The sequence below is a fragment of the Malania oleifera genome, chromosome 11 (genome assembly GCF_029873635.1).
Source record: "Malania oleifera isolate guangnan ecotype guangnan chromosome 11, ASM2987363v1, whole genome shotgun sequence".
NCBI lineage: Eukaryota > Viridiplantae > Streptophyta > Magnoliopsida > Santalales > Ximeniaceae > Malania > Malania oleifera.
This window is the reverse complement of record NC_080427.1, coordinates 18,338,804-18,410,892: the sequence shown is the minus strand read 5'-3', so window position 1 is coordinate 18,410,892 and position 72,089 is coordinate 18,338,804. Positions and strand designations below refer to the sequence as shown.

General features: G+C 34.5%; 1 protein-coding gene across 1 annotated transcript; it reads right to left on the bottom strand.

Annotated features, from left to right (window-relative positions):
• Positions 1 to 19,316: 19,316 nt before the first annotated feature.
• Positions 19,317 to 21,657, bottom strand: LOC131167414 (uncharacterized). The gene is made up of 3 exons (XM_058126223.1): positions 21,161 to 21,657; positions 20,708 to 20,973; positions 19,317 to 19,825 (listed from the first exon to the last, which is right to left on the bottom strand). The coding sequence occupies exons 1-3, from the start codon at positions 21,655 to 21,657 to the stop codon at positions 19,317 to 19,319; spliced, it is 1,272 nt and encodes a 423-aa protein (XP_057982206.1).
• Between the last annotated feature and the right edge of the window lie 50,432 nt (positions 21,658 to 72,089).

Genomic DNA, 72,089 nt, shown 5'->3' with positions numbered 1-72,089 from the left:
AGGATCTGCTGGAGTAGAGCCTGGGTTGCTGTGATGAAGATTGGAGTAGGGGAAGCTTGGGTCTGGTATTCAGAGATGCTGTGCGTGGCCGGAGGTCCTGGGGAGAGATTGATGATGGCCAAAGATGATGAGGGTCTCGGCTGGTGCTCACGGCGGTGTGGGCGGATCGGAGGTTGCTGGAGGATGGTGGCCATGGAGTTGTGATGGTGGCAGCAGGGGGCCGTGAGTTCTGCTTTGCTGGAGTGGCAGTGGAGTGGTCTGCTGGGGGTGGCTGTGAGGAAGTAGCCTGTTGTTCGTGCTTGTCTGCAGGTGATGTAGGAGTTGGTGCACGAGTGCCTGTGGCGTTTGCTGTGGCTGGAATAGGCTCATGGTCCGGGATGGATCTGCTCGGATGAAGGCTCGGGTCTGTGGGGCTCCTCGGGTCTGGTTTGGTGTGGGCTTTGGTTGGAGCAAAGGGAGTTGCAGAGGAGTAGAGGAGGGATGGTGGTTCCTGGAGCTGGAGGAGAATGGTTGCTGCAGTGTCTCTGGGAAGAAGAAGAAGAATCAAAAAGGTTTTTTTTTTTTGGCTTTTTGCTCTTGCCGTGCGCTGTGCGCTGCCCCCGCCCTTTGGCTCCGTGCCTCATTGCCCTTATATAAAAAAAAATTGAAAACCCTAAAACAAAACTTCCCTTTTTTGAATTTATTTTTCTTTTTCTTTTTTTTTGTGCTTTTATTCTTATGGTAATAATGAAAATGGAAATAGTAATAATAATTATCATAATAATATAAGTATCAATAAGGTAATAAAAATAATAATAATAATACTACTACTAATAATAATAAATAATTATGGTAAAAATAAAAATTAAGATACTATTGGTAAAATAATAATAATAATAATAATATTAATAAAAATAAAGTAATAATACTAATATTAAAAGTAATAAATAATAATAATGATAACATTACTAAAAATAATAAAAATAATAATAGCCAAAATAAGATACTAATGCTAATAATAATAATAATAATAATAAAAAGTAATAATAATAATAATAATAATAATAATAATTGTCGCAGCGTCCCGGGAGCGCGTGTGCCCCGAGCGGCGAAATTAAAATCAATTTGAATTTTCAAGGAAAAATAGGGAATGTCGGAGTCACCACTAACCTTTAGTGCGGTTAGAACACATGATTACTACTCCGTTAGGGGTAGAATCGGTCTACATTACTAGAGTTGAGGCCGGGAGTTCGGTTACGCGAGGGGAAGGTACGAGCACCCCCTACGCGCTCGTTCTTACGAACGGTACCTAATTAATTTGAAATTATCGCTAAGTTAATCTAATAATTCTTTAAATTACTCATTTTTATGAATTTATAAATACATGTAAAAAAAATAAATAAATAAATAAATATATACATATATATATTCCCTTAGAGCTTAGGGTACGTGATGCCCGAAGACTCATACCCCCCGCAATAAAATCATAGGGATAAAATATCAAAAATCTTTAATGAAAATATTATAATACTAAAGTAATAACAAATTAGTACAAGTATTAAAAATAACACAATTGAATCTACATATACCTCAAAAAGGAATAATAATAATAATAACTAATAATAGTAATAATAATAATGATGATAGTGTTGATGATAATATTAGTAACAATAATTTTAATAATAATGATAAATGTGATAATAACAATAAATAAGAATAATAGTAACGATAATGGTAACATTGATAAACGCAACAATAGTAATGATGAATTATAATAATAAATAATAATGATAGTAATAATATTAATAGTAATAATAACAAATATTATTAATAACGGTAATAAAAAATAATATACATGTCTTGACAATATAAAAGTTACCCTTAATACTAACATGCAGTTAAAGATATGCACACTACATATATTGGTAAATCACTAACTAAGGAAGCAAATCAAACTTACGGGTTAATAATATGGAAACCATTGAGAAGCCAAGAAAGTAATGAAATTATGAAAAAGATTTATTTCTAAAAATAGTATACACCTATTCAGTATGGTTACCATAATACGCAATCCTCAATATACAAATATTAAACATAAAATGAGTGCAATAATAACAAAAAAAAACCTAAATACACACAACAATGAATATGAATAAAGACACAATTCAAAGCCCTAAATATTAATCATGCTGCCTAAATAGGGTCCTATAAAAAAAAAAAAAAAAAAAAACTTAAACACTAAACATATAACATTAATATGGCACTCTTAAAAATATTCAACAATAAAAACTTATTACATTTAACTATCAAACAATAGAACTCATACGTCCGCAATAAAACAAAATCCTACAATAATGAGAACGAACCGATTAGTATTTAAAATAATTATCACAAAAAATCTAAACAAATATCACAGCTATAAAATGAAATCGTAAACAAAATATTAAAATTTTAACTTATATACAATAAAAAGCTTACATGCGAATATTAACTACATATCACGACAAATAATATATTAATATACACACCTATACAATGAAATCTTATGCTTTAAATATTAAAACGAGTCAAGAAAAGAAATAGAAAAATAAATTCATTAATTAATAAATAAACAAATGAACATCAAATATATATATATATATATATAAAGCCTGAATAAATAATATTACGAAAGATGAAAAACAAAAAAAAAATCCTATAAAAAAAAATAGATTAAAGTTAGTATATATGTATTTGATATGCGCAGTGAACTTAGGAAAAAAGCAAACCTCTACGTGTGTGTGTGCTGTGCGTGCAGGGAACTCAGAAGACTCACCAATGTAAATGTGGCCGTGATGGAAGTAGATGGCCGGAGAGGGATCACTGGAGAGACTAGGAGATCAGCCAAGCGTGCCGACGATGACAAAAACAGAGGAGGCCATGATCCGGCTGTGCTGGCGTGAGGGTGGTTGCAGGGGATGGAGAAGATGGTTGCCAGAGATACAGAACTGCTACTGGAGGGTCTGGGCCGGAGGTGTAGAGTCTGGGTTGCTGTGATGAAGACTGGAGCAGGGGAATCTCGCGGTGTTGAAACTGCTGTTGGGGAGCTGGAGGTTGTGCTCTGCTTGGCTGTTGGTGTGCTCGGGACCAACTGGTATGGCCGCTCGGTGGTGCTCGGAGGGATATGAACGGAGGGAGGGCGAGATTGAGGGGGCAGAGCTGTGCAGAGAGGCTGTGTGTGTGGCGGTGGTCGGAGTGGAGGTTGCTGGGGGACTGAGAGACAGAGAGGAGAATGGAGATGGGTGACAGCTGATGGAGAGAAAGAGAGGCCCTTTTTTTTTGTAGGTCTGTGCATGCCCCCTATTGCGCTGTGCCCCCCCCCCCCCCCCCGGCCCCCTTTGAAGAGAGGAAAGAGGTCCCTTATATAAAAAATTTTAGAAACCCTAAAAAAACTTCCTTTTTCGATTTTCTTTTTCTTTTTCTCTTTCTACTTTAACTATTATGGTAATAATGAAAATAGTAATACTAATAATAATAATTATAATAATAATATAAAGATCAATAAGGAAATAATAATAATAATAATAATAATAATAATAATACTAATAGTAAAATAGATAATTAAAATAAAAATAATAAAGATATTATCAGTAAAATAACGATACTAATAAGGTAATAATACAAAGATTAAAATTAACAATTAATAATAATAATAATAATAATGATAACATTACTAATAAAGATAAAGATAATAAAAATAATAATAGTCAAAATAAGATACTAATGCTAATAATAATAAAATAATAATGATAATAAAAATATATTAAAAATAATAATGATAACAAAATAATAATAATAGTAATAACAAAAATAAATAAATAATGATGAGAATAAGAATAATAATAATAATAAATAAAAATACTAATAATAATAATAATAATAATAATAATAATAATAATAATAATAATAGATAAATAAATAAGAATAAAAAATGATAATGGTAAAGTAATAATAATAATAATAATAAAGTAATAAATATAATGAAAACTAATAATAATAATAATAATAATAATAATAATAATAATAATAATAATGATAGCAAAATAATAATAATAATATTAAAATAATAATAATAATAATAATAATAATGATAGCAAAATAATAATAATAATAAAATAATAATAATAATAATAATAATATTGGGCCTGGGTAAAAATGGGGTGTCTACAATAATAATAATAATAATAATAATAGTAGTGATAATAATAATAATAATAATAATAATAATAATATATATATATATATATCAAAAACAATAAAATAAATGAAAAATAAAAATAATTATAGTAAAGTAAAAATAAAATAAAGATAATAAAAGTACTAGTAATAATAATAATAATAATAATAATAATAATAATAATAATAATAATAATACTAGCAAAATAATAGTAAAGTACTAATAATATAGGAAAATAATAATAATAATAATAATAATAATAATAATAATAATAATAATAATAATAATAATAATAATAATAAGAGGGGACCCAGTGTTCTATTTGGTTAGGGCAAAAATAGGGTGTCTATAATGAGAATAGATGTACGACAAGACAAGTATGACTGCATGATGTTATATGGTGCACTGAATGTGGTTATCGGTGATGCTAGAATGCAATGACACATGCATGTTGTTTGATGTGATGCCAGAACATGGGGATATATTGTATGCATTTTGCTAACTTATGATGCTAGAATGCAGTGATATGTTGCTATATGTATGCATTTTTTTTTTGCATTTTTTATTATTTTTTATTATTTTTATTATTTTTATTTTTTGTGCAATGCATGAAATATATGATGATGCATGAAATGTATGGTAATGCGTGAAATGTACGGGAATGAGTGAAATGTTGGGTAACACATGAAATGCATATGACAATGCATAAAATGTAGGGTAATGCATGAAATGCAGGAAATGTATGGTTATGCGTGAAACATAGGGCAATGCATAAAATGGATGGCAATGCATGAAACGTAGGGTAATGCATGAAATGTGGGGTATGGAATGTATGGTAATGTATGAATCTTTTCTCCTTCCAACGTGCTTGTAATCGACAACCTAATCTCTGATCTTGGGTGTGCTTTCAAATTCCAAGTTGCCATTGATTTTGGCCATGTTTTAAATTTCAAAAGGCGCTCAAAATTTGCCCCAGTGTTTACATGCCACTGATCATGGCCCTGTTTTTGACTTTTATTCTATCCTGAAAGCTCCTAAATTTGCTCCAATAGAACTTAAAAACTGCCCCAATTTCGATCCTCATCCACTGATTTTGGCTATGTTATCATCGTGCACTCTAATATGAAAGCATTAGAATTAGTCCAGACAAAACTAAAACCAAAATCTGCCCCAGTTACCATCATTTGTTACTAATCTTGGCTTCAATATTCCTGACTCATCTGGCCATGGAGGTGATTGGCTTGGCTCAAATGAAACTCGATCACCAAATTTGCCTCAGTTGAAGGGATCTATAGCTGATCTTGGCCCTGTTTTCATATTCCAATCTGGTAAGAAGGTGCTTGAATGGGTCCCGCTGAAACTCAATTTTTCTTGAATAAGTGGATCTTTGAAACCTAACATGACATTTGCCCCAGTTAGACTACTCTTTCTCTATAGAGATCTTTATATAAACTGCTTGTGATTCTGAAACCCTTTGACTATCCATCCTCCTTTAAAACTTTGAAGGGCAAGGAGATTTTTTTTTTTTTAATTTTTTTATATGATGATGCACCAATTTCCCAATGAGCCCATAACAAAACAAATTCTAATCTTGGCCATATTTTCAAATTCCCATCAAACATAAATGTCCCTAAATATGTTCCTCTGAAACTCGGCATGACACCTATCCCAGTAGATGCATTTGTAGCTGATCCTGTCCGTCTTACATTTTCTCCACGTGGACGTTCTTTGGGTTGCATCCTTAATGTTTTAAAATCTCTTTGATATTTAAATAAATAAGCATGCAATCAGATAACTCAATCTCAATGGGAATATGGATGAGATGAACAAACTTGCTTATTTTCCTTGATTTTCTGTGCTGGTTAAATAGGAGACAAATTTTACCAGTACTTTGACACTAATGTAACTTTGCTAGCTTAAAGGATCATATCAATGGGCAAACCCTTTTTTTTTTCCTTTTTTTTTTTTTCATTTTTTTTAACCTCATAACCATAACTCCTCCACTATATCACCACTTAGAGATTTATTCTTACTTATTTCAAGCTTATTTCAAACTCCATGTCTTGAATTATAACTAGTGTCTTATTAAGTAGCCTGATCAATATTCCAATCTCAGGGTGGACTTTTAAGACATAGGACGAAATGTAGGCTTAGGATTTAGATTTCACCAAGAATATGGAAACTAAGGCTAAAAAATCCCATCCCTTAATAAAGATTTATGCTTGAGTGGTGCAGTATTCGCAAAGTATTGACCGAACTTGTCATTTGAACAAGTTGCCTACGTACCTTTGCAGGATCAAGTCATTATGTAGTTCAGACTCAACATTGAGTCTGACAAATCATTTGAGACAACAACATATACCAATCTGGTCAGGACTTTCATTTGGACCGTAATGTAGGCTAGGGGTATGGGTTAAAGAAGAAAAGAGTTAAATAAGGCTCAAAATCATTGATTTCATCAAGGATAATTTGGTTAAAGATCACATATGTAGCTTGTCCCTTATTTTTCTTTCTTCTTCCTCCCCCCCCCCTTATTTTTTTTATTTTCTTCTTCTTTCACCGCAACTTTGGCTTTTCCTTTTATGAAGGAATTTTCATTTGAATTCCATTTGGGATTGATTTTTTTTTTCAAACTGCCCCAGTGTGGGGTGTGATCCTTTGACGGGTTAATTGAGAATTGAATTGTTCAGGCTCAAAAATGGGCTTGTAAGAGATTTCTTGTTTGACTTTCTTTTGGATAGCAGAACAATGGCTTGCCATCATTTTAGTAGTGATCATTGTCTCAAATGATTTGTAAAACACTAGGAGACCTAAACTCAGGTTGAATTTTTGGTGAACTGACTTTTAAGAAAAAACTGGTTTAACATTCAGGCCCAATTTGGTTAACAAATGGTAAATCATTATTTGGTTCTTTATGGGAAAATTGGTCGATCAAAGACAGCCAACCCTTATTTGATCAGAATATAATCATTATACCTTTAAGACACCAATCATAACTTAGATAACAAAGATAAGAGACTTTTTATCAATTTCATCAAACAAATGTAGGACTAAGCTTGATAAGTTATTTCTGTATATTTCTCTTATGACTCTTCATCATTAGGAAATCCACATCCTACAAAGCTCATTGACAACATCTTGACGTGGTGTTCTTTACTAAATTTCATCTTGGAGGCCTTTCCTTCATCACCCCCCCCTTTTTTTTTTGCCCCATTGAATAGACTCCCAAAACCAACTATTTGCTCTAAGTTCTTTGTACTGACAAGACTATTTCCTATGTAACTTTACACAAAATGCAAGCAAAAATAGGCAAAATTTGGCATAGGGTAATGATCCAAGGAGGATGGGATGAGATGAGACTGAAAGACATTTTTATTTCATTCAATTTCAAAATGATTTAAATAAAAAGTGTGAATGCATTCCTCTTGTTATTACATTTAGGTGATCAAGCATACCATTTTTGTATCACGTGAGCTCACTTCTGAAGTTGAATACCAATCAATCCTTCAATCTGATGACATTTGCGACATTTCAATTGTGATCGAGCAACGGGTTCCCATGATCTTAACCTTTCGCCTTTGAATAGAGAGATCGTTTTTTTTTTTGCTCAAATGATGGAACCCTGAATCTTTAACTTTGCCACCTTGGCACACCGATTTTACGAAAAATTGGGATGTGATTACCGACTCATTGGAGATGACTATGCATGCATGGTTATGAAATTAAGTGTGGGATGCATGATTATGTAATGTGTGAATGCATAAGTATTTAATGCATGACCATGGGATGCAATGTGTGTTTATGTATGGGTGTACTTAGTGCAAAAATACATACAAATAGGATATGAACATATATGCAACCTATTGTGCGTGGTTATGCATGAAATTATGCATGGATGCATGAATGCAATGTAACCTAAATAACTACTTTGCCAGAATTCCGGAAAAATCCCACAAATAAAAGATTTCAAGATTAAGACTACCATTGATGGGCCACAATTTCAATTCAATTCTTCCCTCAATCATTCATTTCCCTAATGATGGTCCATGTACCTTAGATCCTATGAAGGGTCAGGTTATGATCTGAGCTTGGGGTTAACCCAGGCTAGTCAATCCATTGGATTTCTTCAATGCAGGCTTGTGGACTTTAATGTGCCCCTGGACCTCAAGTATTTTAAAATATGGGTTTCAAACTATTTTATGATGGGGTTAGGCCCTAGTTTTAAAAGGAGTTGGGCTTGAATTGTTTAGAAAATGTTGGCCTAGATTTTTAGGTAATAGGGTCGAGGCCCAGTTTTGAAATCTAGGTTTGACCCTCTTTTGACAATTAGGCTTGGGCCAAGTTTTTGGCTTAGAAAAAGGTTGGGCCTAAGTTTGTTTTTAAAGAATTTGGCCCGAGTTATTTGAAAAGGGTTGGGCCGACCCATATTTTAAAATGCTCAGGTCAAGTGCTTTATTTTTTTTTTTTGAAAGGGTGGGCCATGGTCTCATTATTGAGCTTTTTCAGAATACTGGCTGAGTAATATGTATGTCTAAAAATGGATGCCAAATGCATGATATAATACAAAGTATCTCACAACATATACACAACATACTATACGTGGAGAAAGATGTGGCTCATGTCCCGACCTAGGGTAGGTACACCTATTTTATAGGGTTTCTTCATGGCTCTATCCTAGTTAAGGGAAAACTATGGACAAGTACGTGTGGGTAGGCTCTAATCCTTATTGACAAAAAGGTCCTCAGTTTGAAATTTCATCCTCCCCCATAGGGGTTTGGACAAAACTCGCACTGAGCAGGGTGGTTCGCGGGTCCCATAAAGCTTAAGCTACAAAGGGACAAATGCTATTACACCCCTATCTAATCTTAACAAGTAAAACTCGGGTAAAGAGCGTGAAAGTGTGTGAATCCAAGTTTATATTAACCCGGTTACCCCCTCATGCATGTACATGCTATTTTAAAATTAATCACATGCTTATTTAATAACTATAGCAATAGAGTATTTACAGGCAATCATATGCTTGAACCATCATGGAAACAAATATTCGCATTAAAGCAAGGATATTCACATGTTTGGGTACTAAATATTCATAATCTACCTATATGGAAACTAAATATGCGCATTAATTAAGAATATATACCTGTATGGAAAGTAATATTCACATTAATGAGGGTATCTACCTATATGGGAAGTAATATTCACACTAATGAGGGTATCTACCTATATGAGAAGTAATATTCACATTAATGAAGGTATCTCTATATGGGAAGTAATATTCACATTAATGATGGTATCTACCTATATGAGAAGGAATATTCACATTAATGAGGGTATCTACCTATATGGGAAGTAATATTAACATTAATGAAAGTATCTCTATATATGGGAACATTAATTAAGGTATCCATGACTATTAACTCCAAGCTATCTACAACTATGGAAACATATATATATTTACTAAGTCAAATGTATTATAATTTAAAAAAATTACTTTATTCAAATATAGGGGTATTTTATTTACAAAGCTGGAGTAATTAAAAGACTTAATAGATTTAAATTGGGATAATTCCTAATTAATTATTGGCTCGACTCTAAAATGTCCCTAGCGGAGTCGCCAAGCTGTCACGACATCCCGGGGCGCGTGTGCCCCGGGTGGCAAAATAAAAAATGTGGTTTAAATTTTAAAGGAAAAATAGGAATATCGGAGTTGCCACTAACCTTTAGCGTGGCAATAACACATGATTACTACCCCGTTAGGGGTAGAATGGGTCTACGTTACCAGAACTGAGGTCGGGAGTTCGGTTACACGAGGGGAAGGTATGAGCACCCCCTACGCACCTATCTGTATGGAGGTTCTAACGGCTGCGACAAATAACTTTAGTTCAACCAATGTTGTGAGCAAGGAAGGATTTAGGGTGGTTTATGTGGGGGAACTTGCAAATGAAATTCGTGTAGTGGTTAAAAAATTATTATCTAATGGTCTTGGTGAGGAAGAACGCAGTAGGATATTGAAAGAATTTCAAATGGAGATTAATTTTTTAGCAAAGGCTAGGCATTGAAATGTCATGAGCTATTTTTATATGCCATCGATGGAAATGATAGATGTCAAATTTTTGAGTACATGAGCTTTGCAACTCTAGATGATAGCCTTTTTTTATTGTAATAGGAAGGAGCTTCCCGTCCTGTCCTGGAGGCAAAGAGTTCGTATTGTGTTGGATATTGCGAGAGGAGTCGAATACTTACACAGTTTGTTGCGGGAGAGCTTCATTCACCTGGACTTGAAGACTTCCAACATCCTCCTCGAACAGGACATGACAGCAAAATTGTCGGGATTCTTCCTAAAGGAGTTTCATAGTTTTAAAGTGAAGTAAAGCAAAAATTTCTAAAGAGGAATCGAGGAAAGAATTAGGGAAGTGAAGATGCGAGATAGTAAAACAAACAAGAGGGATGAGAAGCACGCAACTTTTGATTTTGCGGGAGCATTTCGTATAAGATATTTGTTGGACAACCCATCTATGTGGTGGCATATGTGCGTTGAAGACGTTTCTTTTCTCATGTCGCTAAATTTACTCAAATATGATGTGAACATTTAATTATACTTTTTATTAAAACAACACCATGTTAACTCAAGATTTGTTTGAGTTATTTGTTCCATTTTTTTTATTTCTATTTCTTCATAATGAAAAAAAAACATATTTTAAAAATGCGACTATTTGTGTTGCATTCTTTTGTTTTCTGTTTTACATTTTCAGTAGTTTGTTAAAAAATTAAACAAAAAATGCAAGATTTTTTGATACTGAGATGGTTTGGCTATCCGGGTAACATAAATTTTAACATTTAGAATTAGATTTTTGTATTTTTTTTATTGTCTTTACAAGCTTTTTGGATTATTATAGTAATATTTTTATAATATATTTATCCAAACATGAAAAATATGATTTTTATTTATGTTTTTAATATGTAATATTTTATAAATGTTTCAAAATAGGTTGCTCGTTTCTATTTTTTTGTTTATGTTTATGTTTCTTATTTTTTATTTTTGTTTTTGTAATTCTTGACAACAATTAAAACATGGACTAATGCCCTAAATGACTAATATCTCACCTAGTAGGACTTACGGCTTGGTTTTGTTGTTGTTGTTGTGCATTAATTTTAACATTTAGAATTATATTTTTGTATTTTTTATTACTTTTACATATTGTCGCGACGTCCTGGGAGCGTGTGTGCCCCGTGCAGTGAAATAAAAATCAATTTAATTTTCAAAGGAAAAATAGGGAATGTCGGAGTCGCCACTAACCTTTTAGTATGGTTAGAAGACATGATTACTACCCCGTTAGGGGTAGAATGAATCTATGTTACCGGAGTTAGGTTCGGGAGTTCGGTTAGACGAGGGGAAGGTACAAACACCCCCTACGCGCCCGTTCTTACGAACGGTACCTAATTAATTTGAAATTATCCCTAAGTTAATCTAATAAGTCTTTAAATTACTCCTTTTTAAGAATTTATATATACACATGAAAAATAAATAAATAAATAAATATAATATATACATATATATTCCCTCAGAGCATTAGGTACGTGATGCCCGAAGGCTTATACCCCCCGCAATAAAATCATAGGGATTAAAAATCAATAAAATATCTAAGAAAATACACTGCCAAATTTTGGAATTGTATATAAAATTTTTATAGGAAAATATTAGTATGAGAGGTTTTAATATATATTAATAAGATAATAAGTTGAAATATTAAATTATCACAATGTATATAAAAATAGTAATGATAATAAGCATATCTGTTAAAATATTACAACTATCAAAATAGGCAATAAAATACCATATATATATATATATATATATATATATATATATGTTAAAACACTCAAGATACTATACAAGGTAATACCATCTATAAAAAAAATGCCTTAAAAAGTGAAACTAAATAATAATTATACCATAATATTCCATACAATATCATACCAAATATAGTAGCAAAACGTATAGCAAAACTCTAAACTTGCCATAATGATTGAGCTCTGCTCCGGCGGAGCTGGTGTAACGTCGTCTTACCACGGTGTTCTGTGACTGGTGTGATGGAGGGGAACTGAAGGTGGAGTGGATGGATTGCCGAAGAAGATTGGAGACAGCCGGCTGGGAGTCTTGGGTGACTGTGTAACACAGCAAGGTGACTCGGGTGCTGCTGCAGAGGAGACTAATGGTTGGCCGAAGTTGCAGTGGTGGTCAGAGCAGTGGGTCTTTGCCAGAGTTGATGGCTGGAACGGGAGAGGACGACTGCTGCTTTGCGAGTGGTACTGTGGGTATGGATGCGGGGCAGCGACGAGACAGAGGAATGAGATGAAAGAGACAGAGAGGATGGAAGAAGAAGAAGAAGAATCAGAAGAGTAGCAGAACGATTTTTTTTTATTTTGTTTGGCTCTGTCCTGTGCTGCCCGTGTGTGCGCCCCCCCTTGGCTATGTGTTCCTTGCCCCTTTATAAAAAAAAAAATTCTAGAAAACCCTAAAAAAACTCCTTTTTGATTTTCTTTTTTCTTTTTTTTTTCTTTTATTCTTATGGCAACAATAAAAATAGAAATAATAATAATAATTATTATCATAATAATAAAAGGATCAATAAGGTAATAATAATAATAATACTACTAATAGTAAATAATAATAAATAATTATAGTAAAAATAAAAATTAAGATACTATCGATAAAATAATAATAATAATAATAATATTAATAAAAATAAAGTAATAATAGTAATATTAAAAGTAATAAATAATAATAATAATAATGATAACATTACCAAAAATAATAAAAATAATAATAGCCAAAATAAGATACTAATGATTATAATAATAATAATAATAATAATAATAATAATAATAATAATAATAATAATAATAATAATAATAATATATCAAAAACAATAAAATAAATGAAAAATAAAAATAATTATAGTAAAGTAAAAATAAAATAAAGATAATAAATGTACTAGTAATAATAAAAAAAATAAAAAATAATAATAATGATAATAAAAATACTAGCAAAATAATAGTAAAGTACTAATAATATAGGATAATAATAATAATAATAATAATAATAATAATAATAATAATAATAATAATAATAAGGTGATAATAATAATAATGAAGATAATAAGAGGGGACCCCGTGTTCTATTTGGTTAGGGCAAAAATAGGGTGTCTACAGCTGTCCCTCTTTGTAGGCTTAGTTGCTTCAGTGTAACAATAGGAACTCTCCTACGTTTTTTGTAGTAACAAGCCTGCAAAGATAAAAGACACCTATTTTAGCCCAGTCATTCAACTCTCTATGGCTTTTCAGGTTAATCAAGAGTTGTTTATTTTTGCCAACCAGAGACGATTTGCACTAAATGTAAGAATCTAGGTTGAGGTACACAGGGATGGCTTGCTGCGAATGTAAGAATCCGAGCCATAGGGATACGATGATCTAGCCAGGGGACACAATGATGGCTTGCTTCGAATGCAAGAATTCGAGTCGTAGGGATACGATGATCCAGCTATGGGACAAAATGATGGCTTGCTTCGAATGTAAGAATCCGAGCCATAGGGATTACTTTGATCCAGCCATGGGACACAATGATGGCTTGCTTCGAATGTGAGAATCTAAGCCGTAGGGACACGATGATCCAGCCTTAAGACACAATGATGGCTTGCTTCGAATGTAAGAATCCGAGCCGTAGGGATACGATGATCCAGCCATAGGACACAAAGATGGCTTGCTTCGAATGTAAGAATCCGAGCAGTAGGGGTACGATGATCCAGCCATAGGACACAAAGATGGCTTGCTTCGAATGTAAGAATCCGAGCAGTAGGGACACGAAGATCCAGCCATAGGACACAATGATGGCTTGCTTCGAATGTAAGAATCCGAGCAGTAGGGGTACGATGATCCAGCCATAGGACACAAAGATGGCTTGCTTCGAATGTAAGAATCTGAGCCATAGGGACACGATGATCCAGCCATAGGACACAATGATGTCTTGTTTCGAATGTAAGAATCTGAGCCGTAGGGACACGATGATCCAACCATAGGACACAATGATGGCTTGCTTCGAATGTAAGAATCCGAGCCATAGGGATACAATGATCTAGCCATGGGACACAATGATGGCTTGCTTCGAATGTAAGAATCTGAGCCGTAGGGATACGATGATCCAGCCATAGGACACAATGATGACTTGCTTTGAATGTAAGAATCTGAGCCATAGGGATACGATGATCCAGCCATGGGACACAATGATGGCTTGCTTCGAATTTAAGAATCTGAGCCATAGGGATACGATGATCTAGCCATGGGACACAATGATGGCTTGCTTCGATTGTAAGAATTCGAGCCGTAAGGATACGATGATCCAGCCATGAGACACAATGATGGCTTGCTTCGAATGTAAGAATCCGAGTCGTAGGGATAAGATGATCCAGCCATGGGACACAATGATGACTTGCTTCGAATGTAAGAATCCGAGCCATAGAAGATACGATGATCTGAGCCACCTCAACCAGTAACAAGGTGTGAAAGCAAAGTTTGGAAAGTTGTTACTCTATTTGGAAAATGCACTTGGGGTAAAGTCTGAATGTCAATGAATGAATCCCCTTGTCTTTGGGATCTGTTGCCCTAGTTTCAAAATAAATCAATGTGTGTTTAGGATCAACTTGCCCCAGTTTTTCAAGTAAATCAATGTGCGCTTGGGGTCAGCTACCCCAGCTCAGAATTAAACACAACAGGAATCTCTCCATCAAGGATGTCAAATAATGATTCGAAAGCTCAAAACAAGTGTGAAGGGTGCTCTATTGCTGCTTGTGATGCTAGAATGCAATGATATGCTACTATATGGATGCATGTTGCTAACTTATAATGCAGTGATATGTTGATATTGATATGCATGTTACTAACTTGTGATTATATGTATGCATATTTTTTTTTTTTTTTTTGTGTAATGTATGAAACACACAATGGTGATGCATGAGATGTATGGTAATACGTGAAATGCATGACAATGCATGAGATGCATGGTAATACATGAAATGCATGGCAATGCATGAGATTTGTGGTAGGATAATACATGAAATGCATGGCGATGCATAAGATGTATGGTAATGCGTGAAATGCAGGGCAATGCATAAGATGTATGGTAATACATGAAATGTAGGTAATGCATGCAATGCATGAAATGTAGGCAATGCATGAAATGCATGACAATGCATAAGATGTATGGTAATGCATGGAATGCATGGCCATGCATGAAATTTAGGTGATGCATGAAATACATGGCAATGCATGAGATGTATGGTAATGCATGGAATGCATGGCAATGCATGAAATGTATGACAATGCGTGAAATTTGGGGTAATGCATGACAATGCATGAATCTTTTGTCCCAATGCACTTGTGATCAATGACCTCATCTTTGGTCTCTACATGAAACTCACCACATTTGAATGGATCTGTAACTGATCTTGGCTTAATCTTCTTTATTCATTCGGTCATGGAAGTGATTGACTCAGCTCAAATGAAAATCACAAAATCTGCCCCAGTTGAATGGACCTAAAGATGATCTTGACTCTGATTTCATATTCCAATCTAATAAGAAGGCGCTTGAATGAGACCTACTGAGACTCAACTCGAAATTTACCCCAGTTAAATTCATCTATCATCGATCTTGACTCTTTTGTTGGATTCTTTTGAATGAGCAGATTTTGACATAACATTTACCCCAGTTAGGCTGCTCTTTCTCCATAGGTAACTTTTTCATAAAAAGTACTAGTGATTTTGAAACTCTTTGACTATCCATCCTCTTTTAATGCTCTAAAGAGTAAGAAGGGTTCCTTTTTTTTTTTTTTTTTAAGGAATGAGGAATGATTATGCAACTATGACATCAACTTGTTAAATCAAAAGGTCATCTACACAAAATAAATGTTTTACCATGTTTCAATGCTATCTTAGGAAAAAATTCGTACTAGTATTCAAAAGTCGTATAACATTAATTTCCCAGCCTAGATGACTGTCATTCTCTTCAACTGCTCCAGTTTCATCAACCGATGCTTTGATCTCAAGATGGTCTTTAAGACTCGGGACGAAACGTAGGCTTAGGGATGTAGGCTTTCAAAATAAAAGGGAAACTAAGGCTCAAAAATACCACCCCAAATAATGTTTTATGCCCCTAGTTCGAGTTGAGGCGTTTTGCAAGATATTGGCCGAACCTGTTATTTAAACAAGCTGCCTATGTACCTTTTCAGGATCAGGTCATTACGTAGTTCAGACTCAATATTAAGTCTGAGAAATCATTAGAGACAACAATGTATACCAATCTGGCCAGGACTTTCATTTGGAACCGTAATGTAGGCTAAGGGTATAGGTTAATGAAAGAAAGATTTGAATAAGGCTCAAAGTTTATCAATCTTATTACAAGTATTTTCTAGTCAAAGATCACATATGAGTCATGTCCCTTATTTTTCTTTCTTCTTTTTCTCCTTTCATTTTTCATCTTTTTTTCCTTCTTTTACTGCAACTTTTGCTTTTCCTTTTATAAAGGAATCTTAACTTTATTTTCATTTGAACTTCATTTGGGACTGATCTTTTTAAAACTGCCCCAGTGTGGGGTGTGATCCTTTGACGGGTTAATCAAGAAATGAATCTTTCAGGCTAAAAAAGGGTTTGCAAGGGATTTCTTCTTTGACTTTCTTTTGGGTAGCAAAACAATGGATTGCCATTCTTTTGGTAATAACTATTGTCTCAAATGATTCGTCAAACGCTAAGGGACCCAAACTCAGGTTAGATTTCTGGTGATCGGACTTTTAAGAAAAAACTGGTTTAACATTCAGGCTCAATTTGGTTAACAAATGGTAAATCATTGTTTGGGTTCTTTTAGGAATAACTGGTCGGCCAAAGAGGGTCATCCATTATTTGATCAAAATATGGGTGATGAATTGATAGGAAATTATCAGAATAACGCAGCCGCTTCGTTAAATTCCTTGGAAAGTGAGATACTTCTCCATAACATTTGAATTTGATGATTCTTTCATCCTTCTCTATTTTCACCTCTTGGGTTGAATTTTCAAAATTAACAACTCTTTCCAGCTTGTGAATACTAGCAATATTACTTTCCCTATTCCCGCATGAAACATAAGCAAACAATTTTTGGCAACTGGACTCATGGTGCAAGTGAGATAACTAAATGCATAATTCATTTTATTGAAGATAGAAAATCTTCCGAGACCCAGGCATCCACAGATTACAAAAGGCAAATAATAATGGGGAAAACAAAAGAACATTAAATGAAAAGGATTAGATAGTCAAAATCTTGCTACTCCAGCACTTTAACCTCTATGGATAAAAACTAAAACCATTGATTTGGGAACCTCCCTAATACTTCCTTCCTTGTGATTGAGCAAAAGATTCCCCTGGACTCTAGGTTGCTTGACGTCGAAGGTTAACCAACCAGCCTTTCTCAATGATTGTACTTTATGCTTAAAGGCCCAGCATTTTTCAATTGAATGGCCTATTGCCTTAGCGTGATACTCACAGCGAGCATTTGAGTTGTACCATCTTGGGTAAGGGAACTGTACCAACGCTCCAGGTGTAGGCACAACTAGATGTCTTTCAACCAATTGTGGAAATAATTTTGTGTAGGCCATCGGGATACGGTCTGTCTTTCTAACTTTCCTATGGACACCTCTATCTTGTGTTTGAACATGGGCGGGCATGACTGTCGCGACGTCCTGGGAGCGCGTGTGCTCCAGGTGGCGGAATTAAAATCAATTTTAATTTTTAAGGAAAATATGGAATGTTGGAGTCGCCACTAACCTTTAGTGTGGTTAGAACACGTGATAACTATCCCGTTAGGGGTGAAATAGGTCTACATTACCAGAGTTAGGCTCGGGAGTTCGGTTACGCGAGGGGAAGGTACGAGCACCCCTTACGCGCCCGTTCTTACGAACGGTACCTAATTAATTTGAAATTATCCCTAAGTTAATTTAATAAGTCTTTAAATTACTCCTTTTTATGAGTTTATAAATACATAGGAAAAATAAATAAATAAATAAATAAATAAATATATCTATATATTCCCTCAGAGCTTAAGGTACGTGAAGCCCAAAGGCTCATACCCCCGCATTAAAATCATAGGGATGAAAAATCAAGAAAATACTTAGGAAAGTATGCTCCCAAATTTTGGAAATCTTATAGATTTTTTAATAGAAAAATACTAGCATGGGAGGTTTTACTATATATTGATAAGATAATAAGTTAAAATATTAAATTATCACAATGTATATAAAAATAGTAATGATAATAAGCATATCTGTTAAAATATTACAGCTTTCAAAATAGGCAATAAAATACCATATGTATATATATATTAAACACTCAAGATACTATACAAGGTAATACTATCTATAAAAAATGCCTTAATAAGTGAAGCTAAATAATAATTATACCATAATATTCCATACAATATCATACTAAATATAGTAGCAAAACGTATACCAAAACTCTAAACTTACCATAATGATTGATACCTTTATATGTAAACATGATAAAATATTAGAATACTAATACTAACTATCCTAAAATATTAATATGAGTATACATAACATATATAATAAAGAAAACCCTAAATAATTAAAACTAGACATACATTAATGATGAAAACCCTAAATAGCCCTAAACATATGGATATTAAAGACACCCTTAAGTAAATAATTACGATACCTATTCTAACTACGTATGCAATAATAATATTAACAATTCCCCGAATAAAACGAAATTAAACTTTAAATATCTAAATAAATCTCAACTATTAAAATTCCACAATAAAGGCAATTAATTTATCTAAATAATACAACCAAAACTTACCATAAGTACTAAATATTAAACTAACTATAAAAATCATAAAACCTACATACCTGCATATACAAAGAAGAAGAAAAAAAAAATAAAAAAAATTAGATATTTAGAATGAATAAAAACCAGCAAAGAAATAGAAAAAGAAAAGAAACACAAAAATAAAAATAAAAATAAAAATGACACGTGAACGTGTGTGCGTGTGTGTAGGGAACTCACCATGGAGCTGGGAGGCTTACCGGAGGAGTGGGTGCTCGGGTCTAGTATTCGGAGGTTCGGGTTCAATCTGGTGTTGATGGAGAACGGAGGTCCTGGTGTAGGCCGAGGAGGGAGCTGTGGTCGCCGGAAAGGAGGAGCTCTGATCATTGGCCGGAGTTGTAGAGTTACTGTGCGTGGCCGGAGTTGGCCGGGAGAAGGCTTGCCGCAAGGTGGTTGCTGTGTAGCTCTCGAGTGGTTGCAGCGGCAGAGATGAGCAGCGTGACGACGCCGGGCCGTGACGCTCGGTGCTGGTGAGGGAGGATCGCCAGAGTTGAGGCTGCGCTGGTGTGCTGTTGCTGCTGCAGAGGGGTAGTGATGGTGCTGGGTGGCAGACAGCTATGGGGTTCTGAGTTAGGGATGGTGTTGCTGGTTCGTCGGAGGCCGGAGCTGGAGGGCGTGAGGTGGCTGGGTGGCCCTGAGGGATGAAGATGGAGAAGAGAGGAAGGGGTCGTTGTGGGCGAGGCTGGGATGGATCCGAGGAGACGACTGGCAGGAAAAAGAAGAAGAAGAAGAAGAAGAAAAAGAACTGAAAGGTTTTTTTTTTTTTTTTTTTTTTTTTTTCTGTTTTCTTTGGCTGTTTTGGACTCCGGCTGCGCTGCCCCCCCGTAGCCGTGTGCTCCCCTTTGCCATTATATAAAAAAAATCTCAAAACCCTAAAGCAACTTCCTTCTTTGATTTTCTTTTTCTTCTTTTTTTTATTCTTTTATTCTTATGGTAATAATGAAAAGGGAAATAATAATAATAATAATAATAATAATAATAATTATCATAATAATATTAGTATCAATAAGGTCATAATAATAATACTACTACTAATAATAATAAATAATTATAGTAAAAATAAAAACTAAGATACTATTGGTAAAATAATAATAGTATTAATATTAATAAAAATAAAGTAATAATACTAAAAATAATAATAAAAATAATAATAGCCAAAATAAGATACTAATGCTAATAATAATAATAATAATAATAATAATAATAATAATAATAATAATAATAATAATAATAATATATCAAAAACAATAAAACAAATGAAAAATAAAAATAATTATAGTAAAGTAAAAATAAAATAAAGATAATCAAAGTACTAGTAATAAAAAAAATGAAAAATAATAATAGCAAAATAATAGTAAAGTACTAATAATATAGGAAAATAATAATAATAATAATAATAATAATAAAATAAGAGGGGACCCAGTGTTTTATTTGGCTAGGGCAAAAATAGGGTGTCTACAATGACCAAAGGCCTTGTGCTTGCATGTACAGTCTGCTCATCATGGTGTTTAAAAGCGAGGTTGTTTCTAGATTCGATGTGCGAGACTGTCTGACAATATTGCTCTTATGTCATTTGGGCTTTCTTACTTTTCTTTCTATCAACCCATTTAACAAGGCTTCGTTCTGACTCTGAGCACTTTGCTTTCCCCATATTGATTGCATCTTCAATTTGCTCTTGGATGACTGCCCGATTAGGACTATTCTGGGGGGTGCTTTTAGGGAAATGGGCAACACATGGATATGGGTAAACTACTTTCCCTTTTCCTATCATAGGGCGACTTTGGGCTGTCATCTCCCTCTTTTGATAAGAGCAATCGCTCGTCTTCTCCTCCCTACTCTTTGAGAACTGCCTCCTAGCGATATTGAGTTATAAAAGCGCGAGCTAGATCTCTCCATGTATGTATTTTTAATCGACGACACCATTCTAGAGCTTCCCCTATTAAACTACTTTGGAAACAATGGATGAGCAGATCATCATTATCACAATATGCGGCCATCTTTTGTAAATACATCCCCAAGTGAGCTAGTGGACACTCAGACCGACTAAACTTCGCAAAATTTGGGACTTTGAGCTTTTGGGGTAAGATCGAATTCGACATTGGACAAGGATTGAAAGCATCCGATGAACCAGACATGTTTGCTTTTTGCATAGCTTGCAGCTGTTCTTCCCAAACTTCATTCTTATGATTCATTTCTTCATTAGGTATTTGCTCTTTGCCCATTTCTTTAGCTATTCCTCCTTCTTGAATATTAGGATTGATGAAGGGCGGAACTTGGACATCTCTCACCAGTTGAGGTTTCAGGTCCTGGGTTGATAGGACAAATGTGTGTAGGCTTGAGCCTAGACCAACTAACGACTCCATCAACCATGGTTGGAACAAAGGCTTGTTTTCAATTGCCTGCTTTGGATGTCGTGTAGTTTGGCTCCACGAGGGGGCTGCCTCCTCCATCTGATTCTTAATCTTTCGCACATCTTGATGGACATCTTTAGGATTTGGTGCGGGAGAGCACATCTGACCTTCTAGATCCTTCCGCATGAGTCTAACCCTTCGTCAAGAACTTAAAAAGATGTGCAGAAATCGTTCTGTTTCGCCTGCTTTTAGAATTTTAAATCTCGATTTCACCACCTTGGCACACTGGTTTTACAGGAAATTGGTATATGATTACCGACTCATTGGAGATGACTATGCATGCATAGTAATGAAATTAAGCATGGAATGCATGATTAGGTTATGCAATGGATGTTTATGCATGGATGCAACTAGTGCACTTATACATACAAATAATGATATGAACATGTATGCGACTTATCGTGCATGACTATGTGTGAAATTATGCATGGATGCAATGTAACCTAACTAACTACTTAGCCAGCATTCTAGGAAAAATTCCACTAATAAAAGACTTCAAGATTAAGATGACCATTGATGGACTACTATTTCAATTCAATTTCTCCCTCAACCATTCATTTCCTTGATGATGGTCCATGTACCTCAGATTCTATGAAAGGTCAGATTATGTTTTGAGGTTGGGGTTGACCCAGGCTAGTCAACTCGTAAGATTCATTCAATGCAGACTTGTAGACTTAAATGTGTACTTAGGCCTCAAGTATTTTAAAATATGGGCTTCAATGTATTTCATGATGAGATCAGGCCCTAGTTTTAAAAGGACTTGGGCTTGGATTGCTTAGAAAATGTTGGCCTGAATTTTTGGGTAATAGGGTCGAAGCCCATTTTGGAAATCTGGGTTTGACCCTTTTAGAAAATCAGGAATGGGCTAAGTTTTTGCTTAGAAAAAGGTCAGGCCTAAGTTTGTTTTTAAAGAATTGGGCCCGAGTTATTTGAAAAGGGTTGGGCCGACCCATATTTTAAAATGCTTGGGCCAAGTGCTTCATTTTTTAAAGGATGGACCATCGTCTCATTATTGGGCTTTTTTAGAATGCTGGCTACGTAGTATGCATGTCTAAATTGGATGCAAGATGAATGATATAATACAAAGTATCTCACAACATATATACAACATACTATACGCGGATAAGGATGTGGCTCCTGTCCCAACCAAGGGTAGGTACATATATACAGGGTTCTTAATGGCTCTATCCTAGTTAAGGAAAACTATGTACAAGTACGTGTGGGTAGGCTCTATTCCTTATAGACAATAGGTTCCTAGCCTAAACCCTATCCTTACCCAATGAGCTTGGACAAAGTTCAAACTAGGCGGAGTGGTTCGTGCGCCCCCAAGGACCTTGTCCCATGAGGGCTAACGGTACTGTGCTCCTTTCTAATCCTAAAGGGTGAAGCCCGGGTAGAGGGCTTGTGAGAGTGTGTGAATTCAAATTTTAACCTAATCCCGCTATTCCCACATTTATTCACATGCTATTAAGAATATGGACACAAGATATCTACAATTAATATATTTATTCAAAAAATATGGAAACATAATATCTGCAATTAATATGTTGATTCAAAAAGAAAAATTTGGAAACAAAAAATAAGGAAACAAAATATTTACGATTAGTATACAAAATATCTGTAATTAACATGCTTATTCAAAATATCTACCATTAATATGCTTATTTAGAATATTTGGAAACAAAATATCTACAATGAATATTCAAAAAATTAGGAAACAAAATATTTTTAATTAATTAAGGTTATTTACAAATTATGAAAGTAAAATATCTACAATTAATCAAAGTTATTTACAAATTACAATATTCACAAAATAAGGAGTAATTAAAAGATCTATTAAATTTGAACTTGGGATAATTTCTAATTAATTAATGGCTCGACTCTCTAATGTCCCCAGCGGAGTCACCAAGCTGTCGTGACGTCCCGGGAGCGCGTGTACCCCGGGCGGCGAAATAAAAATCAATTTTAATTTTCAAAGGAAAAATAGGGAATATCGGAGTCGCCACTAACCTTTTAATGTGGTTAGAACACATGATTACTACCCCGTTAGGGGTAGAATGGATCTACATTACCAGAGTTAGGTTCGGGAGTTTGGTTACACGAGGGGAAGGTACAAGCACCCCCTACGCGCCCGTTCTTACGAATAGTACCTAATTAATTTGAAATTATCCCTAAGTTAATCTAATAAGTCTTTAAATTACTCGTTTTTAAGAATTTATATATACACATGAAAAATAAATAAATAAATAAATATAATATATACGTATATATTCCCTCAGAGCTTTAGGTACGTGATGCCCGAAGGCTCATACCCCCCGCAATAAAATCATAGGGATTAAAAATCAATAAAATATCTAAGAAAATACACTGCCAAATTTTGGAATTGTATATAAAATTTTTATAGGAAAATACTAGTATGGGAGGTTTTAATATATATTAATAAGATAATTAGTTAAAATATTAAATTATCACAATGCATATTAAAATAGTAATGATAATAAGCCTATCTGTTAAAATATTACAACTGTCAAAATAGGCAATAAAATACCATATATATATATATATATATATATGTTAAAACACTCAAGATACTATACAAGGTAATACCACCTATAAAAAAAATGCCTTAAAAAGTGAAACTAAATAATAATTATACCATAATATTCCATACCATATCATACCAAATATAGTAGCAAAACGTATACCAAAACTCTAAACTTGCCATAATGATTGATACCTTTATATGTAAACATGATGAAATATTAGAATACTAATACTAACTATCCTAAAATATTAATATGAGTATACATAACATATATAATAAAGAAAACCCTAAATAATTAAAATTGGACATACATTAATGATGAAAACCCTAAACAGCCCTAAACATATGGATATTAAAGACACCCTTAAATAATTACGATACCTATTCTAACTACGTATTAAACATGCAATAATAATATGGACTACTCGACGAATAAAATGAAATTAAATTTTAAATGTCCAAGCAAATTCCAACTATAAAAATTTCTACACTCAAGAAAATTAACTTATATGAATAATACAATCAAAACTTACCCTGAGTACCAAAAATTAAAATAACTATAAAAATCATAAAAACCTATATACCTGCATACGCAAAAATCAAGACATTAGATATTAGGACAAACCAAAACTAACAATAATAATAATAATAATAATAATAATAATAATAATAATAATAATAATAATAATATAATAATAATAATAATAATAATAATAATAATAATAATAATAACTAAATACTACAACAAATATTATATCAACATACACACATACATAGCCTAGATATAAACATTAACTAAATATTACAGCAAATAATGTATTAATATACATATACTCATAGCCTAGATATAAATATTTCTAAATACTACAACAAATATTATATTAATATACGCACACTAAATACCACAATAGATATTATTTTAATACGTACCCACATGCAAATAAAAGAAAAGAGAAAAAATAAAAATAAAAACTTGAACTTTAAGACTTAAAATAAAACCAATATACGTATATATATAAACCCAATTAAATGTATAATAAAAAATTTAAACTTTACATGTACATGTATATATATAGACATATATATGTGCGCGTGTGTGTTTACTAGGGCTTACAGAGGGCAGCAGGTTGGCAGCAGGGGGCGGCTATGATGGAGTTGCTCGGGTTTCTGGTGGTTGGCTACTATGGGGGTAGTCGGTGCAGCAGGGGAGACCATCGGTGGCTGGAGTCGAGGCTGACGTGGCTGTGGAGGCTTCGTCGGAGGTGACGGTGGCCTGTGGGGAGTTGCAGCGGTGATGGCTCATGGCTTTGCTGGCTGGCCGTGAAGTTCTAGTTCTAGAAAGATGGCTATGGCGACGATGGAGTGTTTGGCAATGGTGCCGTGGCAGCAGTGCGGCTGTGCGAAGAGCTCTGCTCCGGAGGAGCTGGTGTAACGTCATCTTGCCGTGGCATTCTGTGACTGGTGTGATGCAGGGGAACTGAAGGCGGAGTGGATGGATTGCCGAAGAAGATTGGAGATAGCCGGCTGGGAGTCTTGGGTGACTGTGTAACACAGCAAGGTGACTCGAGTGCTGCTGCAGAGGAGACTAATGGTTGGCCGGAGTTGCAGCGGTGGTCAGAGCAGTGGGTTGTTGCTAGAGTTGATGGCTAGAACGGGAGAGGACGACTGCTGCTTTGCGAGTGGTATTGTGGGTATGGATGCGGGGCAGTGATGAGACAGAGGAATGAGATGAAAGAGATAGAGAGGATGGAAGAAGAAGAAGAAGAAGAAGAAGAAGAAGAAGGAGAATCAAAAGAGTAGCAGAACGATTTTTTTTTTTTATTTTCTTTGGCTCTGTCCTGTGTTGCCCGTGTGTGCACCCCCCCTTGGCTGTGTGTTCCCCGCCCCTTTATAAAAAAAAAAATTCTAGAAAACCCTAAAAAAACTTCCTTTTTGATTTTCTTTTTTCTTTTCTTTTTCTTTTATTCTTATGGCAACAATAAAAATAGAAATAATAATAATAATAATAATTATAATAATAATATAAGGATCAATAAGGTAATAATAATAATAATACTACTACTAATAGTAAATAATAATAAATAATTATAGTAAAAATAAAAATGAAGATACTATTGATAAAATAATAATAATAATAATATTAATAAAAATAAAGTAATAATACTAATATTAAAAGTAATAAATAATAATAATAATAATAATGATAGCATTACCAAAAATAATAAAAATAATAATAGCCAAAATAAGACACTAATGCTAATAATAATAATAATAATAATAATAATAATAATAATAATAATAATAAGAATAATATATAAAAAATAATAAAATAAATGAAAAATAAAAATAATTATAGTAAAGTAAAAATAAAATAAAGATAATAAAAGTACTAGTAATAATAATAAAAATGAAAAAAATAATAATAATGATAATAAAAATACTAGCAAAATAATAGTAAAGTACTAATAATATAGGAAAATAATAATAATAATAATAATAATAATAATAATAATAATAAGGTAATAATAATAATAATAAAGATAATAAGAGGGGACCCCATGTTCTATTTGGCTAGGGCAAAAATAGGGTGTCTACACATATTTCTAAATTAAAATCAAAGTTAAATGATCATATTAATTTTTACGTAAACAAAAGAAAAACATGCATAAATTTCAAAAATAATAATAAAGTCAGTTGCAAAATACCTTTATTATTTTTCAATTGTCATGTCCAATAAATATTTTTTTTGCAGAAAGTAAATATTCAACGAGGACAATTAAGCACAAAAATTATAGTAAATTTTATTTTCATTATAGTAATTTTTTATACTCATTATTTAAAATGTTATTATAATAACATTTTCATCATACTTTTATTTAAATTTTAAAAATATAAAATTTTAACTGTGTTTCTGATTTTTATTATTTTAATAAATGTTTCGAATTAGGTTGCTCGTTATGAGTTTTTTGTTTTTGTTTATGTTTATGTTTTTTGATTTTAGTTTTCCAAATTTTTGACAATAAATAAAACATTCAACATTCACTTTGCCCTAAATGACTAGTCTCTCACCTAGTTGGACTTAAAGTTTTGTTTGTTTGTTGTTGTTGTATAAAAGACAACGAATGTCTTTCAACAGTTCCAGCATTGCCTCTAAATGTTTTAATGTTTAAATTTTAAATTGTTAGTCTAAATGATGTGGGGGTCGGGATAGGCATGTAGTCCAGGAGTGTCTACTCCCTCCAGATTACCCACCCAGTCATGATATTCATGCCTATCATCTTGACCCTCCTATCCGTATGGAGATTCTAACGGCTGCGACAAACAACTTTAGTTCAGCCAATATTGTGAGGAAGGAAGGACTCAGGGTGGTTTATGTGGGGGAACTTGCAAATGAAATTCATGTAGCGGTTAAAAAATTATTCTTTAATGGTCTTGGTGAGGAAGAACGCAGTAGGATATTGAAAGAATTTCAAATGGAGATTAATTTTTTAGCAAAGGCTAGGCATTGAAATGTCGTGAGCTATTTTTATATGCCATCGATGGAAATGATAGATGTCAAATTTTTGAGTACATGAGCTTTGCAACTCTAGATGATAGCCTTTTTTTATTGTAACAGGAAGGAGCTTCCTGTCCTGTCCTGGAAGCAAAGAGTTTGTATTGTGTTGGATATTGCAAGAGGAGTCGAATACTTACACAGTTTGTTGCGGGAGAGCTTCATTCACCTGGACTTGAAGACTTGCAACATCCTCCTCGAACAGGACATGACAGAAAAATTGTCGGGATTCTTCCTAAAGGAGTTTCATAGTTTTAAAGTGAAGTAAAGCAAAAATTTCTAAAGTGGAATCGAGGAAAGAATTAGGGAAGCGAAGATGCGAGATAGTAAAACAAACAAGAGGGATGAGAAGCATGCAACTTCTGATTTTGCGGGAGCATTTCGTATAAGATATTTGTTGGACAACCCATCTATGTGGTGGCATATGTGCGTTGAAGACGTTTCTTTTCTCATGTCGCTAAATTTACTCAAATATGATGTGAACATTTTATTATACTTTTTATTAAAACAACACCATGTTAACTCAAGATTTGTTTGAGTTATTTGTTCCATTTTTTTTTATTTCTATTTCTTCATAATGAAAAAAAAACATATTTTAAAAATGCGACTATTTGTGTTGCATTCTTTTGTTTTCTATTTTACATTTTCAATAGTTTGTTAAAAAAAAAAAATAAATGCAAGATTTTTTGATACTGAGATGGTTTGGCTATCCGGGTAACATAAATTTTAACATTTAGAATTAGATTTTTGTATTTTTTTTATTGTCTTTACAAGCTTTTTGGATTATTATAGTAATATTTTTATAATATATTTATCCAAACATGGAAAATATCATTTTTATTTATGTTTTTAATATGTAATATTTTATAAATGTTTCAAAATAGGTTGTTCGTTTCTATTTTTTTGTTTATGTTTATGTTTCTTATTTTTTGTTTTTGTTTTTGTAATTCTTGACAACAATTAAAACATGGACTTATGCCCTAAATGACTAATATCTCACCTAGTAGGACTTACGGCTTGGTTTTGTTGTTGTTGTTGTGCCATTAATTTTAACATTTAGAATTATATTTTTTTATTTTTTATTACCTTTACATATTTCTAAATTAAAATCAAAGTTAAATAATCATATTAATTTTTAAGTAAACAAAAGAAACACATGCGTAAATTTCAAAAATAATAAAAAAGTCAGTTACAAAATACCTTTATTATTTTTCAATTGTCATGTCCAATAAATATTTTTTTTTCTAGAAAGTAAATATCCAACAAGGACAATTTAGTACAAAAATTATAGTAAATTTTATTTTCATTATAGTAATTTTTTATACTCATTATTTAAAATGTTATTATTTTAATAACATTTTCATAATACTTTTATTTAAATTTTAAAAATTTAAATTTTTAACTGTGTTTCTGATTTTTATTATTTTAATAAATGTTTCGAATTAGGTTGCTCGTTATGAGTTTTTTGTTTTTGTTTATGTTTATGTTTTTAGATTTTAGTTTTCCAAATTTTTGACAATAATTAAAACATTCACTTTGCCCTAAATGACTAGTCTCTCACCTAGTTGGACTTAAAGTTTTGTTTGTTTGTTGTTGTTGTTGTATAAAAGACAACGAATGTCTTTCAACAGTTCCAACATTGCCTCTAAATGTTTTAATGTTCAAATTTTAAATTGTTAGTCTAAATGATGTGGGGGTCGAGATAGGCATGTAGTCCAGGAGTGTCTACTCCCTCCGGATTACCCTCCCAGTCAAGATGTTCATGCCTATCATCTTGACCCACCTATCCGTATGGAGATTCTAACGGCTGCGACAAACAACTTTAGTTCAGCCAATATATTGAGGAAGGAAGGACTCAGGGTGGTTTATGTAGGGGAACTTGCAAATGAAATCCGTGTAGCGGTTAAAAAATTATTATTTAATGGTCTTGGTGAGGAAGAACGTGGTAGGATATTGAAAGAATTTCAAATGTAGATTAATTTTTTAGCAAAGGCTAGGCATTGAAATGTCGTGAGCTATTTTTATATGCCATCGATGGAAATGATCGATGTCAAATTTTTGAGTATATAAGCTTTGCAACTCTAGATGATAGCCTTTTTTTATTGTAACAGGAAGGAGCGTCCCGTCCTGTCCTAGAAGCAAAGAGTTCGTATTGTGTTGGATATTGCAAGAGGGGTTGAATACTTACACAGTTTGTTGCGGGAGAGCTTCATTCACCTGGACTTGAAGACTTCCAACATCCTCCTCGAATAGGACATGACAACAAAATTGTCGGGATTCTTCCTGAAGGAGTTTCATAGTTTCAAAGTGAAGTAAAGCAAAAATTTCTAAAAAAGAATCGAGGAAAGAATTAGCGAAGCGAAGATGCGAGATAGTAAAACAAACAAGAGGATGAGAAGTGTCGCGACGTCCCGGGAGCGCGTGTGCCCTAGGCGGTGAAATAAAAATCAATTTTAATATTTTCAGGAAAAATCATGGAATGTCGGAGTCGCCACTAACCTTTTAGTGTGGTTAGAACACATGATTACTACCCCATTAGGGGTAGAATGGGTCTACGTTACCAGAGTTAGGCTTAGGAGTTCGGTTACGCGAGGGGAAGGTATAAGCACCCCCTACGCGCCCGTTCTTACGAAAGATACCTAATTAATTTGAAATTATCCCTAAGTTAATCTAATAAGTCTTTAAATTACTCCTTTTTATGAATTTATAAATACACCTCAAAAATAAATAAATCAATATAATATATACATATATATTCCCTCAGAGCTTAAGGTATGTGATGCTCGAAGGCTCATACCCCCGCACTAAATTAATAGGGATAAACATACATAAAAATAAATAATACTATAAAATAATAAAAATAAATATCATAATACGTGATACAAAATATAAATATACCCAAGGAATAAGAATACCAAAAATATTTAACATTAGTACTAATTAAAAGTGATGACAATATTGACAATAATAAAAACATATTACTATAATAATAGTCCTATACTAATAATATCATATTAATATTGCAACACTACACTATAATAGTAGTATATAAAATCATAATAATACCATACTAATATACGAAGTAAATTTAATAGTAATAACAACGAATAAATAAAAATAGTAAATAATAGATATGATAATAATAGTAAGTAATAAATGTTAAGCATAATAATAAATAATGATAGGAATAATAACAATATTTATGGTAATAGTAATATACATATTTTATTTACCTTAATATTGACACCCAATTAAAGATTCAATACACACAAATATAAACAATTAATCAATGGAACAAATCAAATTAAAGACAAACAAATAATGAACTTATGGAAACCTATTCAAGCTATTACTAATATGTAAACAATGAGTATGGTAACTTCTGGACTTATAGTAATAAATCAAATCAAATTCGATATACAATCCTAAATAGTTAACATGATACTAATACAATACTACATGGTCAACCATTATATTACGTACAATACAAAATAATGAATTATATCATATACATGATAACAGAAACAATATAATAAACCCTAATATACCTAAATTATATATGCATAACAACCTTATAACCTAATAAACCATAATAATAAAAATAATATGAAATAATATATTACCATATTACCTATTTATATACATGACAAAAATACCAATAAACAACAATATTACAAAATACCCTAAAGAGCTATGACTTAAATAATACAAATTCAATAATAATATTTAAACAAAAAGCAAATATTTAATATGAACAAAAATCCTGCACCCAAGAAAAATAAATCAATAGTATTTAATATGCAGAAAAAAAATATAATAATAATAATAATAATAATAATAATAATAATAATAATAATAATAAAGATTACAATAATTATAATAATAAGGTAAAAAAACAAAAATAAAAATAAAATTAATAGTAATAATAATCAAGAATAATTATAGTAAATTAATAATAATAATAATAAATAATAAAAATAATTATAAGAAAGTAATAATAAAATAATGATAATAAAAATACTAATAATAATAATAATAAGAATAAAAAATAATGTTAATAATGATAATAAAAACACTAATAATAATAATAATAAAATAATAAAAGGGAACCCCTTGTTCTATTTGGCTAGGACAAAAATAGGGTGTCTACAGCTGCCCCTCTTTGTAGGCTTGGTTGCTTCAATGTAACGGTAGGAACTCTCCTATGTTTTTTGTAACAACAAGTCTACAAAGATAAAAGACACCTATTTTAGCCAAGCCACACAACTGTCTGGGCTTTTCAATTAGGTACAGTTTCCTTTTGCCGATCAGGGATGATTTGTACTGAATGTAAGAATCCATAGGGATGGCTTGCAACGAATGTAAGAATCCGAGCCATAGGGATACGATGATCCAGCCATGGGACACAATATTGACTTGCTTCAAATGTAAGAAACTGAGCCGTAGAGATACGATGATCCAGCCATGGGAAACAATGATGGCTTGTTTCGAATGTAAGAATCCGAGTCGTAGGGATACGATGATCTAGCCATGGGACACAAAATGGCTTGCTTCGAATGTAAGAATCCGAGCCGTAGGGATACGATGATCCAGCCATGGGACACAAAGATGGCTTGCTTCGAATGTAAGAATCCGAGCCGTAGGGACACGATGATCCAGTCATGGGACACATTGATGGCTTGCTTCGAATGTAAGAATCCGAGCCGTAGGGATACGATGATCCAGCCATGAGACACAACGATGGCTTGCTTTGAATGTAAGAATCCGAGCCGTAGGGATACGATGAACCAGCCATGGGACACAATGATGGCTTGCTTCGAATGTAAGAATCCGAGCCGTAGGGATACGATGATCCAGCCATGGGACACAACGATGGCTTGCTTTGAATGTAAGAATCCGAGCCATAGGGATACAATGATCCAGCAATGGGACACAAGGATGGCTTGCTTCGGATGTAAGAATTTGAGCCGTAGGGATACGATGATCCAGCAATGGGACACAATGATGGCTTGCTTCGGATGTAAGAATCTGAGCCGTAGGGACACGATGATCCAGCCATGGGACACAAGGATGGCTTGCTTCCAATGTAAGAATCCGAGCCGTAGGGATACGATGATCCAGTCATGGGACACAACGATGGCTTGCTTCGAATGTAAGAATCCAAACCATAGGGATACGATGATCCAGCCATGGGACACAACGATGGCTTGCTTTGAATGTAAGAATCCGAGCCATAGGGATACGATGATCCAACCATGGGACACAATGATGGCTTGCTTCGGATGTAAGAATCCGAGCCGTAGGGATACGATGATGCAGCCATGGGACACAATGATGGCTTGCTTCGGATGTAAGAATCCGAGCCTTAGGGATACCATGATCCAGCCATGAGACACAATGATGGCTTGCTTCGGATGTAAGAATCCGAGCCGTAAGGATACGATGATTTAACCATGGGACACAAGGATGGCTTGCTTCGAATGTAAGAATCCAAGCCGTAGGGATACGATGATCCAGCCATGGGAAACAACGATGGCTTGCTTCGAATGTAAGAATCCGAGCCGTAGGGATACGATGATCCAGCCATGGGACTCAATGATGGCTTGCTTCGAATGTAAGAATCCGAGCCGTAGGGATACGACGATCCAGCCGTGGGACTCAATGATGGCTTACTTCGAATGTAAGAATCCGAGCCATAAGGATACGATGAACCAACCATGCGAGACAATGATGGCTTGCTTCGAATGCAAGAATCCGAGCCGTAGGGACACGATGATCCAGGCATGGGACAAAATGATGGCTTGCTTCCAATGAAAGAATCCGAGCCGCAGGGATACGATGATCGAGCCACGGGACACAATGATGGCTTACTTCAAATGTAAGAATCCGAGCCGTAGGGACACGTTGATTTAGCCATGGGACACAATGATGGCTTGTTTGGGATGGAAGAATCCGAGCCATAGGGATACGATGATCCAGCCATGGGACACAACGATGGCTCGCTTCAAATGTAAGAATCCGAGCCGTAGGCATACGATTATCCAGCCATGGGACACAACGATGGCTTGCTTCGAATGTAAGAATCCGAGCCGTAGGGATACGATGATCCAGCCATGGGACACAACGATGGCTTGCTTCGAATGTAAGAATCCAAACCATAGGGATACGATGATCTAGCCATGGGACACAACGATGGCTTGCTTTGAATGTAAGAATCCGAGCCATAGGGATACGATGATCCAACCATGGGACACAATGATGGCTTGCTTCGGATGTAAGAATCTGAGCCGTAGGGATACGATGATCCAGCCATGGGACACAATGATGGCTTGCTTCGGATGTAAGAATCCGAGCCGTAGGGATACCATGATCCATCCATGAGACACAATGATGACTTGCTTCGGATGTAAGAATCCGAGCCGTAAGGATACGATGATTTAGCCATGGGACACAAGGATGGCTTGCTTCGAATGTAAGAATCCGAGCCGTAGGGATACGATGATCCAGCCATGGGAAACAACGATGGCTTGCTTCGAATGTAAGAATCCGAGCCGTAGGGATACGATGATCCAGCCATGGGACTCAATGATGGCTTGCTTCGAATGTAAGAATCCGAGCCGTAGGGATACGATGATCCAGCCATGGGACTCAATGATGGCTTGCTTCGAATGTAAGAATCCGAGCCATAAGGATACGATGAACAACCCATGCGAGACAATGATGGCTTGCTTCGAATGCAAGAATCCGAGCCGTAGGGATACGATGATCCAGCCATGGGATACAATGATGGCTTGCTTCGAATGTAAGAATCCGAGCCGTAGGGATACGATGATCCAGCCATGGGACTCAATGATGGCTTGCTTCGAATGTAAGAATCCGAGCCATAAGGACACGATGAACCAACCATGCGAGACAATGATGGCTTGCTTCGAATGCAAGAATCCGAGCCATAGGGACACGATGATCCAGCTATGGGACAAAATGATGGCTTGCTTCGAATGTAAGAATCCGAGCCGTAGGGATACGATGATCAAGCCATAGGACACAATGATGGCTTACTTCAAATGTAAGAATCCGAGCCGTAGGGACACGTTGATTTAGCCATGGGACACAATGATGGCTTGTTTGGGATGGAAGAATCCGAGCCATAGGGATACGATGATCCAGCCATGGGACACAACGATGGCTCGCTTCGGATGTAAGAATCCGAGCAGTAGGGATACAATGATCCAGCGATTGGACGCAATGATGGCTTGCTTCGAATGTAAGAATCCTAGCCGTAGGGATACGATGATATAGCCATGGGAGACAACGATGGCTTGCTTCGAATGTAAGAATCCGAGCTGTAGGGATACGATGATCCAGCCATGGGACACAATGATGGCTTGCTTCGAATGTAAGAATCCGAGCCATAAGGATACGATGATCTAGCCATGGGACACAACGATGGCTTTGCTTCGAATGTATGAATCCGAGCCGTAGGGATATGATTATCCAGCCATGGGACACTACAATGGCTTGCTTCGAATGTAAGAATCCGAGTTGTAGGGATACAGTGATCCATTCATGGGACACAATGATGGCTTGCTTCGAATGTAAGAATCCGAGCCGTAGGGACACGATGATCTTGCCATAGGACACAATGATGGCTTTCTTCGAATGTAAAAATCCGAGCCGTAGGGATACGATGATCCAGCCATGGGACACAATGATGGCTTGCTTCGAATGTAAGAATCCGAGCGTTAGGGATACGATGATTTAGCCATGGGACACAATGATGGCTTGTTTGGGATGGAAGAATAGGGAATATCGGAGTCGCCACTAACCTTTTAGCCATGGGACACAATGATGGCTTGTTTGGGATGGAAGAATAGGGAATATCGGAGTCGACACAATGATGGCTTGCTTCGAATGTAAGAATCCGAGCCATAAGGATACAATGATCTTGCCATGGGACACAACGATGGCTTTGCTTCGAATGTATGAATCCGAGCCGTAGGGATATGATTATCCAGCCATGGGACACTACAATGGCTTGCTTCGAATGTAAGAATCCGAGTTGTAGGGATACAGTGATCCATTCATGGGACACAATGATGGCTTGCTTCGGATGTAAGAATCCGAGCCATAGGGATACGATGATCTAGCCATGGGACACAAGGATGGCTTGCTTCAAATGTAAGAATTCGAGCCGTAGGGATACGATGATCCAGCCATGGGACACAACGATGGCTTGCTTCGAATGTAGGAATCAGAGCCGTAGGGATACGATGATCCAGACATAGGACACAATGATGGCTTGCTTCGGATGTATGAATCGGAGCCGTGGGGATACGATGATCCAGCCGTGGGATACAATGATGGCTTGCTTCGGATGTAAGAATTTGAGCCGTAGGGATACGATGATCCAGTCATGGGACACAATGATGGCTTGCTTCGGATGTAAGAATCCGAGCCGTAGCGATACGATGATCCAGCCATTTGAAGAAATAATGGCTTGTTTCGGATGTAAGAATCCGAGCCGTAGGGATACGATGATCTAGCCATGGGATACAAGGATGGCTTGCCTCGGATGTAAGAATCCGAGCCGTAGGGATACGATGATCCAGCCGTGGGACACAACGATGGCTTGCTTTGAATGTAAGAATTCGAGCCGTAGGGATAGGATGATCCAGCCATGGGACACAAGGATGGCTTGCTTTGAATGTAAGAATTGGAGCCGTAGGGATACGATGATCCAGCCATGGGAAACAATGATGGCTTGCTTCGAATGTAAGAATCCAAGCCGTAGGGATACGATGATCGAGCCGTGGGACACAATGATGACTTGCTTCGAATGTAAGAATCCAAGCCGTAGGGATACGTTGATTTAGCCGTGGGACACGATGATGGCTTGTTTGGGATGGAAGAATCCGAGCCGTTGGGATACGATGATCCAGCCAAGGGACACAAGGATGGCTTGATTCGGATGTAAGAATCCGAGTTGTAGGGATACAATGATCCAGCCATTGGACACAATGATGGCTTGCTTCGAATGTAAGAATCCGAGCCGTAGGGTTACGATGATACAGCCATGGGATACAAGGATGGCTTGATTCGGATGTAAGAATCCGAGCTGTAGGGATACAATGATCCAGCCATTGGACGCAATGATGGCTTGCTTCGAATGTAAGAATCCGAGCCGTAGGGATACGATGATATAGCTATGGGAGACAACGATGGCTTGCTTCGAATGTAAGAATCCGACCCGTAGGGATACGATGATCCAGGCATGGGACACAATGATGGCTTGCTTCGAATGTAAGAATCCGAGCCACAGGGATACGATGATCCAGCCATTGGACGCAATGATGGCTTGCTTCGAATGTAAGATTCCGAGCCGTAGGGATACGATGATACAGCCATGGGACACAACGATGGCTTGCTTCGACTATAAGAATCCAAGCCACAGGGATACGATGATCCAGCCATTGGACCCAATGATGGCTTGCTTCGAATGTAAGATTCCGAGCCGTAGGGATACGATGATACAGCCATGGGATACAAGGATGGCTTGATTCGGATGTAAGAATCCGAGCTGTAGGGATACAATGATCCAGGCATGGGACACAATGATGGCTTGCTTCGAATGTAAGAATCCGAGCCACACGGATACGACGATCCAGCCATTGGACGCAATGATGGCTTGCTTCGAATGTAAGATTCCAAGCCGTAGGGATACGATGATCCAGGCATGGGACACAATGATGGCTTGCTTCGAATGTAAGAATCCGAGCCACAGGGATACGATGATCCAGCCATTGGACGCAATGATGGCTTGCTTCGAATGTAAGATTCCGAGCCGTAGGGATACGATGATACAGCCATGGGACACAACGATGGCTTGCTTCGACTATAAGAATCCAAGCCGTAGGGATACGATGATCTAGCTATGGGACACAATGATGGCTTGCTTCAAATGTAAGAATCCGAGCCGTAGGGATACGATGATTGAGCCATGGGACACAATGATGGCTTGCTTCAAATGTAAGAATCCGAGCCGTAGGGATACGTTGATTTAGACATGGGACACAATGATGGCTTGTTTGGGATGGAAGAATCCGAGCCGTAGGGATACGATGATCCAGCCATGGGACACAATGATGGCTTGCTTCGGATGTAAGAATCTGAGCCATAGGGATACGATGATCCAGCCATGGGACACAATGATGGCTTGCTTCGGATGTAAGAATCCAAGCCGTAGGGATACGATGATCCAGCCAAGGGATACAATGATGGCTTGCTTCGGATGTAAGAATCCGAGCCATAGGGATACCATGATCCAGCCATGGGACACAATGATGGCTTGCTTCGGATGTAAGAATCCGAGCCGTAGGGATACGATGATCCAGCCATGGGACACAAGGATGGCTTGCTTCGGATGTAGGAATCCGAGCCGTAGGGAGACCATGATCCAGCCATAAGACACAATGATGGCTTGCTTCGGATGTAAGAATCTGAGCCATAGGGATACGATGATCTAGCCATGGGACACAAGGATGGCTTGCTTCAAATGTAAGAATCCGAGCCGTAGGGATACGATGATCCAGCCATGGGACACAACGATGGCTTGCTTCGAATGTAGGAATCCGAGCCGTAGGGATACGATGATCCAGACATATGACACAATGATGGCTTGCTTCGGATGTATGAATCGGAGCCGTAGGGATACGATGATCCAGCCGTGGGATACAATGATGGCTTGCTTCGGATGTAAGAATCTGAGCCGTAGGGATACGATGATCTAGTCATGGGACACAATGATGGCTTGCTTCGGATGTAAGAATTCGAGCCGTAGCGATACGATGATCCAGCCATTTGAAGCAATAATGGCTTGTTTCGGATGTAAGAATCTGAGCCGTAGGGATACGATGATCTAGCCATGGGATACAAGGATGGCTTGCTTCGGATGTAAGAATCCGAGCCGTAGCGATACGATGATCCAGCCATGGGACACAACGATGGCTTGCTTTGAATGTAAGAATTCGAGCAGTAGGGATAGGATGATCCAGCCATGGGACACAAGGATGGCTTGCTTTGAATGTAAGAATTGGAGCCGTAGGGATACGATGATCCAGCCATGGGAAACAATGATGGCTTGCTTCGAATGTAAGAATCCGATCCGTAGGGATACGATGATCCAACCATGGGAAACAATGATGGCTTGCTTCGAATGTAAGAATCCGAGCCGTAGGGATACGATGATCGAGCCATGGGACACAATGATGGCTTGCTTCGAATGTAAGAATTCAAGCCGTAGGGATACGTTGATTTAGCCGTGGGACACAATGATGGCTTGTTTGGGATGGAAGAATCCGAGCCGTAGGGATACGATGATCCAGCCAAGGGACACAAGGATGGCTTGATTCGGATGTAAGAATCCGAGCTGTAGGGATACAATGATCCAACCATTGGACGCAGTGATGGCTTGCTTCGAATGTAAGAATCCGAGCCGTAGGGATACAATGATACAGCCATGGGACACAACGATGGCTTGCTTCGAATGTAAGAATCCGAGCCGTAGGGATACGATGATCCAGCCATGGGACACAATGATGGCTTGCTTCGAATGTAAGAATCCGAGCCATAGGGATACGATGATCTAGCCATAGGACACAACGATGGCTTGCTTCGAATGTATGAATCCGAGCCATAGGGATGTGATGATCCAGCCATGGGACACTACAATGGCTTACTTCGAATGTAAGAATCCGAATTGTAGGGATACAATGATCCATTCATAGGACACAATGATGGCTTGCTTCGAACGTAAGAATCCGAGCCGTAGGGACACGATGATCTTGCCATAGGACACAATGATGGCTTTCTTCGAATGTAAAAATCCGAGCCGTAGGGATACGATGATCCAGCCATGGGACACAATGATGGCTTGCTTCGAATGTAAGAATCCGAGCGTTAGGGATACGATGATTTAGCCATGGGACACAATGATGGCTTGTTTGAGATGGAAGAATCCGAGCCATAGGGATACGATGATCCAGCCATGGGGCACAATGATGGCTTACTTCGGATGGAAGAATCTGAGCGGTAGGGATACGATGATCCAGCCATTGGACACAATGATTGCTTGCTTCGAATGTAAGAATCTGAACCGTAGGGATACGATGATAGAGCCATGGGACACAACGATGGCTTGCTTGGAATGTAAGAATCCGAGCCATAGGGATACGATGATCCAGCCATGGGACACAAGGATGGCTTGCTTTGAATGTAGGAATCCGAGCCGTAGGGATACGATGATCCAGCCATGGGACACAACGATGGCTTGCTTCGAATGTAAGAATCCGAGCCATAGGGATACGATGATCTAGCCATAGGACACAACGATGGCTTGCTTCGAATGTATGAATCCGAGCCATAGGGATGTGATGATCCAGCCATGGGACACTACAATGGCTTGCTTCGAATGTAAGAATCCGAATTGTAGGGATACAATGATCCATTCATAGGACACAATGATGGCTTGCTTCGAATGTAAGAATCCGAGCCATAGGGACACGATGATCTTGCCATAGGACACAATGATGGCTTTCTTCGAATGTAAAAATTCGAGCCGTAGGGATACGATGATCCAGCCATGGGACACAATGATGGCTTGCTTCGAATGTAAGAATCTGAGCGTTAGGGATACGATGATTTAGCCATGGGACACAATGATGGCTTGTTTGGGATGGAAGAATCCGAGCCATAGGGATATGATGATCCAGCCATGGGACACAATGATGGATTACTTCGGATGGAAGAATCTGAGCTGTAGGGATACGATGATCCAGCTATTGGACACAATGATTGCTTGCTTCGAATGTAAGAATCTGAACTGTAGGGATACGATGATAGAGCCATGGGACACAACGATGGCTTGCTTGGAATGTAAGAATCCGAGCCATAGGGATACGATGATCCAGCCATGGGACACAAGGATGGCTTGCTTTGAATGTAGGAATCCGAGCCGTAGGGATACGATGATCCAGCCATGGGACACAACGATGGCTTGCTTGGAATATATGAATCCGAGCCGTAGGGATACGATGATCTAGCCATGGGGCGCAATGATGGCTTGCTTCAAATGTAAGAATCCGAGTCGTAGGGATACGATGATCCAGCCATGGGACACAATGATGGCTTACTTCGAATGTAAGAATCCGAGCCATAGGGATACGATGTTTTAGCCATGGGACATAATGATGGCTTATTTGGGATGGAAGAATCCGAGCCGTAGGGATAGGATGATCCAGCGATGGGACAAAATGATGGATTGCTTCGGATGTAAGAATCCAAGCGGTAGGGATACGATGATCTAGCCATGGGATACAAGGATGGCTTGCTTCGGATGTAAGAATCGGAGCCATAGGGATACGATGATCTAGGCGTGGGACGCAATGATGGCTTGATTTGAATGTAAGAATCCGAGCCGTAAGGATAGGATGATCCAGCCATGGGACACAAGGATGGCTTGCTTCGAATGTAAGAATTGGAGCCGTAGGGATACGATGATCCAGCCATGGGACACAACGATGGCTTGCTTCGAATGTAAAAATCCTATCCGTAGGGATACGATGATCAAGCCATGGGACACAATGATGGCTTGCTTCGAATGTAAGAATCCAAGCCGTAGGGATACGTTGATTTAGCCGTGGGACACAATGATGGCTTGTTTGGGATGGAAGAATCCGAGCCGTAGGGATACGATGATCCAGCCATGGGACACAACGATGGCTCGCTTCGGATGTAAGAATCCGAGCAGTAGGGATACAATGATCCAGCGATTGGACGCAATGATGGCTTGCTTCGAATGTAAGAATCCTAGCAGTAGGGATACGATGATATAGCCATGGGAGACAACGATGGCTTGCTTCGAATGTAAGAATCCGAGCTGTAGGGATACGATGATCAAGCCATGGGACACAATGATGGCTTGCTTCGAATGTAAGAATCCAAGCCGTAGGGATACGTTGATTTAGCCGTGGGACACAATGATGGCTTGTTTGGGATGGAAGAATCCGAGCCATAGGGATACGATGATCCAGCCATGGGACACAATGATGGCTTACTTCGGATGTAAGAATCTGAGCGGTAAGGATACGATGATCCAGCCATTGGACACAATGATTGCTTGCTTCGAATGTAAGAATCTGAGCCGTAGGGATACGATGATATAGCCATGGGACACAACGATGGCTTGCTTGGAATGTAAGAATCTGAGCCGTAGGGATACGATGATCAAGCCATAGGACACAAGGATGGCTTGCTTCGAATGTAAGAATCCGAGCCATAGGGATACGATGATCCAGCCATGGGAGACAATGATGGCTTGCTTCGAATGTATGAATCCGAGCCGTAGTGATACGATGATCTAGCCATGGGGCACAATGATGGCTTGCTTCGAATGTAAGAATCTGAGTCGTAGGGATACGATGATCCAGTCATGGGACACAATGATGGCTTGCTTCGAATGTAAGAATCCGAACCGTGGGGATACGATGATTTAGCCATGGGACATAATGATGGCTTATTTGGGATGGAAGAATCCGAGCCGTAGGGATAGGATGATCCAGCAATGGGACACAATGATGGCTTGCTTCGGATGTAAGAATCCGAGTCGTAGGGGTACGATGATCTAGCCATTGGACACAATGATGGCTTGCTTCGAATGTAAGAATCCGAGCCGTAGGGATACGATGATCCAGCCATGGGACACAATAATGGCTTGCTTTGGATGTAAGAATTCGAGCCATAAGGATACAGTGATCCAGCCATGGGACACAATGATGGCTTGCTTCGGATGTAAGAATCTGAGCCGTAGGGATACGATGATCCAGCCATGGGACACAATGATGGCTTGCTTTGGATGTAAGAATCCAAGCCGTGGGGATACGATGATCCAGCCATGGGACACAAGGATGGCTTGCTTTGAATGTAAGAATCCGAGCCGTAGGGATACGATGATCCAGCCATGGGACACAACGATGGCTTGCTTCGAATGTAAGAATACGAGCCGTAGGGATACGATGATCCAGCCATGGGACACAAAGATGGCTTGCTTCGAGTGTAAGAATCTAAGCCGTAGGGATACGATGCTCTAGCCATCTCAACCAGTAAGAAGGTGTGCCAACGAAGTTTGGAAAATGGTACTCTATTTTGAAAATGCACTTGGGGTAAGGTTCTGATGTCAATGAATGAATCCCTTGTCTTTGGGATTTGTTGCCTCAATTTCAAAATCAATCAATGTGTGTTTGGGGCCAACTGCCCTAGTTCCTAAGTGAATCAACGTGCGCTTGGGGGTCAGCTACCCCAGCTCAGATATTAGCACAACAGGAATCTCTCAGTCAAATGATCATTTGAAAGCTTATTCAACAAGACAAGTATGAAGGGTGCTCTATTGCTGCCTGTGATGCTAGAATGCAAAGATATGCAGCTATATGTATGCATGTTGATAAATTATGATGCTAAAATGCAGTGATATGTTGCTATTGATATGCATGCTGCTAACTTGTGATTTTTTCATTTTTTATTTTTTATTACTATTTTTTATTTTTTTGTGCAATGCATGAAATGCATAATGATGCATGAAATGTGTGAAATGTATGGTAATGCGTGAAATGTAAGGTAACACATGAAATACATGACAGTGCATGATATGTAAGGTAATGCATGAGATGCATGACAATGTATGAAATGTAGGTAATACATGAAATGCAAGGCAATGCACGCATGACATGTAGGGTAATGCATGAGATGCATGGGAATGCATGGCAATGCATGAATCTTTTCTCTCAATGCGCTTGTGATCAATGACCTAATATTTGATATATACTTAAAACTCGCCACATTTGAATGGATCTATAACTGATCTTGGCTCAATCTCTTTGATTTATTCGGTCATGGAAGTGATTTACTCGACTCAAATAAAAATCACAAAATCTGCCCCAATTGAATGGACCTACAGCTGATCTTGACCTTGATTTCATATTCCAATATGATAAGAAGGCGCTTGAATAGGGCCCACTGAAACTTAACTCGAAATTTGCCCCAGTTAAATTCATCTGCCACCGATCTTGACTCTATTGTTGGATTCTTTTGAATAAGCAGATTCTGACATAACATTTACCCCAGTTAGACTGCTCTTTCTCCACATGTATCTTTTTCATAGAAAGTATTGGTGATTTTGAAACTCTTTGACTATCCATCCTCTTTTAATGCTCTAAAAAGTAAGAAGGGTTCCTTTTTTTTAAAGGAACGAGGAATGATTATGCAACTATGACATCAACTTGCTAAATCAAAGGCCATCTGCATAAAATAAATGTTTTATCATGTTTCAATGCTATCATAGGGAAAAATTCATACCAGTATTCAAAAGTCGTATAACGTTGATTTCCTAGCCTAGATGATTGTCCTTCTCTTCAACTGCCCCAATTCCATCAACCCATGCTTTGATCTCAAGATGGTCTTTAAGACTCGGGATGAAACGTAGGCTTAAGGATGTAGGCTTTCAGAATAAAAGGGAAACTAAGGCTCAAATATACCACCCCAAATAATGTTTTATGCTCCCATTTCGAGTTGATGCGTTTTGCAAGATGTTGACCGAACTTGTTATTTAAATAAGCTGCCTACGTACCTTTTTAAGATCAGATCATCACATAGTTTAGACTCAACATTGAGTCTGACAAATCATTTAAGACAATAATGTATACCAATCTGGCCAGGACTTTCATTTGGAACGTAATGTAGGCTAAGGATATGGGTTAAAGAAGAAAGGAGTTACATAAGGCTCAAAATCATCAATTTCATCAAGGGTAAGTCAAAGATCACATATGTAGTAAGTACCTTATTTTCTTTCTTCTTCCTCTTCTTCTTCTTTCTCTTTCTTTTTTTTTTTCTTTCATTCTCTATCTCTTTTTACTGCAACTTTCACTTTTCCTTTTATAAAGGAATCTTGACTTCATTTTCATTTGAACTTCAATTGAGACCAATCTTTTAAAAATTGCCCCAGTGTGGGGTGTGATCCTTTGACGGGTTAATTAAGAAATGAATCTTTCAGGCTCAGAAAGGGTTTGCAAGGGATTTCTTCTTTGAATTTCTTTTGGGTAGCAGAACAATGGCCTGCCATCCTTTTGGTAATGACTATTGTCTCAAATGATTTGCCAAACGCTAAGGTACCCATGCCCAAGTTAGATTTCTGGTGATATGACTTTTAAGAAAAAAACTGGTTTAACATTCAGGCTCAACTTGGTTGACAAATGGTAAATCATTGTTTGGGTTCTTTTAGGGATAACTGGTCAGCCAAAGAGGGCCATCCATCATTTGATCAAAACATGAGTTATGAATTGATATAAAATTATCAGAACAGCACAACCGTTTCGTTGAATTCCTTGGAAAGTAAGATACTTCTTTATAACATCTGAATTTGATAATTGTTTCATCCTTCTCTACTTTCGCCTCTTGGGTTAAATTTTCAAAATTAACAGCTCCTTCCAGCTTGTGAATACTGGCAATATTACTTTCCCTATTCCCGCATGAAACATAAGCAAACAATATTTGGCAACTGGACTCATGATGCAAGTAAGATAACTAAATGCATAATTCATTTTATTGAATAAATAAAATATTCCGAGCACAAGCGTCCACGGATTACAAAAAGCAAATAACAATGGAAAACAAAAGAACATCAACTGAAAAGGATTAGATAGTTAAAAGCTCGGTACTCCAACACTTTAGCCTCTATGGATAATGATTGAAACCATTGATTTGGGAACCTCCCTGATATGTTAACCATCTCCTTCCTCGTGTTTGGGCAAAGGATTCCCTTGGACTCCCGGTTGCTTGTCGTCGAACGCTAACCATCCAGCATCTCTTAATGATTGCACCTTATGCTTGAAGGCCCAAAATCGGTCAATAGTATGGCCGGGAGAGTTAGCATTGTACTCACAATGAACCCCAGGATCATACCACTGTGGAGGAGGGTTCGCAAAGGGCATCCCAGGGATTGCAGATACCATCCCCTTTTCCCGTAGCTGAGGAAATAATTCGGCATATGTCATGGGAATGGGGTCCACCCTTCGAAAGTTTCTAGTCTCATTCTTGTCTTGTGCTTGCTGATTTGATGGGGTGAACGTAGGGCCAGAGTGAACAATCTAGGGCCTTGTGCCTGTATGCGCCGTTTGATTTACCATGGGCTCAAAACCAAAGTTTCTCTTGGGCCATTGGTTCCCACCTCTGGTATACTGATTCTTTTAATTAAATTGCCCCTGTATCATTTGCGCCTCTTCCTCCTTCTTCCTGTTAGTCCATCTTTTTCCTAAACCAGTTTCTATGCCACTATCCTTGACTAGGCCTGCCTTGATATCGCCTTCAATTCTTCCTTCCGCAGCCACAATATCCATAAAATCGTGGGAAGTTGCTCCCCGAAGATGTGTGCGGTAGGGGTTTTTTAATGTGCTCACGAACAAGGAGATGGCCTCTGTAACACCCCGACCCCGAGGGGCCTGGGATATTAACTTTTTACTACTGATTTACAGCGGAAGCAAATAAACTCGATTCTTATTAAACCAGAGCGCTAATTATTCATGTTACAATCATTTATTTCAAAAGAAGAAAATTACACAAACGTAAATATCTGAAATCATACTATATTTCTAATTAATCTTTATTTTTTTCTAATCCCCACCCGCATGCTTGCTAAGCCTGCTTGCTAAGCCTGATTTCCGACATGTCCTTCAGAGTTATCTGAAATAAAATATGATTGGGGTGAGACGACGCTCAGTAAGTAAATAAGATTATTATTAGTGTGTGGTCAAAATGAGCTTTTAAAGAATTTCGTAAAATAATATTTAATACTATAATTTCAAGACTGCTTTTAGAATAAACATAACTTTAAAGATTTCTGCATAAAACTTTTGTCATCAATTTCAACAGTAAATTTTTACAATCATATACTATAACTGCTAAATTAAACTTTTAACTTTAAAACTGTAAAAATATTTAATGATAAACATATACTTTTCCTTATACGTGTTCTTTAGATCGTCATTTAAGTACCAAAATGATCCTTTTCACGTAAACTTACACTTTTCCTTCAAATCATCAGTAACTTTGTACACGTAATTAAATGTGTATAAACATATATTATAAAAACCCACCCTTAGGCCTGTTTGCCGTAAGTCATGTTTACCCCCATGACTGGGTTGTGCGGTCCGAAGACTGGACTTAGCTGGCTGGCCGACCAAACTAAATCAACGTACGTAAACTTTAAGTGAGATTTTCCTTATTAAGTCCTGGACTTAAACCAGGTGTGCACTCAAGAGAAATCCACTAACATAAATAACCACTCTGTAAACAGTGTGGGTGCACTCTGATCCGTATAAACTTTAAGCTGCGGTACCGAGCATCTGTAACTTTGAACTTTCGTTGCCATAAGGGGTTTGAAAATCATCTTATTATAATTTATGCAATTTAAAATAATATCGTGAAAATCTCATCTTTACTCATATTTACATAAAAAAAATGTAACGTAGAAATAAACTCATGCCACACAATTTTTGTGTTAAAAATATATATAATTTTATTTTTGAATAGAAAGAAATGCTGAAAATTTACCCGAGGGGATTGGAACATTTCTTAACCCAAAAATAGATGCAAGTATATTAAAGATAGAACTGGTATAATTAAATATGCGTAAAAATAAGCTCATGGAAATTTTGTGGAACTAAGTAACATAATTAAAATTTTCGTACAAAATAAGCTCGGGTATGAATTTAAAATAAAAAGAAACTAACATAATCAAAATTTACTTACCTTCTTCTTTTACCGTGTGCTACGAACACAATAGTATCTTTAAGAAATGAGATCGGAAAAAGTGGGTGATTGAGAATTTATTCAAAAATTCTCTCTCCACCACAAATTCTTTCACTCACTAATCCTTCTCTTCCTTGGAAAATTGTTGTGAAAAATGAAGATTGAGAGCTCCCTATTTATAGGAAAATTTTGGGGAAGAAATAGAATTTATAAAAATGTGGGGAGATGGGTGAAATTATTTTTTTTTTAAAATTAAAGAATGGGCAAGGGATGGGCAAGGTATGGGTTGAGTATGGGATGGGGATGGAGGCCATGTGGGAGTGCTTGCCACCATTCCCACTAAATAAATTTTTAATTAACTACTTACCTAATTAATTAATCAATTAGTTAATTAATTATTTTATTATTTTATTATTTTTCTTAATCATTATTGTCATTATTATTATCATTGTTATTACTTATAAACTATTTTAAGTATTTATTTATTTTATTATTTATTTTTGAACAAGAATTAAATTTAAATTTTAAAAACTCATGTGGGCCCCACATGGTCTTGTGGGCCCCACACAACTTCGAGACCCGAATGGATCCTACGTAACTCGAATAACTCTTATACGATTTTATGCATCCTACATAGCTTTGAGACTTGTGAAAACCTCCATACGGCTTCGGGACTTATGTGGGCCCCACACAATCTTGTGGGCCCCGCATAGGATACCTATATTATTATTATTTTATCATATATCTCTACAAATTATATCAGTTAAAACATTATTTTATGTACTTATTTACGTATATAAACAGTGTCTTGTGGCTCCGGGACTCATGTGGACCCCACATAGTATTGTGGGCCCCACATATGATACCTATATTATTATTATCTTATTATGTATTTCGACAAATTATGTCTGTCAAAACACTATTTTATGTATATATACTTATTTACGTGTACAAATAGTGTCTATCCTGTTTATCCTATGAAATTCCATTTTGACCAGGCCGACCTCCAGGGAGCGACTGAGCCGCAATGGTCTCTGAGCACTCGCTAAGACAAGGTCTTTCTTAGGCATCAAATATGGAATCAAGGATCCTACAGAAAAATACTTATATATTGATATTAACTAAATGACCATTTTTATTATTTTATTATTATTGTACTTTAATCATATATATATATATATATATTTTTTTTTTTTTTTGGGTCATCACAATCTCCCCTCCTTATAAAAATTTCGTCCTCGAAATTTGCTAATTTAAAATGAGTACTGTATAATTGGGTTACACTATTAGAAAGAGTGAATTGATTAACGATTTAACTAAATCTTAGAATAGATTGAGGGTCAATTTAATGAAGTATTTTATTTTGGGAATTGAAATGTGAATCGTTGGTCTAATAGAGGTTGAAATGGAAAAGAAATTCAGAAGATGTGGAAAAAGATAATTATATATATGTATATATATCATACATGTCCTATAAATAAATAAATAAAAAATAATAATATACGAGATCTGGCCTTTAGAGCCTTAGATCAACGTCAACATCTATCGCAGTACTAGTGGTGTCACTGCTAACCGCCTGGGTTCTTTCTTGGTAGAATTGACCTCTTATAATGTCGCCGGCTTGGGTCGGAAAAAGGGAGAGGACGCCCATTTGTTCGGCGAAGGAGGAAGAGCTGCTCTCTTCCCGAGTTATTGGTGGCCCGTATATAAGTCTCATTGCGAATCGGATTTCCTTGAAGTGTCGAAGTAGGCCAGCATTATTCGAAACCCTTAGTGTGGTGACTGTGATATTGCCATTGTAAGGGATATGGCTCATTGGTGAGATATTAGTTGTAAGTTTCACAGGCGGAATATTCTCGATAGGGAAGAGGGTTGGAAGAATGGCAGGGGCACTGCTCGGGTCGGTAGTGGCGGAGGAGGTAATATGGAGAATTGATGGGGCAGTTGTTGAGATAGTGGCTTCTCCAACTGATCCCCGCCTACGCCTACGGTTCTCAAACCAAAAGCGTATATTTTTCGGCTCGATTGGACCATACTGTCGGAGTTGTGCTACAAGCAAGATAGTCTGCTCCACTGAAGGGAGTTCCCCTTGACTGCTGTGGAAGGCCTCCTCTAGAATCTCCAGCTGTGCCCTACTGGGTCTCCATCTTTGGTTCGACGATCTAGTGCTGCTCTCAGCAACTTCGGGAGTTGGGTGATTTGGCAACATTTTTGAGTAATGAGACAACCAAGAGAAAAGTTGGGAAGAACTAATCTCTTCAAACCGAAATGTGGTTGCTCAAGATGGTAGAAAACTGTGATGCTTAGAGTTTGAGGAGGGCGTACCCTTTTTATAAGGGAATGGCCGCGTGTTGTGGAAATCGAGAGAGAGTGATGTGTGTCACGGATATCGAGTAACGCATTTTGCACAAATCGAGAGAGAACGATAAGTGTCACGAGAATCAAGAGAGGGCGACGCGTGTCATGGATATCAATCAACGCATTTTGCACAAATCAAGGGATAACGATGTGTGTCGTGAGAACCGAGAGGGGGTGACGCGTGTCACAGATATCGATTAACGCGTTTTGCACAAATCGAGGGATAGCGACATGTGTCGCGAAAATTGAGCGAGTGACACGTATTGCAAAATTTGCAAACTCTTGGTTCTTTTTATGTTTTTACATCTTTATTAATGCTTTAACTATAATTAATTTCATCCTTAGATCACCACTTGGGTGGGTGGCCTAGTGGTAAGGAACCGGCCGTGCATCCATGTGATCGCGGGTTCGAGTCCCCACTACGCCCAAGTGGTCTCATGCCCTGACCTTGCTTCGGGGGTAAGTGAGCTATAGCCGATGATTTCCACCCATGAGGCCCCTTTTTTTTTTTTTTTTTTTTATAACTACAAGAGTACCCCTTTTATATATATATTCCATTAACATTAGTATTATTATTATTATTATTATTATTATTATTATTATTATTATTATTATTATTATTATTAGATCAAATATATGTTGGGCATGTTTTGCCAATTGATGATTTGACATTGGTTAGTTATTTGAAAGAAATTAGTAAATTTTTATATTGCTTTCATTAAAAAATATACATGTATATTTTTTTTTTTTATATAGAAAATTTTAAGTTGTATTAACTTTTATAAATTTATACAAAATTAAAGGTTTCATCAAAATTTGTACTCCTAAATTAAACTTGGATACTTGATGGAAATTGAATATTGTAATGTAAAAGTAAAAAAATCGATATAGTTAACGACACATGTAAGGGAAATTCTATATATCTTATAGTGATGATTTCAACATATATATCAAGATTTGCAAAATGAATTAATCATGAAGAATTAATCACAAAATTTAAGAAATTTTAGTATAGATTTTGCCCAAGGAGGCCTAAATTACGTTGACTGTTCACTCGTTAGATAAACTAAATCAGTGATTCACGTAAAAAAAAAAATACATAGTCATAATCCACCTTATACTGCAAAGAAGAATTTGGGTGTAAATTCAGATTTCATAAATAGAAGTTTGTTCATATCTAGGGTAGGGGTAGCACTTTAAATTCAGTAGGGTCTAATGGGTGGATTTATAATATTCGTGGAAAAATAACCACAACAGTGAAATAATAGAAAGCTCACATATTTTATGATATTGATTAATAATATTAAAGTTCGCTAATATATTCGTGCCTTTGGACAAGTTGAATGATACATATTTACATGGGTACTATGTTTCTTATCAACATCATAAGATTATTTAATTAATAAGAAGTGTGGCTTCCATCAGGTCTACTATTTCTTTAGCCGATGTTATAACGTTGATTGATTGTCCTGGGAGCCTTCACGTAAATCTCAGTTTCTCCAATGCTACTATTATATGTGATCTATGTCTAAAAACTGATCCCCCCCGTTTATTTTCAATGTGTCCTCCCTTTCTTTTGACCGTTCAATCACACCTTACAACCTCTCCCCTAACTCTTGTGTCCCCAACCTCGTCCGCCCAACTCATGATTTATATGTAAGCTTGTAGTCCAATTTCTTTTCTGTATCGAGATGTAGAAACTTTTAGGTATTGTTAATTTTTTCCATTTCTATTTTCTTAAGAAAAAAATATATTTTTAAAATGGGACTATTGTGTTGCATCTTTGTTCCGTTTACTTTGCATAGTTTGTTAAACAAAAAAGTTAATGCAAATTTTGTGGGGTATCAGTTGGTTTGGCTATGGGGAACGTAAATTAACTTTTAGAATAGTATTTGTATTGTTTTCTTTCTTTTTTTCCTGGCACAACATTTTGAATTATTTGGTAATAGTTTATAATATATTTATTAAAAATGAAAAATATCAATTGTATTATGGTGTTAATATGTCATATTTTATAAATGTTTCAAAATAGGTTGCTACGTTTTATTTTTTTGGTGTGTTTTCTGTTATTATTTTTTATGTTTTGTTTTGGTACTCTTGACAAACAATTTTAAAACATGCAGTTATGCCCTAAATGACTTTATCTCAACTAGTAGGCACTTAAGGCTGGTTTTGTTGTTGGTGTGTACCTACATATTAACATTGTTAGAATTATATTTTTGCTTTTTATTACTTTTGAGATTTTAAATAAACAAAGTTAAATGATTCATATTAATTTTTATTGAACAAAAGAAAAACTTACGTAAGTTCAAGAATAATAATAGAGTTAAGTCACAAAATACCTTTATTATTTTTCAGTTGTCATGTCCAATTAATATATTTTTTAGAAACTAATTCTTCAACTAGAACAATTAAGTACAAAAATTATTGTAAATTTTGTCTTATTACAATAATTTTTTTATACTCATTATTTAAAATGTTATTATTTTAACAACATTTTCATAATACTTTTATTTAAATGTTATAAAAATAATTTTTTAAGTATGTTTTTAATTTTTATTATTTTTATAAATGTTTCGAAATATGTTGCTCATTATCAGTTTTTTGTTTTTGTTTATTTAAAATTTATTTTAGTTTTCCAAAATTTTGACAATAATTAAAACATGCACTTATGCCCTAGACGACTAATCTCTGACCTAGTTGGACCTAAGGTTTTGTTTGTTTATTTTTGTTGTATAAAAGACAACAAATGTCTTTGGACAGTTCTAGCATTGCCTGTAAATGTTTTAATGTTTAAATTTCAAATTATTGGTCTAAATGATGTGGGGGTCTGGATTGGCATGTAGTCGAGGAGCGTCTACTCCCTCAGGATTACCCTCCCAGTCATGATGTTCATGCCTATCATCTTCACGCACCTATCCGTATGGAGATTCTAGCAGCTGCGGCAAATAACTTTAGTTCTGCCAATATTGTGAGCAAGGATGGATTTAGGTGGTTGTTTATGTGGGGAACTGGCAAGTATGAAATTAAGTTTGTGTAGCGGTTTTAAAAAATTATTATTTAAAAGAATTTCTAATGGAGATTATCTTTTTAGCAAAGGCTAGGCATTGAAATGTCGTGAGCTACTTTGATATGCCATCGATGGAAATGATAGATGTCAAATTTTTGAGTACATGAGCTTTGCAACTCCAGAAGACAGCCTTTTTTATTACAACAGGAAGGAGCTTCCTGTCCTATCCTGGAAGCGAAGAGTTTGTATTGCATTGGATATTGCGAGAGGAGTCGAATACTTACACAGTTTGTTGTGGGAGAGCTTCATTCACCTGGACTTCAAGACTTCCAACATCCTCCTCGAACAGGACATGACAGCAAAATTGTCGGATTCTTCCTAAAGGAGTTTCATAGTTTTAAAGTGAAGTAAAACAAAAATTTCTAGAAAGGAATCAAGGAAAGAATTAGGGAACCGAAGATGCAAGACAGTAAAACAAACAAGAGGGATGAGAAGCACGCAACTTGTGATTTTGCTGGAGTATTTGGTATAAGATATTTGTTGGACAACCCATCTATGTGGTGGCATATGTGCGTTGAAGACGTTTCTTTTCTCATGTCACTAAAATTACTCAAATATGATATGAACATTTTATTATGCTTTTTATTAAGACAACACCATGTTAACTCAAGATTTGTTTGCATTATTTGTTCCATTTTTTTTCATTTCTATTTCTTCATAATGAAAAAATATATATTTTAAAAATGGGACTATTTGTGTTGCATCTTTTTGTTTTCCGTTTTACATTTTCCATAGTTTGTTAAAAAAATTTAATGCAAAATTTTGTGGTACTCAGTTGGTTTGGCTATTCGGGTAACGTAAATTTTAACTTTTAGAATTAAATATTTGTATTTTTTTTTTCTTTTTCTCTTGGCACACTTTTTGAATTATTTTGGTAATATTTTTATAATATATTTATTAAAAAATGAAAAATATCAATTTTTATTATGTTTTTAATATGTCATATTTTATAAATGTTTCAAAATAGGTTGCACGTTTCTATTTTTTTGTTTATGTTTATGTTTCTTATTTTTTATTTTTGTTTTTGTTACTCTTGACAACAATTAAAACATGCAGTTATGCCCTAAATGACTATTATCTCAACTAGTAGGACTTAAGGCTTGGTTTTGTTGTTGTTGTTGTACCATAAATATTAACATTTAGAATTATATTTTTGCATTTTTTATTACTTTTGAGTATTTTTAAATTAAAATCAAAGTTAAATGATCATATTAATTTTTATTTAAACAAAAGAAAAACTTACGTAAGTTTCAAGAAATAATAATAGAGTTAGTCACAAAATACCTTTATTATTTTTCAGTTGTCATGTCCAATTAATATATTTTTTTAGAAACTAATTCTTCAACTAGAACAATTAAGTACAAAAATTATTGTAAATTTTGTTCTTATTACAATAATTTTTTTATACTCATTATTTAAAATGTTATTATTTTAACAACATTTTCATAATACTGTTATTTAAATGTTATAAAAATAATTTTTTAAGTATGTTTTTAATTTTTATTATTTTTATAAATGTTTCGAAATATGTTGCTCATTATGAGTTTTTTGTTTTTGTTTATTTAAAAATTATTTTAGTTTTCCAAAATTTTGACAATAATTAAAACATGCACTTATGCCCTAGACGACTAATCTCTGACCTAGTTGGACCTAAGGTTTTGTTTGTTTATTTTTGTTGTATAAAAGACAACAAATGTCTTTGGACAGTTCTAGCATTGCCTGTAAATGTTTTAATGTTTAAATTTTAAATTATTGGTCTAAATGATGTGGGGGTCCGGATTGGCATGTAGTCCAGGAGCGTCTACTCCCTCAGGATTACCCTCCCAGTCATGATGTTCATGCCTATCATCTTGACGCACCTATCCGTATGGAGATTCTAGCAGCTGCGACAAATAACTTTAGTTCTGCCAATATTGTGAGCAAGGATGGATTTAGGGTGGTTTATGTGGGGAACTTGCAAATGAAATTCGTGTAGCGGTTAAAAAATTATTATTTAAAATTTCAAATGGAGATTATTCTTTTAGCAAAGGCTAAGGGCATTGAAATGTCGTGAGCTATTTGATATGCCATCGATGGAAATGATAGATGTCAAATTCTTTGAGTACATGAGCTTTGCCAACTCTAGATGACACGCTTTTTTCTTTACAACAAGAAGTAGCTTCCTGTCCTGTCCTGAAAGAAAAGAGTTCGTATTGCATTGGATATTGCAAGAGGGGTCGAATACTTACACAGTTTGTTGTGGGAGAGCTTCATTCACCTGGGCTTGAAGACTTCCAACATCCTCCTCGAATAGGACATGACAGCAAAATTGTCGGATTCTTCCTAAAGGAGTTTCATAGTTTTAAAGTGAAGTAGAGCAAAAATTTCTAGAAAGGAATCAGGAAGGAATTAGGGAAGCGAAGATGCAAGACAGCAAAACAAACAAGAGGGATGAGAAGCACGCAGCTTCTGATTTTGCCGGAGTATTTCCTATAAGATATTTGTTGGACAACCCATCTATGTGGTGGTATATGTGCGTTGAAGACGTTTCTTTTCTCATGTCGCTAAATTTACTCAAATATGATATGAACATTTTGTTATGCTTTTTATTAAAACAACACCATCTTAACTCAAGATTTGTTTGCGTTATTTGTTCCATTTATTTCATTTCTATTTCTTGATAATAATGAAAAAATATATATTTTAAAAGTCGGACTATTTGTGTTGCATCTTTTTGTTTTCCGTTTTACATTTTCCATAGTTTGTTAAAAAAATTAAATGCAATATTTTGGGGTACTCAGTTGGTTTGGCTATCCGGGTAACATAAATTTTAACATATAGAATTAGAAATTTGTATTTTTTTTTTTTTTGGTCTTTGCACACTTTTTGGATTATTTATTAACATTTTTATAATATATTTATCCAAAATATTAAAAGTGTCATTTTTAATTATTTTTTTAATATGTAATATTTTATAAATGTTTCAAAATAGGTTGCTCGTTTCTATTTTCTTTTTTATGTTTATGTTTCTTATTTTTTATTTTTGTTTTTGTAATTCTTGAAAACAATTAAAACATGCAGTTATGCCCTAAATGACTATTATCTCACCTGGTAGGACTTAAGGCTTGGGTGTGTTGTTGTTGTTGTCCCATAAATATTAACATTTAGAATTATATTTTTTTACTTTTTATTACTTTTACATATTTTTAAATTAAAATCAAAGTTAAATGATCATATTAGTTTTTATTTAAACAAAAGAAAAACTTACGTAAATTTCAAGAAATAATAATACAGTCAGTTACAAAATACCTTTATTATTTTTCAGTTGTCATGTCCAATTAATATTTCTTTTTTTAGAAAGTAAATCTTGAACTAGAACAATTAAGTACAAAAATTATTGCAAATTTTGTTTTTATTACAATAATTTTTTTATACTCATTATTTAAAATGTTATTATTTTAACAACATTTTCATAATACTTTTATTTAAATATTATAAAAATAATTTTTTAACTATGTTTTTAATTTTTGTTATTTTTATAAATGTTTCGAAATATGTTGCTCATTATGAGTTTTTTGTTTTTGTTTATTTTTTTTTTATTTTAGTTTTCCAAATTTTTGACAATAATTAAAACATGCACTTATGCCCTAAATGACTAGTCTCTCACCTAGTTGGACTTCAGGTTTTGTTTGTTTATTTTTGTTTAATAAAAGACAACAAATGTCTTTCAACCGTTCTAGCATTGCCTCTAAATGTTTTAACGTTTAAATTTTAAATTGTTAGTCTAAATGATGTGGGGGTCGGGATTGGCATGTAGTCCAGGAGCGTCTACTCCCTCAGGATTACCCTCCCAGTCATGATGTTCATGCCAATCATCTTGACGCACCTATCCGTATGGAGATTCTAGCAGCTGGCGACAAATAACTTTAGTTCTGCCAATATTGTGAGCAAGGATGGATTTAGGGTGGTTTATGTGGGGGAACTTGCAAATGAAATTCGTGTAGCGGTTAAAAAATTATTATTTAAAAGAATTTCAAATGGAGATTATTTTTTTAGCAAAGGCTAGGCATTGAAATGTCGTGAGCTATTTTGATATGCCATCGATGGAAATGATAGATGTCAAATTTTTGAGTACATGAGCTTTGCAACTCTAGATGACAACGTTTTTTATTACAACAGGAAGGAGCTTCCTGTCCTGTCCTGAAAGAAAAGAGTTCGTATTGCATTGGATATTGCAAGAGGGGTCGAATACTTACACAGTTTGTTGTGGGAGAGCTTCATTCACCTGGGCTTGAAGACTTCCAACATCCTCCTCGAATAGGACATGACAGCAAAATTGTCGGATTCTTCCTAAAGGAGTTTCATAGTTTTAAAGTGAAGTAGAGCAAAAATTTCTAGAAAGGAATCAAGGAAGGAATTAGGGAAGCGAAGATGCAAGACAGCAAAACAAACAAGAGGGATGAGAAGCACGCAGCTTCTGATTTTGCCGGAGTATTTCCTATAAGATATTTGTTGGACAACCCATCTATGTGGTGGTATATGTGCGTTGAAGACGTTTCTTTTCTCATGTCGCTAAATTTACTCAAATATGATATGAACATTTTGTTATGCTTTTTATTAAAACAACACCATCTTAACTCAAGATTTGTTTGCGTTATTTGTTCCATTTATTTCATTTCTATTTCTTGATAATAATGAAAAAATATATATTTTAAAAGTCGGACTATTTGTGTTGCATCTTTTTGTTTTCCGTTTTACATTTTCCATAGTTTGTTAAAAAAATTAAATGCAATATTTTGGGGTACTCAGTTGGTTTGGCTATCCGGGTAACATAAATTTTAACATATAGAATTAGAAATTTGTATTTTTTTTTTTTTTTGGTCTTTGCACACTTTTTGGATTATTTATTAACATTTTTATAATATATTTATCCAAAATATTAAAAGTGTCATTTTTAATTATTTTTTTAATATGTAATATTTTATAAATGTTTCAAAATAGGTTGCTCGTTTCTATTTTCTTTTTTATGTTTATGTTTCTTATTTTTTATTTTTGTTTTTGTAATTCTTGAAAACAATTAAAACATGCAGTTATGCCCTAAATGACTATTATCTCACCTGGTAGGACTTAAGGCTTGGGTGTGTTGTTGTTGTTGTCCCATAAATATTAACATTTAGAATTATATTTTTTTACTTTTTATTACTTTTACATATTTTTAAATTAAAATCAAAGTTAAATGATCATATTAGTTTTTATTTAAACAAAAGAAAAACTTACGTAAATTTCAAGAAATAATAATACAGTCAGTTACAAATACCTTTATTATTTTTCAGTTGTCATGTCCAATTAATATTTCTTTTTTTAGAAAGTAAATCTTGAACTAGAACAATTAAGTACAAAAATTATTGCAAATTTTGTTTTTATTACAATAATTTTTTTATACTCATTATTTAAAATGTTATTATTTTAACAACATTTTCATAATACTTTTATTTAAATATTATAAAAATAATTTTTTAACTATGTTTTTAATTTTTGTTATTTTTATAAATGTTTCGAAATATGTTGCTCATTATGAGTTTTTTGTTTTTGTTTATTTTTTTTTTATTTTAGTTTTCCAAATTTTTGACAATAATTAAAACATGCACTTATGCCCTAAATGACTAGTCTCTCACCTAGTTGGACTTCAGGTTTTGTTTGTTTATTTTTGTTTAATAAAAGACAACAAATGTCTTTCAACCGTTCTAGCATTGCCTCTAAATGTTTTAACGTTTAAATTTTAAATTGTTAGTCTAAATGATGTGGGGGTCGGGATTGGCATGTAGTCCAGGAGCGTCTACTCCCTCAGGATTACCCTCCCAGTCATGATGTTCATGCCAATCATCTTGACGCACCTATCCGTATGGAGATTCTAGCAGCTGGCGACAAATAACTTTAGTTCTGCCAATATTGTGAGCAAGGATGGATTTAGGGTGGTTTATGTGGGGGAACTTGCAAATGAAATTCGTGTAGCGGTTAAAAAATTATTATTTAAAAGAATTTCAAATGGAGATTATTTTTTTAGCAAAGGCTAGGCATTGAAATGTCGTGAGCTATTTTGATATGCCATCGATGGAAATGATAGATGTCAAATTTTTGAGTACATGAGCTTTGCAACTCTAGATGATAGCCTTTTTTATTACAACAGGAAGGAGCTTCCTGTCGTGTCCTGGAAGCAAAGAGTTCGTATTGCATTGGATATTGCGAGAGGAGTCGAATACTTACACAGTTTGTTGTGGGAGAGCTTCATTCACCTGGACTTGAAGACTTCCAACATCCTCCTCGAACAGGACATGACAGCAAAATTGTCGGATTCTTCCTAAAGGAGTTTCATAGTTTTAAAGTGAAGTAAAGCAAAAATTTCTAGAAAGGAATCAAGGAAAGAATTAGGGAAGCGAAGATGCAAGATAGTAAAACAAACAAGAGGGATGAGAAGCACGCAACTTCTGATTTTGCCGGAGTATTTCCTATAAGATATTTGTTGGACAACCCATCTATGTGGTGGCATATGTGCGTTGAAGAGGTTTCTTTTCTCATGTCGCTAAATTTACTCAAATATGATATGAACATTTTATTATGCTTTTTGTTAAAACAACACCATGTTAACTCAACATTTGTTTGCGTTGTTTGTTCCATCTTTTTTGTTTCTATGTCTTCATAATGAAAATATATACATTTTAAAAATGGGACTATTTGTGTTGTATCTTTTTGTTTTCCGTTTTACATTTTCCATAGTTTGTTAAAAAAATTAAATGCAAGATTTTGGGGTACTCAGTTGGTTTGGCTATCCGGGTAACATAAATTTTAACATTTAGAATTAGATTTTTGTATTTTTTTTTTTTTTTTGGTCTTAGCACACTTTTTGGATTATTTATTAACATTTTTATAATATATTTATCCAAAATATTAAAAGTGTCATTTTTAATTATTTTTTTAATATGTAATATTTTATAAATGTTTCAAAATAGGTTGCTCGTTTCTATTTTCTTTTTATGTTTATGTTTCTTATTTTTTATTTTTGTTTTTGTAATTCTTGAAAACAATTAAAACATGCAGTTATGCCCTAAATGACTATTATCTCACCTGGTAGGACTTAAGGCTTGGGTGTGTTGTTGTTGTTGTCCCATAAATATTAACATTTAGAATTATATTTTTTTACTTTTTTATTACTTTTACATATTTATAAATTAAAATCGAAGTTAAATGATCATATTAATTTTTATGTAAACAAAAGAAAAACTTACGTAAATTTCAAGAAATAATAATACAGTCAGTTACAAATTACCTTTATTATTTTTCAAGTTGTCATGTCGAATAATATTTCTTTTTGTAGAAAGTAAATCTTCAACTAGGACAATTAAGTACAAAAATTATATAAGTTTTATTTTTATTACAAGTAATTTTTTATACTACATTATTTAAAATGTTATTATTTTAATAACATTTTCATAATACTTTTATTTAAATATTATAAAATATAATTTTTAACCTATGTTTTTAGTTTTTTCTATTTTATAAATGTTTCCGAAATATGTTGCTCAGTTATGAGTTTTTTGTTTTTGTTTATGTTTATGTTTTTGATTTTAGTTTTCCAAATTTTTGACAATAATTAAAACATGCACTTATGCCCTAAATGACTAGTCTCTCACCTAGTTGGACTTGAAGTTTTGTTGTTTATTGTTGTTGTATAAAGACAAAAAATGTCTTTCAACATTTACAGCATTGCCTCTAAAGGTATTAATGTTTAAATTTTAAATAGTTAGACTAAATGATGTGGGAGTCGGGATTAGGCATGTAGTCCAGGAGAGTCTACTCCCTAAGGATTACCCTCCCAGTCATGATATTCATGCCTATCATCTTGACGCACCTATCCGTATGGAGATTCTAGCAGCTGCGACAAATAATTTTAGTTTAGCCAATATTGTGAGCAAGGATGGATTTCAGGGTGGTTTGTGTGGGGGAACTTGCAAATGAAATTCGTGTAGCGGTTAAAAAATTATTATTTAATGGTCTTGGTGAGGAAGAACGCAGTAGGATATTAAAAGAATTTCAAATGGAGATTAATTTTTTAGCAAAGGCTAGGCATTGAAATGTCGTGAGCTATTTTGATATGCCATCAATGGAAATGATAGATGTCAAATTTTTGAGTACATGAGCTTTGCAACTCTAGATGACAGCCTTTTTTATTATAACAGGAAGGAGCTTCCTGTCCTGTCCTGGAAGCAAAGAGTTCGTATTGTGTTGGATATTGCGAGAGGAGTCGAATACTTACACAATTTTTTGCGGGAGAGCTTCATTCACCTAGACTTGAAGATTTCCAACATCCTCCTCGAACATGACATGACAGCAAAATTGTCGGATTCTTCCTAAGGAGTTTCATAGTTTTAAAGTGAAGTATAGCAAAAATTTCTCGAAAGGAATCGAGGAAAGAATTAGGGAAGCGAAGATGCGAGATAGTAAAACAAACAAGAGGGATGAGAAGCACGCAACTTCTGATTTTGCCGAAGTATTTCATATAAGATATTTGTTGGACAACCCATCTATGTGGTGGCATATGTGCGTTGAAGACGTTTCTTTTCTCATGTCGCTAAATTTACTCAAATATGATATGAATATTTTATTATACTTTTTATTAAACAACACAACACCATCTTAACTCAAGATTTGTTTGCGTTATTTGTTCCATTTATTTCATTTCTATTTCTTGATAATAATGAAAAAATATATATTTTAAAAAGTCGGACTAGTTGTGTTGCATCTTTTTGTTTTCCGTTTTACATTTTCCATAGTTTGTTAAAAAAATTAAATGCAATATTTTGGGGTACTCAGTTGGTTTGGCTATCCGGGTAACATAAATTTTAACATATAGAATTAGAAATTTGTATTTTTTTTTTTTTTTGGTCTTTGCACACTTTTTGGATTATTTATTAACATTTTTATAATATATTTATCCAAAATATTAAAAGTGTCATTTTTAATTATTTTTTTAATATGTAATATTTTATAAATGTTTCAAAATAGGTTGCTCGTTTCTATTTTCTTTTTTATGTTTATGTTTCTTATTTTTTATTTTTGTTTTTGTAATTCTTGAAAACAATTAAAACATGCAGTTATGCCCTAAATGACTATTATCTCACCTGGTAGGACTTAAGGCTTGGGTGTGTTGTTGTTGTTGTGCCATAATATTAACATTTAGAATTATATTTTTTTACTTTTTTATTACTTTTACATATTTATAAATTAAAATCAAAGTTAAATGATCATATTAGTTTTTATGTAAACAAAAGAAAAAGCTTACGTAAATTTCAAGAAATAATAATACAGTCAGTTACAAAATTACCTTTATTATTTTTCAAGTTGTCATGTCCAATTAATATTTCTTTTTGTAGAAAGTAAATCTTGAACTAGAACAATTAAGTACAAAAATTATTGCAAAGTTTTGTTTTATTACAAGTAATTTTTTATACATCATTATTTAAAATGTTATTATTTTAACTAACATTTTCATAATACTTTTATTTAAATATTATAAAATATAATTTTTAACTATGTTTTTAAGTTTTTTTATTTTATAAATGTTTCGAAATATGTTGCTCATTATGAGTTTTTTGTTTTTGTTTATGTTATTTTTTTATTTTAGTTTTCCAAATTTTTGACAATAATTAAAACATTCACTTATGCCCTAAATGACTAGTCTCTCACCTAGTTGGACTTGAAGTTTTGTTTGTTTATTGTTGTTGTATAAAAGACAAAAAATGTCTTTCAACAGTTCCAGCATTGCCTCTAAATGTCTTAATGTTTAAATTTTAAATTGTTAGTCTAAATGATGTGGGAGTCGGGATAGGCATGTAGTCCAGGAGTGTCTACTCCCTTAGGATTACCCTCCCAGTCATGATATTCATGCCTATCATCTTGACGCACCTATCCGTATGGAGATTCTAGCAGCTGCGACAAATAATTTTAGTTTAGCCAATATTGTGAGCAAGGATGGATTCAGGGTGGTTTGTGTGGGGGAACTTGCAAATGAAATTCGTGTAGCGGTTAAAAAATTATTATTTAATGGTCTTGGTGAGGAAGAACGCAGTAGGATATTAAAAGAATTTCAAATGGAGATTAATTTTTTAGCAAAGGCTAGGCATTGAAATGTCGTGAGCTATTTTGATATGCCATCAATGGAAATGATAGATGTCAAATTTTTGAGTACATGAGCTTTGCAACTCTAGATGACAGCCTTTTTTATTATAACAGGAAGGAGCTTCCTGTCCTGTCCTGGAAGCAAAGAGTTCGTATTGTGTTGGATATTGCGAGAGGAGTCGAATACTTACACAATTTTTTGCGGGAGAGCTTCATTCACCTAGACTTGAAGATTTCCAACATCCTCCTCGAACAGGACATGACAGCAAAATTGTCGGATTCTTCCTAAGGAGTTTCATAGTTTTAAAGTGAAGTATAGCAAAAATTTCTCGAAAGGAATCGAGGAAAGAATTAGGGAAGCGAAGATGCGAGATAGTAAAACAAACAAGAGGGATGAGAAGCACGCAACTTCTGATTTTGCCAAAGTATTTCATATAAGATATTTGTTGGACAACCCATCTATGTGGTGGCATATGTGCGTTGAAGACGTTTCTTTTCTCATGTTGCTAAATTTACTCAAATATGATATGAACATTTTATTATACTTTTTATTAAAACAACACCATGTTAACTCAAGATTTGTTTGCGTTATTTATTGCATTTTTTTTTACTCCTATTTCTTCATAATGAAAAAATATATATTTTAAAAATGCGACTATATGTGTTGCATTTTTTTGTTTTTTTGTTTTAGATTTTCAATATTTTGTTAAAAAAAAATAAATGCAAGATTTTGTGATACTTAGTTGGTTTGGCTATCCAGGTAACTAAATTTTAACATATAGAATTAGAATTTTGTTTTTTTTTTCTTTTTTTTTTGGTCTTTAGCACACTTTTTGGATTATTTAGTAATATTTTATAATATAATTATCCTAACATTAAAAAGTATCATTTTTAATTATGTCTTTTATATGTGAATATTTTATAAATGTTTTCAAAATAGGTTGCTCGTTTCTATTTCTTTTGTTTATGTTTATGTTTCTTATTTTTATTTTTGTTTTTGTAATTCTTGAAAACAATTAAAACATGACAGTTATGCCCTAATGGCTAATATCTCACCTATAGGACTTAAGGCTTGGGTTTGTTGTTTTTGTTGTGCCATTAATTTTAACATTTAGAATTATATTTTTTTATTTTTTATTACTTTTACATATTTATAAATTAAAATCGAATTTAAATGATCATATTAATTTTTATGTAAACAAAAGAAAAGCATGCGTAAATTTCAAAAATAATAATAAAGTCAGTTACAAATTACCTTTATTATTTTTCAATTGTCATGTCGAATAAATATTTCTTTTTGTAGAAAGTAAATCTTCAACGAGGACAATTAAGTACAAAAATTATATGCAAGTTTTATTTTATTACAGTAATTTTTTATACACATTATTTAAAATTTTATTATTTTAATAATACTTTTATTTAAATATTTAAAAATATAAATTTTTAACCGTGTTTTTAGTTTTTTCTATTTTAATAAATGTTTCCAAATAGGTTGCTCGTTATGAGTTTTTTGTTTTGGTTTATTTTTATGTTTTTTTTATTTTATTTTTCGAAATTTTTGACAATAAGTAAAACATGCAGTTATGCCATAAATGACTAATCTCTCACCTAGTGGGACTTAAGGTTTTATTTCGTTGTTGTTGTTGTATAAAAGACAACATATGTCCTTCAACAATTCTAGCATTGCCTCTAAATGTTTCAATGTTTAAATTTTAAATTGTTAGCCTAAATGACGTGGGGGTCGGGATAGGTGTGTAGTCCAGGAGTGTCTACTCCCTTAGGATTACGCTCCCAGTTATTATGTTCATGCCTATCATCTTGACACACCTATCCTTATGGAGATTCTAGTAGCTGCGACAAATAACTTTAGTTCAGCCAATATTGTGAGCAATTAAGGAAGGATTTAGGGTGGTTTACATGGGGGAACTTGCAAATGAAATTTGAGTAGCGGTTAAAAAATTATTATTTGATGGTCTTGGTGACGAAGAACGCAGTAGGATATTGAAAGAATTTCAAATAGAGATTATTTTTTTAGCAAAGGCTAGGCATTGAAATGTCATGAGCTATTTTGATATGCCATCGATGGAAATGATAGATGTCAAATTTTTGAGTACATGAGCTTTGCAACTCTAGATGATAGCCTTTTTTATTATAACAGGAAGGAGCTTCCTGTCCTGTCCTGGAAGCAAAGAGTTCGTATTGTGTTGGATATTGCGAGAGGAGTCGAATACTTACACAATTTTTTGCGGGAGAGCTTCATTCACCTAGACTTGAAGATTTCCAACATCCTCCTCGAACATGACATGACAGCAAAATTGTCGGATTCTTCCTAAGGAGTTTCATAGTTTTAAAGTGAAGTATAGCAAAAATTTCTCGAAAGGAATCGAGGAAAGAATTAGGGAAGCGAAGATGCGAGATAGTAAAACAAACAAGAGGGATGAGAAGCACGCAACTTCTGATTTTGCCAAAGTATTTCATATAAGATATTTGTTGGACAACCCATCTATGTGGTGGCATATGTGCGTTGAAGACGTTTCTTTTCTCATGTTGCTAAATTTACTCAAATATGATATGAACATTTTATTATACTTTTTATTAAAACAACACCAAACAACACCATGTTAACTCAAGATTTGTTTGCATTATTTGTTCTATTTTTTTTTATTTCTCTTTCTTCATAATGAAAAAATATATATTTTAAAAATGCGAGTATTTGTGTTGCATTTTTTTGTTTTTTTGTTTTACATTTTCAATAGTTTGTTAAAACAATTAAATGCAAGATTTTGTGGTACCCAGCTGGTTTGGGTATCCGGGTAACGTAAATTTTTACATTTAGAATTAGATTTTTGTTTTTTTTTTTTCTTTTTTTTTTTTGTCTTTACACGCTTTTTGGATTATTTTAGTAATATTTTTATAATATAATTATCTAAACATGAAAAATATCATTTTTATTTATGCTTTTAATGTGAAATATTTTATAAATGTTTGAAAATAGGTTGCTCGTTTCTATTTTTTGTTTATGTTTATGTTTCTTATTTTTTATTTTTGTTTTTGTAATTCTTGACAACAATTAAAACATGGACTTATGCCCTAATTGGCTAATATCTCACCTAATAGGACTTAAGGCTTGGTTTTGTTGTTTTTGTTGTGCCATTAATTTTAACATTTAGAATTATATTTTTTTATTTTTTTATTACTTTTACATATTTATAAATTAAAATCGAATTTAAATGATCATATTAATTTTTATGTAAACAAAAGAAAAGCATGCGTAAATTTCAAAAATAATAATAAAGTCAGTTACAAATTACCTTTATTATTTTTCAATTGTCATGTCGAATAAATATTTCTTTTTGTAGAAAGTAAATCTTCAACGAGGACAATTAAGTACAAAAATTATATAAGTTTTATTTTTATTACAGTAATTTTTTATACACATTTTTTAAAATTTTATTATTTTAATAACATTTTCATAATACTTTTATTTAAATTTTAAAAATATAAATTTTTAACCGTGTTTTTAGTTTTTTCTATTTTAATAAATGTTTCCAAATAGGTTGCTCGTTATGAGTTTTTTGTTTTTGTTTATGTTTATGTTTTTTGATTTTAGTTTTCCAAATTTTTTACAATAATTAAAACATTCACTTATGCCCTAAATGACTAGTCTCTCACCTAGTTGGACTTGAAGTTTTGTTTGTTTATTGTTGTTGTATAAAAGACAAAAAATGTCTTTCAACAGTTCCAGCATTGCCTCTAAATGTCTTAATGTTTAAATTTTAAATTGTTAGTCTAAATGATCTGGGAGTCGGGATAGGCATGTAGTCCAGGAGTGTCTACTCCCTTAGGATTACCCTCCCAGTCATGATATTCATGCCTATCATCTTGACGCACCTATCCGTATGGAGATTCTAGCTGCTGCGACAAATAATTTTAGTTTAGCCAATATTGTGAGCAAGGATGGATTCAGGGTGGTTTGTGTGGGGGAACTTGCAAATGAAATTCGTGTAGCGGTTAAAAAATTATTATTTAATGGTCTTGGTGAGGAAGAACGCAGTAGGATATTAAAAGAATTTCAAATGGAGATTAATTTTTTAGCAAAGGCTAGGCATTGAAATGTCGTGAGCTATTTTGATATGCCATCAATGGAAATGATAGATGTCAAATTTTTGAGTACATGAGCTTTGCAACTCTAGATGACAGCCTTTTTTATTATAACAGGAAGGAGCTTCCTGTCCTGTCCTGGAAGCAAAGAGTTCGTATTGTGTTGGATATTGCGAGAGGAGTCGAATACTTACACAATTTTTTGCGGGAGAGCTTCATTCACCTAGACTTGAAGACTTCCAACATCCTCCTCGAACAGGACATGATAGCAAAATTGTCGGATTCTTCCTAAAGGAGTTTCATAGTTTTAAAGTAAAGTACAGCAAAAATTTCTAGAAAGGAATCAAGGAAAGAATTAGGGAAGCGAAGATGCAAGACAGCAAAACAAACAAGAGGGATGAGAAGCACGCAGCTTCTCATTTTGCCGGAGTATTTCCTATAAGATATTTGTTGGACAACCCATCTATGTGGTGGCATATGTGCGTTGAAGACGTTTCTTTTCTTATGTCGCTAAATTTACTCAAATATGATATGAACATTTTATTATGCTTTTTATTAAAACAACACCATCTCAACTCAAAATTTGTTTGCGTTATTTGTTCCATTTTTTTCATTTCTATTTCTTGATAATGAAAAAATATATATTTTAAAAATCAGACTATTTGTGTTGCATCTTTTTGTTTTCCATTTTACATTTTCCATAGTTTGTTAAAAAAATTAAATGCAAGATTTTGGGTTACTCAGTTGGTTTGGCAAAATTGTTGGATTCTTTTTTCAGTTGCCATTTCTATTTCCATGTTAACTCAAGATTTATTTTGCTCACTCAGTCTTTCATTTATTGTTAGCTCGTATGTGATAAGCAACCTGATCAACTCATCTAGGGTTTAGGGTTTAGGGCTGAGGGTACGATTTAGGGTTTAGTGTATATGGTTAAGGAATTGCTAGAATTGTTGAAAGACATTTGTGCATACCCTATCAACAGTTTTTGCTAGGGACAAAATGTTATTTCAGGTCCCATTTTGAATCACATTTGTACAAACGTATTTAGGGTTTAGACATCATTTTAATTTCATTTGCTAAATACCCTATCAAACAAGAGAGATGAGAAGCACGCAACTTCTAATTTTGCCAGAGTATTTCATATAAGATATTTGTTGGACAACCCATCTATGTGGTGGCATATGTGCGTTGAAGACGTTTCTTTTCTCATGTTGCTAAATTTACTCAAATATGATATGAACATTTTATTATGCTTTTTATTAAAGCAACACCATCTTAACTCAAGAAATAATAATAAAGTCAGTTACAAAATACCTTTATTATTTTTCAGTTGTCATGTCCAATTAATATTTTTTTTTAGAAAGTAAATCTTGAACTAGAACAATTAAGTACAAAAATTATTGTAAATTTTATTTTGATCATAATAATTTTTTTATACTCATTATTTAAAATGTTATTATTTTAACAACATTTTCATAATACTTTTATTTAAATGTTATAAAAATAATTTTTTAACTATGTTTTTAATTTTTATTATTTTTATAAATGTTTCGAAAAAAATAATCTCCATTTGAAATTCTTTTAAATAATAATTTTTTAACCGCTTAGAAGATACAACCTGGTCTGTAGGACTAGCGTTGTCACGCCATAGCATATACATGCGACATGCTATCTACATGTGGAAGGCCGCTTTTGGGTGTTTAAGTGTTGATGAAAAGGTGAGAAGGGTGGGGGTTTCAATGGCTTCAGCATGTAATTGTTGTGATATGAGGCAGTCGGAAGATATAAAGCATGTGTTAAATAGGGGAGACTTTACTACTGAGGTTTGGAGGAAGATTTCAATGGAGGTTGGTGTTCCTTTCCTTAGACAACAAAGTGGGAAAGAAAGAGTCCAAATGTGGTTTAATAGGGCTTCCAGATTTTCTCAATTGGGATCATTGATGGGTTTGATTCCTTGTTTAGTAGTTTGGAGGCTGTGGAGAAGGAGATGTTTAACTAGAATAGAGGGGAAGTTGGAGAATAGTTCAGATGTGTGGTTGTGCATTAAGTGTTGGGTGGGGGTTTTGAGCAGGAACATGATAGGATTGACTTAGTTAAAGGATGCTAATTTTCGGATATTGCAGAATCTGGAAGTGCAAACTGTGAATAAAAGAAGTAAAACTATGCTTTGTGTGAGATGGCTAAAACCAGGGCAAGGGAGGTTGAAACTAAATTTGGACGGAAGCAGTTTAGGGAACCCAGGGCCGGCGGGTGATGGTGGCATCCTTAGAGACCATCAGGTACTTTTATGTTTGGTTTTTCAAAATATTTTAGTTCTTGTTCAAATAATGAAGCTGAATTGAGAGCTGTATTAAAGGGAATAAAGATTTGCAAACATTTGGGTCATACTAGTATTGATATTGAATGTGATTCGAAGATTGTTGTAAATTGGATAAGAACAAGGAGGTGCTCCTTTTGGTATTTATGGGATTTTTGGGAGCAGCTGATTGGTTTATTGGATGGAGTAGACTTTTCGATTAAACATTGGTATAGAGAAGGAAATAAAGTAACAGATGCCTTGGATCGTCAAGCTGCTAGGGGGAGGAATAGGTTGTTTACAAATAATAGTCATCTCCCTAAAGTTATTAAGGGGTTATATAAATTGAAGAAGATGGGTACGACTTATTTGAGGTATGTTTAGCTGATTTGCTGTTGGTTTTGGTCTATGCTTTATGTTATTTATCTTTTGTTTGTTTTGTTGTGTGATATTTGGCTTATAGGTTCTTGTTTTGTTTTTGTTTTGTAATCTTTTTTTGGCTGGATGTTGATGTTGTTTTTGGGAGGCCTTTAAAGGTTTGTCTTTTGTCCCTCCCTTTAAATATCTTGTAACCATGGTATTCCTCCGTCAAAAGTGAGGGTTTATCAATAAATAAATGGAGGTCCTACCCTTCTTAAAAAAAAAAAAATACATGCGACATGCTTCCCTCCATGTCGAGTTGTGCGGCCCGGAGGCTGGACTTAACAAATAGCCGGCCAACTAATATTAAGTCAAACATGAAGTGTAGTGATCCTAAAAAAAATTAATTAATTAATTAAACATTAATAAATTGAATAAATTAAATTAAATAATATGATGAGTATATATATATATATATATATGTATGTATATGTATAAATGAGGATTAAGTAATATGTAAGTATAAATATATGTATAATAATAATAATAATAATAATAATAATAATAATAATAATAATAATAATAATAATAATAATAATTTTATTATTATTATTATTATATTAGATGTATATGTATAAATGATTCCTGAAGGTAATTCAATTTTAGTATTGTGAAGCAGCACCCCCCCCCAAGCGTCTCACCAACTCTCTCATCGTATCTCCATTCTTCTCTCTCTCTCTCTCTCCTCATTTCTTGACGGATATTTGGTCGATCGATAAATGGAAGGTACCGTTAGGTTCCTAACTCCGCCATCGACATTTCTACTAAAGCAAATTTTTCGTTCGAGCGGCGTAGGCACCACTCCAGGGGAAAGGTAACTTTTCCCTATTTTCTTAATTTTTCCTTAAATCTACTGTTAAATTGATGATCGGACACCACCACAGGTTCCTAGTCACGATCGTTATCATTTTGGCCAAAGTAAATTTTCAATTTGGGTTTCCTAGGCCCCACTTCAAAGCGAATGTGGGATTTAGGGAATTAAGTAAATTGGTTATATTTGAGGGTATAATTATTTATTTAGAATTTATGGGCCTAGAAAAATATTAAAATAGTATTTTATTTAGGGTTGATTTAATGGAATTAGGATTTTTATTTCAGGGCTCGGGTGAGCGCCGTAGGTATCTTTTCGGGGTCCCTATTGGCGTAGTTCAAGAAACCAGGTAAGGGGAAATTTATATATTGAATCAAGTTTTCATGAATTAAATGAAAATGGAATATGTTATAAATATATGTATATATGTTTTCATGTGGGTATAAAATGTCAACCGTTTAAATTATGTTTTCTAAGCCCAAGGCTGCTTATTTAGCTATGAATATATGAAAATGGACTAATAAAAATGAAAAATATTTTCAGGATAATTATATAAGGAATGAAATGTATTTTCAGTATATGAACATTAAATGTTGGTTGGCTTATTTTACAGGCAATGTATGAATTTTACTTCAAAATTGTGTGGCATGAGTGGATGGTAATGCAGTGTAAACATATGTTATATGTATGAGATGTAGGTTATGTAAGAAATGCATTCATAATGAAATGTTATAAAGATTATGTTTTTTGTGTTTGATAATTCAACTATGTATACAATGATAGCTAAAAGGAGTCGTAGACTAATTGATGACAGCTAAAAAGAGTTGTGTTAGCAGATTTTAGAGCAAATCTATGTGGACTAACTGGTGTACAGTTAAAATGAGTTGTAGTACGAATGAATGAAATGTAATGGAAATGTGAATAAAATGGATATGAAATGTGTAATGTGAATGATGTAAATTGTGAAAGGTTACGCAAAGTGAAATGCTAAAGTTATGAACTTGAACATATATGGATGGTTTAATAACAACAGACAGAATAATTTATTATGATATTATTAGTATTTATACTAGAGGAACATGTTACGTTAGAGCGGGACAAACTCTTCGCCTGAGGGCTTGCTGAGAAAGGCGAGTGCACTAGTAGTATCAGATGTAGCGATATACTATATAACACACTAAAGCAGAGGGAAACTATTTATATAGGCGGGTAGATTTTCCTATTCTCGGGAGTCTTCGTTGGTAAACTTTTGTATGAGTTGTGTGAGTACGAGATGAATATATCACTTGAGGGGTTACTGAGTAAGGTGAGTGCCCTAGTATGCTTTAGTTGTGACCTTTGTGCTGCCTAATGTATCAGAGCAGAGGGGTGCTACTTGTATAGGCGGGTAATCACCTTATC

Bases quoted from the DNA above. Each gene is read 5' to 3' on its own strand.
- LOC131167414 (XM_058126223.1), bottom strand. From the start codon at position 21,657: ATGCGGAAGGATCTAGAAGGTCAGATGTGCTCTCCCGCACCAAATCCT. The intron at 20,974-21,160 runs GTCTGAGTGTCC...CAATATCGCTAG, and splicing joins AATTTTGCGAAGTTTAGTCG to GAGGCAGTTCTCAAAGAGTA. The intron at 19,826-20,707 runs GTAAGAAAGCCC...TTTTCCTGCCAG, and splicing joins ATGGGTTGATAGAAAGAAAA to TCGTCTCCTCGGATCCATCC.